Raw genomic sequence first — 72089 nt, forward strand, 5'->3', positions numbered from 1 at the left:
GATAACATTTTTGAGAAAAGTTAAATAAATAGAAATAACATAAATGTAGCTGGATGATTGTATAAATAAATTTTAGCATTAAATTTGAACCGCTTATAATGGACGATCTAAATTTAATCTTGTCATATTTAATGATGGAAATTCTAAGATTGTTCTGCAGGGTAATTTACATGGTCACCATTTTATTATAGTAAATTCTGAAATTTAATGTACCAGGCCAGTCTCCCCTGAAACCATCTGTTTGATCTTTATAAAAAAAAAAAAAAAAAAAAAAAAAAAAGCATTTTGTATTGATTTAAACGGATGATTTTTTTTTAAGAGAAAAAAATAGAAAATATAAAAATTCAAATATTTTTTTAAAGGAGTTTCCCATAAGAGTGTAGTCAGCTACGGCCCCACGTCAAGCCACGGAATTTTCTCAGGTCCGTCAAGCCACCATCGAATTTTTTTTTTCCCAAAAAAACTTAGAGACGACAACCCATAAATATCCACGTCAGCTGAACAGCTGTTGCGACCGTTTAAAAATCCACGTCAGATGGATAGACGCGGCGACTCGTATTGGAATTTGGCATTAGGAGAGATCTTAGCGCTTAGCAGTATATTTTTTACATTATTATTTCCCTATTTTGGTAAATACCATTATTAAATTCTAGTTGCTCTTCTTGAGACGCGGCGACCTACGAAATCCACGTCAGCCAATTGCGGACGCGACCGTTTCAAATAACCTCGTCATCTACACGGCGATTGTTTTAAAGATCCACGTCAGATGGATAGACGCGGCGACTCGTTTTAACATATGCCATATCAGGCACCATTTATTAGATTCTTAATTGTCTTTCTTTTGTTATCAAATGAAAAAAATTGTCTTTCTTTGATATTTCCCCTTTTATGGTGACATTATGAAATTGGAGTGAATGTGGGCCCGGATCCAACGAAAGGTACCAATGATCACACATCCAACAGTCATGATGAAAGAAGTGTATGTCTTTGAGTGTCTATAGCACCTGCATTCTATACCCTTTCGCCCATGAGGACGGAATCCATATAGGTTAATAGTTAATACTCTGTTGTAGTCAGAACGTGTGATGGTCAGCTGGAAACCTGGAAGTTTAGGATTCAAGTTCACCGTTATATATAAGTGTATAACCGCAGTATACTTTGTTTCTCAAAATGCCCCTCTAATTTTTCATCCTTCAAAATTGCAATTTACATTTTTCAGGCCAGTCTCCCATGAAACCATCGGCTTAAAAAAATCTTAATGAAATCACAAAGAATGTCTATAATATAGGAATCACATATCATATTTGTCTGGTGATTTTATAAGACGTATCATCTTGAGATGTGTATTGTATTGTACTGATCAATATTTTAGTATAATTTAATAAAGAGATATATAAGTATGCACCATATCAGTTGTATTTAATATAAATACATATCGATTAGTATCGCATCGGAATATTTGGTATCGAAAAATATTTTAGACCTTGACCACGAGAGATACCAATAAAATCACAAAAAATCCAAGCGTATCCTCTGTAAATAGTTGACGACAATGTCACCAAAAAAGGATAAAAAAGTAAAAAGGTTTAGGATAATAAAGTAATTTAACATCAGTCGACTGTCATTATCGATGATGACATGGAAAGTAATTTCCGTTAGGAGCGTTTCGAACTGAGGGATATTTCTGTAAATCTCCTATCAGAGGGAAGGGTTTTAGCATTGTTAGTTAAAACTTAAAAGCCTTATATGGTAATGGTTCAGTGAAGTTGCAGCTTGAGCGCGTCAGAAACTCGTATCTGATATTTCTTCTTGTTTCTACAGATCCCATAAGGAAAGTTGGCGAGGGCTTTCTTGCCCAATTAAATTTATGGTTGTTTTTCAAAGCTGGAGTTTCTATTTTGCTTCACAGAATTAATCCCTTTTCTCCTCACTTCTCTTTGAATTCTCAAATTCCATTTCCACAGAACGGCCACGCCTCCATTAATTCTGTATTTTAAATTTCTAATACTTATCTCTTTGTTTTGTAACTATAAATACACAACTCACCTTTCTCAACCTCATTCGTCTCATTCGGTTCTTTCTAGCTGTGAGATTCTTCTCTTGGTTGTTTTTATCTTCAGTTTTCTTTTCTGTTTCTGCGTTTTTTTCAGTTTCATTGGTTGTCTTCACCTGCAAACCCATAGCCATGAATGCTCTTGCTGCAACCAATCGTAACTTTCGTCATGCTGCTCGTATCCTTGGGCTGGATTCGAAGCTTGAGAAAAGTCTGTTGATCCCCTTTAGGGAAATCAAAGTAAGAAACTTGTATGTTAGAAGATCGTGGTTTTTTGGTTTCTTCGCTCTGTCGTTAGTTTTCGTTTTTTCTCGGGGAATCTGATGTTTTAATATTGAGTTTGCAGGTGGAATGTACGATTCCCAAAGACGATGGAACTCTGGCTTCGTATGTTGGGTTTAGAGTTCAACACGATAACTCCCGTGGGCCGATGAAAGGAGGGATCCGTTACCATCCTGAGGTTAAAAACTCCCCCTTTCCATCCCTCAGAAAACACACACGCACAGAAAAAGGAAAAAAAAAGGGGGTATTGTTGTTATGTGAATTTTTATGATTCTCAGGTGACAAAGGGCTTAAGAGTTGTTACTGAAAGTGGTCTGGGTTTTCAGTTTTAGTTCATGATTGGTTTTCAATTGGTATGGATTAAAAGGCTTCTGTACATGTTTGTTGAGTAATGCTATCAAATTGTTCTTGACATATATATGTTAACATGATCCTGAGAAATCCAAGGGACTAACCATCTGCATGTAGGGTCAGTGTTAGCATTATGATCCTTGGTGTGTTATTAGCCTTGTTAATGATGTAAGTTTACAATTGAAGCTGGTTGACCCAACAGATTACTGGTTTTTCTGGTAATAAATTTTTATATATTGTTTAAGTACGGGAAAAGCCTTTGTGGATTTGGGGCAAGGCTGCGTGCCATCGACCTTCCTAGACCCTGCAAAATGCGGGAACCTTGTACAGCACTCTTATGGTCTTTTGATATATGATAAGCCCTACATTTTTCATCATTTGATTGTGATATTAATTGTGAGAGGGGGAAAGAGGGTTTTTATGCATCTACTAGTCATTGCATTTTCTGAGGGAAAGGACTTATGATTTGCTCCTTGAGCATTTTTCATACTTGTGCTGCAGTGCTTGTGTCTAAGTAGGGGTGCATGGCCAAGCAGCATTTGATATTCCATATCTTAAATACCAAATTTAATTGCTTCAATGGAATTGTTGTATAACATAATATCTGGATACATGTTACCTTATATGCATTTTCTTTTAGATGGCTATGTAAAATCTTCTCTTTAGTTGGTATGCATATTAACGGCACATTATCTATAAACCTAGATTCTGATATTTCTAATATATTGCATGCGAAAATTCAGGACAAACGTGCGTGATAAAGAGTTGCTAAAGTTATGTTTTGTGGATAGGATATTTGTTATTGTTATGATGATTACAATTCCTGGCTGACTCTCCAATTCATCAATATATGTAACTGTATAATATTGACCATCTCTTTCCTACTGTGATAGTTACATGTATAGAATTCCACCAGAGGAATGGAACTTCATGTCTATATCATTTAAAGCTGCTCCAGTTTCATTCTTTTTAAACAGGAAAGTTCATTGATTTTTATTGACAGGTTGATCCTGATGAGGTGAATGCTCTGGCTCAGTTAATGACATGGAAGACTGCTGTAGCAGACATTCCATATGGTGGAGCAAAAGGTGGGATTGGCTGCTCCCCAGGTGACCTTAGTATGAGTGAGTTGGAACGCCTAACCCGTGTCTTCACTCAGAAGATCCATGATCTTATTGGAATTCACACTGATGTTCCTGCTCCTGACATGGGTACTAATGCTCAGGTATACAATGTTCTGTTGAATATATTTAGTTTTCTTCGATATTTTTAATTTTTTCTCAAACAAATTTACATATTGGTTATATTGAAATTTGGCAGACAATGGCTTGGATTTTGGACGAATACTCAAAATTTCATGGTCACTCACCAGCTGTTGTAACGGGAAAGCCTATAGTAAGTACCGACTATTTGCCTTCAAGGTAGAAGCATTTTTGTGTCTAAAGAACCTTATGTTATGTTATTTTGTGTTGTAGGATCTTGGTGGATCACTTGGCAGAGAGGCTGCAACAGGACGAGGTGTTGTTTATGCTACAGAGTCTCTGCTTGCTGAATATGGGAAGTCCATTTCAGAGATGAGATTTGTAATTCAGGTATGTTACAGAGTAGTTCAACTAGAAGAAGTAAACCGTCAATACCATTTCAGTTTGTTATTGAAGTCTAAGGGAATATGATCCTTTCAGGGTTTTGGTAATGTGGGATCATGGGCAGCAACCCTCATTGATGAGAAAGGTGGCAAGGTTGTTGCAGTGAGTGACATTACTGGTGCAGTGAAAAATCCGAATGGGCTTGATATCCCTGCTTTGCTTAAACATAGAAGGGATGGTGGGAGTTTAAAGGATTTTGAAGGTGGAAATGTCATGGATATGAATGAATTGCTTGTGTATGATTGTGATGTTCTCATCCCATGCGCCTTGGGGGGTGTCCTTAACAGGTCTGTCTCTTGTTTTACGAAATGCTCCTGTTTTCAGTCCATATTTGTTATGAACTTTTCTGCAATTCATCTTCATCTGTGTCTACCAGCAGACATGACTATATTCATCCAGTATATGGTTATGAGATAAAATGTAATGAATATTCCTCTGATGGATTTCAAAGATTTAACAGTCTTTGATAAATCCAAGTGCTTGACATGGATCTTAACTCATGAGTAAGGTTCATAGTCCCAGTGTTCTATCATCTTATTATTAACCATTACTTGTTTCCTCTAAAGGGAAAATGCTGCAGATGTGAAGGCCAAGTTCATAATTGAAGCTGCAAATCACCCAACTGATCCTGAAGCCGATGAGGTAATTTGATTAGAAGAAAAAAAAAATTATTTGTCTTCAGAGTTCAACAAATTTAACTTAAGTCTTGCTATTTTTGTTGCAGATCCTGTCCAAGAAAGGAGTTATCATACTACCTGATATTTATGCTAATGCTGGAGGTGTGACTGTGAGCTATTTTGAGTGGGTTCAGGTACGTAAAAATGGAATTACTTGCAAGGGAGGGGGAGGGGGTGGGGAGGAGGAGATAATAGTCGGCCTGGCCTCTCTTTTGTTTTTCACCATTGTAATCTAAACTTATAGAAAGATGTAACGTCCTCTGTTGCTTTTGCAGAACATTCAAGGTTTCATGTGGGAGGAACAGAAGGTGAATGATGAACTGCGGAGGTACATGACAAGGGCATTCCATGACATCAAGGCAATGTGCAAAACTCATGACTGCAACCTCCGGATGGGTGCCTTCACATTGGGTGTGAATCGGGTTGCACGAGCCACCCTTCTTAGAGGGTGGGAAGCATAGAATTTTTTTTTCAGATCTAGAGTGGTGGTGGGAGGGAGGAGCAAAAGTTTTTCTATTCTATATGTTTCTCCTTATTCGGCATGACCCTCAACATATAGAGTTTTGATATATCAGGGTAAATTGTTCAATATACACAATTCAAGCTGAGAAGGTACCCAATCAAGAAATGAAATAAAACTTTTAAAAAATAATTGCGTTGGCTATTTGTGAATTCAGACGTAAATTTTTGCTGATTGTCATATTATATACGCAGCTGGTCCCCTTAAATTTGATGGAGCTGTTCACATATTTGGAGCAACTCAGATGGGCTATGCCTACCAGAAATGGCTAATTAAGTGATTAACATTTATCTCAAAAGACAATCACATTCTGCGTGGGAAAGCTCAAGCTTCCTCAATGAAGTAAAATATAGACATCTCCCTAACTGGTCCAGGTCACACAAAGGCATTTTGTGTATCTGAAGCTTCCAGCTATCGGCTTGCTGTGGCAGAAGTTTTGTCAGCTTCTTTTTGGCTCTGTTCTTTATAAAGACACAGCACTGACATGGGCTGGCTAGAGGTCCATGACCTTGTTGACAAAACACAAAAAAGAAAGAAGGATAAGCTTCTTTAATTATTTGAAGCATGGGTCATGTGCCTTCATATCATCCAATTTTAGCTTCCTACGGCAAAGGAAGGAAGCAAGAAGATATACAGTGAAGAAGAACAAATCCATGGCCTCAGTTGCCATCTCTGTTTCCTTGCAGGAAGCTTACTATTCTTATCATATCATTAATAAACTTCCTTTTCAAATGAGGCCTAGATGTTCACGAGTTAAGCAGTCGGCTCATGTTGTCAGCAAGGATCTCGGATTGAAGGGAGTGTCTAAGATTACAGAAACAGGAAAAGCCATCTCTGGGGACAATGGCCTGAAAGGAGTCCAGAGTGAATCTTTACATGAAATGGAAGCAGTGTCTTCTTTCACACAGTTCTATGATGAAAGATGGAGAAATGGGACTTGGGATCTGAATATGTTTGTGAAGGATGGGAGGATGGATTGGGACAGTGTAATTACTGCAGGTAAGAGGTAACCCACCCTGTTAATTGTGGTTAAAAAAATAAAAATTAAAAAATAGTCCTAACCAGTTCTTGTGCTGTTCTTTCTTTGATTGGCATAGAAATTATTCAGTGGCAGTGACCTTAGGGTGTTCACTTGCAAAACCCAGATAGCTCCATTGAAGGGCTCCAATCAATTGGGATGATTTTAGTCATTTAGTTATGTCGTATTAAAGATCTTATATGCAAAAGAAGTTTGATCCATTGAGTTACAGTTTTTGAGTGCTTTATTCCTTCAGTTTCATTGAATGTCTTGTAAAGTATGATCCACATACAGAAGCAAGGAGGAGAAAGTTCCTCGAGTTGTACCCGGAAGCAGCAACAAACCAAGCTCCAGTGCTCTTTAGGAGCTCCATCATACCTTGGTGGGCATGGCTCAGGAGATCTCATCTTCCAGAGGTTGAGCTGATCAATGGTAAAATTCAAATATAAACTTCATTTGTCCATGGAGGAAAAGTTTCCTTAATGATCCAGGTGAATGAACTTACTCCACTTTCCTCAAATTTCAGGCCGAGCGGCAATGGTAGGATTTTTCATGGCATACCTGGTTGATGGTTTAACCGGGCTAGACATGATGGGTCAGACAGGCAGTTTCATCTGTAAAGCAGGGGTCTTCTTCACTGTCATTGGAATAATCTTTTTCAGGAAAACTCAAGATTTTGGCACCTTGAAAAAGTTAGTTGATGAGACTACCTTATATGACAAGCAATGGCAAGCTACATGGAAGGATAAAGCAGCCAGCAACTGCAGTTCCAACCCAGATCAAATAACCAATTGAGTTAATCTTGGAGAAAGTAAGCTAATTGTGCAAGGAGTTACAATGATATTTTAATTACCACATCTAATAACTCGTCCAGTAAAATTTTCTCTCAGTTTATGATCTTCTCCTCTTAATATCCTCGGTGATTTCCTTAGTGACGACTTCTGTTGTTTAATTTCTCAACAAAGACATTTAGGCCGCATTTGGTTGGCAAAAGATTGATATAAATGAAAAGAAAGGAAAGTAGTCTTGTTCAAAATAAATACACGATTTTAACGTGGTACGATCTTCAGTGTGAAGTCTATGTTTATGGTGAAATCCCCAATCAACTATATTCTGGGGAGAACTTTCATTATCTTTAAATAGAGATGGTAGTGTATAAGATGCGATATTTTACAATGAGTGGAATTCTACAAAGAATGAGAACTTTACAATGCTTAATAGTGTTAGTCTTCATGTTGTACTGAAAGACTACTATCCAATAACACTCCCCCTTCTCAAGTTTGATCGAAGATGACGTCTGAGGTCAACTTGGACAATAATTTTTGGAATGTTCCATTAGATAAAGCTTTCGTGAAAATATCTGCAAGTTGCTCTTCACTTATTATGAATGGAGTTGCAGTAGTTCCATCTTGGACTTTCTCACGAATAAAATGACAATCAATCTCAATGTGTTTGGTTCTTTCATGAAATACTGGGTTGGAAGCAATGTGAGTAGCTGCTTGATTATCACAGAAGAGCTTCATAGGTTGACTAAAACTGTCAAATCCTAATTCTTGAAGAAGATATTAATCCATACCAATTCACTAGTTGCAGATGCCATTGCTCTATACTCAGCTTCAGCATTGGAACGTGCAACCACTCTTTGTTTTTTACTTTTCCAAGTGACTAGGTTGCTTCCAACAAATACGCAGAAACCAGTAGTTGATTTTCGATCAATAGGGTTACCAACCCATCAACATCCAGAGAATCCTTCAATAATAGTGTTCCTATTTTTCTTCATCCATATACCTCGTCTTGGAGATGACTTCAAGTAACATAGAATACGGTCTACCAACTCTATATGTCCTTTGATTGGAGCATGCATGAATTGGCTCACATAACTCACTGAATATGCAATATCAGGTTTAGTAATAGTAAGATAAATTAGTCAAATATCATTAAGATTACAATCTAGTTTTCAAAAGAAAGGAAATGAAAGGGATAAACATCTAGACTAATGTTTCTTTACAAGATATCCTCATAAACATAAACAAATGAAACTAGACATGGTAGATTTTGCTCCAGGGTGGGACTAGTCCTGGTATGCAACATAATCCATCGAGGGATCTTTAAAGTAATCTTTGTGATCACCAGCACCTTGATGGTGGTATGCTTCATCAACGGTCGTCTCATAGTAGGGGCCATTAAGTTCTTCTGTTCCTGCAGGATAGTCTAACAAGCATTTGCACAAAAGGAGTGAGTTCAAAAGAATTAGCAAGGCAATTATTCTATAGTAACATAAATAACATGATACAAAACATAGCATGATGTAATATGATATGAAATAGACGATGCATGTATGAATCTAACTCTATGTATGCTAGTCTTTATAGGTAGACATGCTTTAAGTCATAGCACCATACTTCTTTGGGTAAGTCTCAGTCACTCGGCTTCGGCTGGTAATGGGTCTTGGATCTATCGGGATAATCCATGGCTGGGGTTTCAGTCACCGCTCTCTCACATTACCGTTTGGTATAAGTATTGGCGCATGTCAATGTAAAGCCTAGTCCAATGCAAGTCATCTACTCAGTCATATCAAGTCAGATCCAAATACTTCCCCTTTGACACCAACCAACTCGGTTTAGTATCCTTCACACTAGAGTCACGTATCTTATGGCTACAATCAACTTGGACTACGGGCTCATCAACCCTATTGGTCATCCACAAATAGTAGACGGGAAGCTCTCACGTCCTCTCACGGATATAACTCACCGGTCTTGAGCGCCCATAAGCCCAAGTCTAGCTATTTGCAACTCTATCAATAAATGGCCTCGTACGAATATCCACAATGTGATTCATGTCCCCTCACGGGTTGGTTACCCATATTGAGCGTCCACAAATCCACATTGCTACCATGGGTCGTTCAGTCTCAATACCCTTCCTAATCGGGTCTGATACAACAAGGACATCCTAGCCAAACACTGCTAGACAAGCCCTATGCATGACATCCAATAATCTAGGAAATGCCCAAGGGCACCATTGGAAATATCCCATTCTATTCCCACTGATGTCTAAGGACAGAAATGTCAAAAGTACATTCCCCAATCCCAAATCATACTTAATCAATCACATTCCTAATTCAATCGTATCATACACAAATGATATTTCATCATATAGTAAGATATATAATAACATGATTAATCGCACATGTAAATAACATAATGAATATTCATGATCACAAAAGAATACATAAGTATAACATTATTGTACTTGAGGTGCTTACAGCAGTCATACCATGTTAAGATTACAATAATGAGATGAATCTAAGAAGTTCCCAAAATAGAAATAAGATTCAAGTAGTCTATGTAATTATGGTAACAATCGTCCTTACCTTAACTCGAATCGAAGATAGTCCGGATATCAAGGAGAATGGTCCCAATGTTAGTACTTGAACCCTAGACAATCATATGTGCAATATCAGAAAAAAAAAATCAAGCAAATCGGAGGTCAAACGGATCAAAACGGCCGAATACACAAAGCTATATTCAGGTGGCTGACTAGCTTGGTTGACTGACTCAATCGACCAAGCAGTCGACCAGGTGAATAGTAACGGGGCAGATTTTGGATTTTTTTATTTGAAACCTAGCTTTTAGGACTCGGATCACTCCGAAATTTGAAAGGAATGTTAGGAACAGTATACTAAGACTATCTAAAGAAGATTTAACATGTAACAATGATTTAATCAAGAATCCCCAATTTGAAACCCTAGCTTCTAAATGCTAAAATCATGTTCTTCAATGAAATCAATTGCAAATGCAAAGGGAAATCAAGGATTCAATCAATAGAATGATGAGCAATAGATTAGAAACAACTACTAACATGTAATCAAACTTAGTATGCTATAGAAATCAGTTTAGGAGATGAAATCATGTTGATATAAAGAAAATCATAGAAATGCAAGGTTAAGAATCATGTATAGGGAACATAGCATTGATAGAATAGAAATGGGGTTCATGCTATTGCAAGGAAACAATAGAAGAGGTGGTTGCAAGGTTGTAGCACCTTCTTCATATTCCCAATAGCAAGAATAAGATGAGTTAGGAGTAGATTAGAGAGAGAATGAGAGATTACATACCTTGGAGATGATCTTGGGAATGAGAAACAAGGAATATTGTAAGAATACTTCACCACTACCAAGGAGAGGCCTAGGAGCCTTCCCACGTTCTCAGGAGGTTCTAGCAATAGAATAGGGTCCTAACTACGAAGTCCACTTAAGTAGGGCATAAAATAACCTAAAAATCAGCTTTTCTCGGATTTAATAATCACTTGGCTGACTGTCTTGGTCGGTTGGGCCAGTCGACCAAGTTAGGACAACAACTTAGAATAGGGAAATGGAAGGCCAGATCAAGCCAAATTCCAAGGGGCTTCTTCCTACATCTCAAATGAATAGTCTAGGTCAGAGAATTACCTTCGAATCAAGTCCGGAAGTGCATTAGGTCCATCAATTAAACTCCCCTTCTTCAAAGTGCAGTTTCTTATCAAATACTAACAATGCTTCCAAGTATGGAGCACCATCATCAATATCCATGGGTTCGAAGTCAAATGCCATGTTTTCTATTGAGAGGGCCCACTGTTGGTGTCACATCCACCCAGCCGGTACCCTATCTGGCATACCCGGGATGTGATCCACAGCCCCGAAGATCCATAGTTCAGGGACCACATAATCCACATCGACGATAATACAATCATGAACAGATAATAATCATAAACTAACAATGAATGATCATGGAATTCAGGAATAAGGTGTCAGACATAATCAGAGTGCGGAAATAAATATCAAATCAGATAAATTAAGAAGGCAGTGGGCGGAATCCACTCCTTCACCAAACGGAAGTGAGGTCAAAATTTAGTTAAGTACAAGTCTCAAGTTATAAAGGTAAGTTAAAGTTATTACAATTCTTCTAAGTATACTGTCACAAAAGAAGGGGTAACTACTCATAAGTCTCCTCCATAATAAATATATCTTCTTCAAAGTTGAGGACCATGGAGACCCAATATGACTGCTCCCATACAACTCCGGGGCTAACCCTGGTACGCCTGATAATCTTCTTCGGTATGGTCACCGAAGTCTTCAACGTAGCCAGCCTCCGGATGGTAGTATGAGGTATCTGGGTCCGCCTCGGGGAGGGTGCCATCGGAGTAATCACACCGTAGAATAGCCTAACAAAATATTGCAACGAGAAAAGGAATGAGTTCAAAAGAACTCAGCAAGGAAGTTATCCCACCACACATAAACCACAAGATAATCATAAAATGATGCAGATGATATGAGGCATATAATGCAATATGACTTTATTCTAAGTATGCTGGTCATCTATGGTAGACATGCTTTAAGTCATAGCACCATACTTATTTAGGTAGTCTCAGTCACTCATCACCGGGGGGGAATTGGGTCCTGCATCCCTCTCGGACAAATCCATGGTTGGGGTTTTGGTCACCGCTCTCTCACATCACCGTTTGGTCTAAGTATTGGCGCATGTCAGGGTATAGCCTAGCCCAATGCAAGTCATCTACTTAATCATATCATGCCAGTTCCAGATACTTCCATTCCTCCCCTCTCGGGATCCTTTCCGGTATCCTTCACACTAGAGTCACGGATATTACTCACCGGACTCATCAACCCTATTGGTCATCCACAAATGGTAAACGGGAAGCTCTCACGTCCCTCTCACAGATCATTTCACCGGTCTTGAGTGCCCGTGAGCCCAAGTCTAGCCATTTGTAACCCTACCAATAAATGGCCCCTTTCGGGTAACCGTAATGCAATTTATGTCCTCTCACGGAGTGGATACCGATCTTGAGCGCCCACAAATCCACACTACTACCACGGGTTGTTCGGTCTCAATGCCCTTCCGAATCGGGTCTGATATGATAGGGACATCCTAGCCATACATCTAGACAAATCCTATGCATGTCATTCAATAACCTGGGAAAGCGTCAATGGACACCTTCGGAGAACATCCCATACTATTCCCTCCGATGTCCAAGGACAGAAGCACCAGTAGGGTACCCCTCAATCCCAAGTTATACTTAAGCAATCACATGCCCAAGTTCATCATATCAGTTCACAAGATACAACGTCATAATAAACATTCAATTCATGACATTGACATAAGTCATCATATATTGAAATTGATAAACATGATAAAACATTGAAGTAATATAATGTAAACACAAAGCTACTGTTAAAAGACATATGTAGCAAGTCTAACACGATAAGAATATGAAATAGAAACTATATTTACTAGGTTAGGAATACCAAGTCAAGATTTCCATATCCTAGGTAATTACATTGATAACTATCCTTATCTTGAATCGGAGAAGAGAATGGTCCAAGATCACAAGTAGTGGCCCAAATAGTCTTAAAGTCCTAAACAAGCATATATGAAAGGTTAGAGAAGAAATCAGAACAATCGGAGATCAAACGAATCGGAACCGGGCAAAAGTTGCTGACAAACAACTCTATTGGTCGATACATTTGGTCGATAGTATCGACCAATAGTATCGACCAAATCAATTCCGTGACAGCAAGTCGGCTTTTCGGATTCTTGCCCGCATTTGGTCTTCCGGGTCTCGGATTGACATGAAACTTGGAGGATAGTCTAAGCACAACATGGGGACACTAATTATCAAGACACTTTCATAATCCAATGGTCCATTTGGAAATCCCCAAATTGACATATTAAGGTTAAGAGTTGTAGATCATGGCATTGGCTATATCTCAATGCAAATTAGGGGAAAACATGGGGGATTAGGTAGGGAATCGTTTAGAAGTAACATGGAGCACATATGCAAGGTATAGATTAGGTTAATCATGAGCTTCATCTCAGTTTTGGTAAATAAAGCAAGTTGGTAAGCAATAAATCATGAAAATGTGTAGTCAATGATCATGAGGTGAATCAATCATAGTCATATTGGTGAAAACATCATTGTATGGGGTTTAGAAGGTTCATGGCAAGGTGTATGCAAGGTTGCAGCACCTTGGCCATGGTCCCAACAGTAAAATAGAGAAAAGATGAGTGAGAAAGTGATTAGGAGAGAGAGTCATACCTTTAAAGTGGAACAAGAAAGTAGGAATGAGTGGTTGGCAATGATTGATGAAGAAGATGCTTCACCACTACCAAGGAGGAGTTCTTGGGAGGCTTTCTCACGTTCCCAGATGTTAAAAACGCGAGAATAGGGCTCCAGTCTCGAGGAATAAATAAATAGAAAAGAATATTCCAAGAATCTTTAAATCGGGCTCAAAGAGACTTGTTGGTCGATACCTTTGGTCGATGGTATCGACCAATAGTATCGACCAAAACAATCTCTGCAGAAATTTTACAGAATAGTTCAGCAACTTTAGGTGCGGACTTGGAGGGCTATACAAGGTCAAATTGCATGGGGTTTTCTCCTACAGTTCACTCAAGAGGTCTAGTTTCAGGGAGTACCTTCAGATTATGCACAGGAGTCCGTTTGCTATTTCAACTGTCTCGCTCTTCATCAGTGCGCAGATTCTAACTTAGCACTGGTAATGTGCTCAAGGAAGGAGCAGCATCATCAATGTCCATAAACTGGAATCCCGACATTAAGTCATCAACCAGTAGGGCCCATAAGTCCCTCCTACCACCACTTCGGGTCTTTGGACCTACAAACATAACAATGACCGGGTCGGGTCAAGGTTAGGTAAAAGCTGGATTTTACAGTTGGCTTCTTCCTCCACTTCGGGTCTTCGGACCTACAAACATCAGGGTTATCGGGTCAAGGTTAGGGTTAGGCTAGGGTTGGATTTCACAGTACATGCCTCCACCACCACCACATCTAGAGTATTAATGCTTTGGGTATTTTTAAATTATAGTTTGATCACCGTTTTTCTTATTTCGGCTTGTATCATTTTATGGACTTGTCTTATGTACTTCATTTGCGTGTTTGTTCATGCTCTTACACTTTATATTTGGTGTTATAATATTTTACGATGCACTTTATCGTCTCATATGTATTATGGTGTCTTATGCTTGCTTGATTACTAACACTGTATGGCTTTGGGTTTATTACTATTATTGTGTACTATTCAAGTTAGCTTCATTATGCTTCACTATTTCATTGTTGGTTTCAAGTCAGAGCATGTACCTATTATTCACTTCTAATTTAGTTCAGTCACTTATGGATCAGTGACTCAAGATGCTCCATTATATAGTGTTAAATTTAGGATTGTAAGTGAACCTAAGCTCTGATACCAACTTCTGTCACACCCCACCTAGCTAGTTTTGGATAGACCCGAATACTGGTGGGGTGATCCACTACAAGAGCTATGTTCATGGCCAATCCATAGTCATATAACATAATATAGCATAATCCAAGAGCAAGAGAATAAAATATAGCAAATCTCGAAGTTATTATAGTCATCCTCATGATGATAATCAAAGTTAATCAAAATCATAATAAGAGTTAAAATAAGGAAAGAGTTATCATCGTGGAAGTCTAAGTATTGTTGTCAAAGTCTAAGAGTTTAAGGAGTGCTTTTGCCTAACAAATAAATAGAGATTGTAACAAATAGACAAATACTTTCTCAAATGATATCTCCAAAGCCTTAGAATGGATGGACTCCAAAAGTGCAATCCGAGTAGAATATGACTCCTAGTGTACCTCGATGTCCTCTCCCGATGGTCCCTCATAGGACTCCGCCGACGGTGAACTCTCCAAGTATATGGGGTCCTCATAACCTTGCAACAAAATCTAAAGATAATATATATATATATATATATATATATATATATATATATATATATAGAGAGAGAGAGAGAGAGAGAGAGAGAGAGAGAGAGAGAGAGAGAGAGAGAGAGAGGAATGAGTTCCACAGAACTCAACAAGGTCAACATAATCATACATTGCGCATCCATAACACACATAAATATGAAATATAATAATGAGACAATAAATAAAAATTCAAGTATGTTCCTAGACTTTAACAAATGTAGTCTCTATAATAGACACACATTTAAGTTACTACACTAGACTCCTCTAGGTAGTCTCATCACTTTCTCTAATGACACTCAAGCCGTCTTTTGGGAATCCACAACAATTGGTTTAGGTCACATCACTCCATGGCTAGGGATTAGGTCACTACTCTCTTGCCAATACCATTTGGTCTGAGAACTAGCATGTGTCAGGGATAAGTCTAGCCCAAATGCAAGGTCAACTACGTCTCATGCTTCATGTGGTCCGAATACCTTCCCTCATGCCTAGTTCCCTCTTGGTCTAGTCTCCTTCTCCACCTAGGAATGTTATTCCTCAAAGCACTCAAGGCATCTTTTGGATTATCATTCCTTAACCCTATGGTCATTCACATATGCTGGGCGGATGCCTCTCATGTCTCCTTATGACATTTAAACGGTCTTTTGGATGCCCCATGAGCCCAACCATGACATATGCAACCTGACCCTTGCATGATAATAATGGGCCTGTGTGATGCTCTCAGGACCTAGCCACTTCCATTACGAGTCACTCGGCTTCAATACTCCTGTCGAAAGGGTAGTAGCACTCATCATGGTTAACTAACCAATACATCTAGACACATATTGACCATGCACCAAATGAGTCAAAGTGGATGCATAGGCACCAAGGGTACTGGGTGAACCCACAACCCTAGGTTGGTATATATATAAATGGATAGTACTTTACCACCAAATCACCAAACACATCACATTCAAAATCAATATTTCAATGCATTGAATAGTAATATAAACATAAGCATCAAATTACCTTTTATCTGTTCAAAGTCTCACACACAATTCATAAGAAGATATATGACATTTGTAATAACAAGAATTGCAGTTTAAATCAAATACACAATACATGATAATGTATTCTTCACTTGTTAATGACAAAATAGTCTCCAAGAGTCCAAGAAATCCACAATCAAGGATGCTAACAAGTTATAAGAACCCTAGAAAACATAAAGACTAAATTAGGTTTAAAGTTAGCAGTCAAACTAAGCATCAAAAGAACCCAACTTGCGCTCCGAATAGGGGGCGGCAAGTCTATTCAACCGCCCCCCCGGCTGCGACCAAAATGCTCGATTTTGAGCTCGTTTTGAAACCAAATGATTTGGGGGGGGGATCTTGGGACTTCAATGGAACAATAGTATTGTCCCCAAAATGCCTTTCAATCATCCCAACTAGTCCCAAATAGAAAAGCCCCAATTTGGTTATCAAAATGTCATCTACTGGCATCTCAGAGAGGGTTGATTAGTCTCAAATGGGTGGAATGAAACCAACACTCAAAGAGGTTGGGAAACACAATAAGGAACAAGAATAAGCATTCAATTCATACAAACTTCCCCCATCCCCATAATTATTGCAAACAACCACCATAAATACCATGAAAGAATGATAGAAAATAGGGGTTTCTAGGTCTTCTTACCTCAACTCATGATTATCTCCATAATCCATGTTTCGTCATTGCCTCACGTGCAAGGATTCCTCTAAATTCCAAGCTCTTAGCCTCCAAGCAACATAAACAATTTGTTTATGAGGTTAGAAACCAATAAAATAGGGTTTAAAGTCTGAAAACCCGAAACTGCCCTATTCTAGGTAGGGCCCGGTCGTCAAGCTGATCACCTGCCCCTATATCTTTTACATACAAAAGCCGTTTTTAACAGGCTTTGGAGGGTAGATTCCTCTAGAAATTTTTGAATCAATGGTATACTTTACCTTGGCATTGGAGTCCTCTAGCATTGGTTTTCGTGCATGTCCAAAATCTTCTTTTTATGCCTTTCGGATTAATTTTCTCTCTCCTTTGAAATCAATTAGGGTGGTTGGGTCTTCTTCTAGTTCATCCAAGTCCATATGTTCGATTCCCGAACTTTTGATCTCAACTTGGATGATCCAAAGTTGTCTCTACTTGCACTTCGGGTTTGTGACCTGAAACAATTGTTTATCGAGTTTGGATTTTAGGAGATTTTATATTGAGTGCCATGAAGGGTTTGTGTGATTGACTTCTCAGAGGAGACTAATTTTGCATCTTAATGTGTGTCCACTAAGGTGTCCCATCTTAATGAATGTCTACTAGCAGAGATTAGCATGGTAAGATCCATAGGAGCATACTTGCATTATGCTTCACATCATTGCACACACTTATCTCACAGTCAATACACGTATGAAGTGTGTGGTATGTGATATCATTGACTTCACTGAGTTCATTGGAACTCATCTTTCGTGGAAAACACTTTTTTAGGTTCTTATATAGGTTATGAGGACTCCACCATTCTGGAGTATTTAGTATCGGTGGAGCCATATGACATACTGGCAAGTGAGTATGTGGAGGCCATGCATGGATTGCTCTTACGGTGTTCAACCCTTTTGATCGCCATGTGATCATGTCGCTAACCAATCAAAAATAAAATCCTATACTAATCTAGCAAGCAGAAAGTACGGGGTCGAACTATGGGGAACTAAAAGGCTAAGTTACTAAGATTGAATTTAACAAAACTAAATTTAAACTAAATCTATTAATTAATGCAAAAACTTAAACTATGAATATGTGAAGATCTTTGGGATTTCGAATCCCCAATGCTTTTCCCTAACCGATATAACTCTACAGTTCAAAGTAAATTAGGGATGGTCTTCCTAGATATGCCCTATCTTCGCAAGACTATCTTCCTTCGCAGAAGCTTGGCACGCTTAGTTCGCTGAGCTATAGAACATCTTTGGCCAAACTCAAACACAATCAACTAGAAGAGATAGAACAATCAAATTAATGAAATAAGCATGGTTCATCTACATCCCAAAGAAAAGGAACTAGCTACTCATTACTACAAAGGTCATAAGAAAAATATAGATGAAACATAGGGGGAGAGAGAGAGATGTGGTCTTCTTCTTCAGCAATGAGAGATAAGAGCCGCATTCGCCGTCTTCTTTTCTGTGGTTGGCTTCTCTTTTATGTCTCCTGCACACAATGAATCCCTTCTCTTTACCCGTCGATTTGACCTTTATTCTTTCAGATTTTGGAAAAACTCAAAACTGGAAAGTTGTAGATATTTTCAATATCGTTCCATAGTATCTTGAATCACTGCAATCCAATATCGTACGAGAGAGATATGCCCAAAATACTGAAGGTATGTCTGTTTACCCGATTTTCAGATTTATTACCAATTTTGTTCCTTAGACCTCCACCTGTTTTCAATTTGGCTAAGATCTCACTTTTCATGATTTCTTGGGCAGCAAGATTGAATGCCATTGGGTGTTGGTGCTTTATTGGTCTTTCTGTTCTAAGGGTATTATGGACGTGATCCATTTTGGGCTTGACCCAACCCTTACCCTGGCTGACCCTGTCTATTGCATGTACGACAATTTGGTCATTGTCCGCTCCTTGGTTCATTTCGAACCTTGTGTTCTCATGCAGTTATGTTTGTACTTCTTTTAGTATATGAATGAAGTGCCATTTCCCAAAAAAAAAAAAATTGAATGCAATGATTTAGAATCCACCAATATCTAATATATCTGCCAATTTTACTCCATATTATCTCTAATATCCAAAATCACCTTATTCCTGAAAAATACACAAAAATACTCAATAAGCTCTCTTTAATTAAATAAGTATGGAGAATTAAATCAAATAAATAATGGTAAATGCATGCTTATCACCATGTGGTTATATTTAGGAATATATTGGAGTTTGATTGGAATTGCATTACCCTAATTTGGGAAATTGAACAATTAGACTAAATACATTTTAAACCTTTCATTTGATACTTTAAACTGTGACTTCCGCTAACACTAATATTTTGGATGACTGTAATAACTATATTTGATACATTAAATCTTTGTTTTTTTAATTTTATTATGCTATTTTGTGTGTTGTTATAGATTGGTTGTAAATCGAGATCCTTAAGGTTAAGGATCACAGCCACAGGCATTTGGATAAGTCTGATACTGGTTGGGTGGGGTGTGACAATGGTAGACAACAAATGATGGTATTGTTTATCGGATTTCGTCACCATAAATTGAAAAATCAATATGCCTTGCTTCCCCGCCCTGACTCTTATGCTTTGCAGTATAATTTCTTGTTTTCTCGTTGTGAGAGTTCTATTTTAAGAACACTTCACCTTTCCATGGGCCATCTATTTAGCCATGTCTAGGTGGAATAGGCAAGATTGAACTAGAGCTTGCTTGGCCACCGCCAAGGGGACAACCAAACTGTGAAATCCCCCGGATTTCTACCCCTTTAACCCATGGTTTTAAGACCGAAAACCTGGGCCTTGATTCAGCGATAATTGTGGACCATTCAAGTCAAGTCCAACGGATTGGAAATGGAACCAATGTTGGTGGATGACCCTTGTAATGACTCAAAAACTCTCCTAGAATTTAAGTGAAGAGAGAAGATTAATCACGATAGTGTAAAAAGGGTGATCTTGAAATGTCCATAGGTCAACGATAGAGAATTCGATTGACGCAAATAAGGTATCAAATCGAAGATCGTCGAAAGAACTTTCCAACGAGCCAAAAATCATCAAAAGCAGAGTTTGTTTGGGGGTCCAACCATGGACCAGAAGTTTGGGCCGTTTGGGTGAACCAACCCCCACTCCATTTTCTATTTAGGGGCAAAATTGTAATTTCAGATTTTTAAACCCTATTTATGTTTTGTCTCATCCATAAACGCATTTTTGGAGGGTAGAAAGAGGCGGAGGCTTTGGAGAAAAGGAGAAACGAAAGAGATGAGCGATTTCCATCCTTCCGAAGGTTTTTATGATCCGAATCGCAAAATCACTAAGAAATGTTAGTTTTCTTTAACCCTTTTCTTTAATCATAGTTGGTGAGAGTTTATCTTCTCTTCTTTCATGGAGATCTTGAAAGGGAAGGTTGTTAGGTATCCTGGATGCTTTCCTTTCTTGTATTAATGTCCCTTCTTAATTTGTGGGAGTAATTTCTCTTCTCTTCTTTTGAGGGATCTATGAAAGGGAATAATGATAGGTATCTTAGATGCTTATCTTTTCTTATATTAATGTTTCCCTTGAGTATGAGAGTAATGGTAAGATCTCATGCTAAGGTTGACGCATTTTGACTCTCTAGGTCACCCACGGGGTGATTTATGAGAGCCAAATTTAGGGCTTTTTGAGATGAGTCAAATTTAATCAAATTGAAGGTACCCGTAGGTCCTTTTGATGCTAATTAGACTTTCCCAAAGTTTTGTTTCATTATAGACTTCAAATTGGTGGCGAATTAAAAACCATTCACTAGTGAGGTTAAGAACTACCCTTTTTAACCTAGTTTTTAGATTTAGGTTTTCATGGGAAGATTTTAGGATATCCTTTGAAACCCAAATTGGCTCTAATTTGTGATAATTATTTCTCTTGCATGAATAGGTTAATATATCTTTACTCACTAATTTGTGGGAAGGAATTACAGATCTTTGGAGAAAAGAATATAGTGGAAGGTGAGGAATATACTTAACCTTATCTTGCATGTTTAATTATGTTAACTAATTTTTATTATTAATATCTTGACTTGCTTTAGTGTTATCTTGTGATTATATCTTCTAGCTTTCAATATCTTTAAATAGTGATATGAGAATGTATAAGATGGATGATATTGAATGGATTGAGTTTTTCTTTTACTTAAATTATTGTTATGAAAATATATGGATGATATTGAATTAAATTTCTCATTTTATTTGATGTTGCAAACTAGGGTGGTGAGTTCACCCATTGCCCTAGTGACATTATGTGATTGCTTAAATTGTAAAAAAAATTGGGCATGAGGAATGTCCTTTTGACATTTCTGCCATAGGATACCAAAGGAGGCGGTATGAGACGCATTCCTATGGTGCCCTTGGCACTTTTCCTGATTACTGGTTGACATACCTAGGGCATGTCTAGAAATGTTGGGTTAGGTGACCTCGTGAGTACTACTACCCTTTCGGCAGTGGTATTGAAGTCGGTTAACCGGTGATGTTAGTGGTTGGGTTCTATGTGTCAAGCATGCCCACTATCATCATAGAGAGGTAGGGTTGCATATAATAGATAAGGGCTCATGGAAGCTCAAGACCGGTGAAATGACCCGTGAGAGGACATGGAGATCATCCTGTCCATTATATGTGGATGACCACTGGGTTAATGAATGGGGTTCAACAGATGCCACCCGTTGAGGATTTTATTCATAGGTGGGAAGGTATTGAACTAACAGAGCACTAGGCATGAGGGGAGATATCCGGACCATATGTAGTATGAGACCGTATGACCTCGCATTGGGTTTAGGATTATCCTTGACACGCGCCAGATCTTATACCAATGGTGATGTGAGAGAGTGATGACCTAATCCCCAACCATGGCTTAACAAGACTTTACAAAACAACCGCGGAAAACCCAACAGACGTGCATCAGAGCCGTGAGGGAAGAGCGACTGAGACCGCCCAAAGAAGACTGGTGTATGACTTAATGCGTGTCTACCATAGAGACTTCATGATAGAGTTAGGAGCATAATTATTCACATATCATATCATTGTCATTAATTACATTATTAATATTTATGTTATATGTGTGGTGTGAAATCTTGTGAATGAATGCATGATATGATGTTGAGTTGACCTTACTAAGTTCTTTTGAACTCATTCATTTTATGTCTTTTTCTATTAGATTATATTGCAGGTTATGAGGACTTCTTCCAAATGGAGGATTCGCTACTAGTATATCTTCTTGAAGGAGTGATCGAAGAAGAAGTGGACGTACACGGAGCTTCATGCCAGTATCAAGACTATTCTTTTGGATTGGATTTCATTAGAGAACTAGTTTAGTTTATTTTTCCGCTATGAATAAAACTACTCTCTTTTCTTTTCAAAACTCTGATGTTATACTTTTATTTTGAAGTAATAGATGATTGTAACAATTATTTCAGTTTTGATAACTCTATATAAGAAACTTGATTTATTCTTGTCTATTTAATTATACTATATCATGTTTTGTATGGATTTGCCACTGAACCTAGATCTTGCGGTGTATCACCCCCACGGGCATTCGGGTATGACCGGATCCGGCTGGGTGGGGTGTGCCATAGTCTTTCTTTCCGAAGTATCCTCCTAAGGCCCAACACTATGGAATTTTTAGGGAGTCCTAGGCAAAAGAAAGTAGGGTGGGCCATCTTTTTATGGAAAAAAGAGCGTATCGTTGACCACCTTGAACTACGTGAAGGGAAGGAAGTCGTGGGTGGAGCTGGAGGTCACTTTTCCAAATCAATCTCAAAGGTTTCACTCCCTCTCTTGCCCATCATCATACCCAGCCTATCTATTCATCTCTTTTTCAAATGGATATTTAGGGATGTTAGGGGCTTATGCACTCCACTTGCTGTTTACTAAATAAGCGTCAGAGCAAGCAAGCAAAGCCTTCAATTTAGTGTCCCCCCTTATCCCTAACCCTACACGTTTATTTCTACTTAAGCTTCCCTAGTTTGGGTACAAAACTAGGAGAATAATCACCTGTAGAGAGTCTAACCAACTCTCTAGATCCTTTAGAGGATGAAGAATCAAAACCCTCACCCACCTTTGTTGCTGTCTAGAAAGAGGAACATAAAAACCTTGGAAATCACCCAACACCAGAAAACCCAATCGAAGCCAAGAATCATCACAAACCCGCCACTGAAGCTTCAAAACACCAAATCAAAGAAAGATAATGAAAAACCCTAACCAATCAAACAAAACCCCATTGAAATTGGGCTATGATATCAGTATTAGGAACCTTGATTGGTTCATGGTGGTTGGTAGAACAAAGCAAATCAAAGTGAAAGAGAGAAGAAAGATAAGGAATTTGTTGACGGAGTTCGGTCAAGTGACCTACATCTCCGGGGCTCAATTCTAAACTCAATGCAATTAGAACGTAATCAAAACTTACAACCCTTGTTGTATAATAAAACTTAAACATTAACCTCACAACCAAGACTCATAAACTGTACAAAACCTGGCCATGAAAGTCATTGATACAACAAGCAACAAATGCAGGGAAGAAGAGGAGGGAAAAAATCTAGAAACTAACACCTCAGAATATATCATGCTTGTCACCACCTAACGGAATCGAATTTGCCCCGTCTACCCGTGTATATGATCCAGAGTCACAAGATCAGGTTACAACCACCATAATAAGTATCGCACACAAAACCATAATCATGAGCAAAGATCAAGTCTAAAATGTATTAGTTAACGAATAAATAACAACTGTCAACAAAATTGGAAATAATGGAAAAAATACGCGAAAACGTTCAAAACTGATGGGGTTGCATCTGTTCCAAAATTAATATCTCAAATATTTAATTATAGTGCTAGTCTATTTCATAGTCTCAACAACAAACTAATAGAGTCCTATCCTTGTTAATTGGCACCAAAAGAACATTCCAAACAACCATATGAACTATTGTGTGCTGCATAATCAACATTGACAGGTGCCTCAAGTACACCTTCTATGGCATACTCCTTTGGGGTCAGTGTCCCATCAAAACCTGAAAAGCAATCTAAGGAAAAACAAAGAATCCACAAATGTGAGTTCCAAAGAACTCCATAAGGTAAACAATTCATATATTCCAGGATGATATAAGATGCAAGATGTTGTGATGCCTTAGGTATGCAGCTAGTATACTAACCATGCGGGTCTCTATCTAGGTAGACACACATTAAGATGAACACCAGCCTCTTTTGGGTAGTCTCATACTGATCCCTCACGGTATCCAACCTACTTTTGTGTGTCACGACTGAGGTATAGGAATACAAGTCCAATCCGACCATGGTATTGGTTATAGGGACACACTCTCTCACCACAATCATTGGTATAAGAATTGGTGCGTATCAAGATATGCTAGCCCAATGCAAAGTTATAAAGGTTACATACTACATGTAGTCCAGATACCTTCTCTCATGCCTAGTGCCTTTTTGGTCCAGTATCCTTCTCCACCTAGGAATATTAATTCTCATGGAATCCTTACCAACTGTTGGATTAACACCCTGTAACCCTATGGTCGTCTACATATGATAGGACAGATGCCTTTTATGTCTCCTCATGAGATGGCTACCGACTGTTGGACGCCCATGAGACCAACCCTCAACATATGCAACCCTACCATAAATGATATACAAGTAGGCATGTGTCTCCTCATGGGATGGCTACTGACTATTGAATACCCATGAGCACCCTACTACTATCCTGGGTCATTTATCTTCAATTCCCATGCTGAATGGGGAGTAATATGTACAAGGGAAACCTAACTATGCATCTAGACCTCCGACTATGCATAGCCAGCAGCTATATGCAATACTAAAAGTACGAAGGGCAATGGTCTAAGCCACAACCCTGATGTGTATTGATACACATACAAGTTCAAGTTCATGTAGTCCCAAACCCAAAGTTGTGCATTCCTACACATCATACCAAGCATATAAGTAATGATCGACATCAGATAATTAATCATATTTTTTTCTACATGATAAACATGCTTAAACAAAATATTAGAACATAATAAATCATCAAGAACATGTATTACTCATTAAAAAGAAAGCATATCAAACCAACCAAGTATAAGTGCATTGTTCCCTTACTTGATCAATGTCCAAAACATTCTATAAGACTTGGTTTCCCCCAAAGCACTACTCTAACAAGTTGCAACAGTTCGTATCAACATGTTCATGCAGTTATACTTAGGGTTTGGAATCAATACAGACGAATCACACTTCGAAACCCAGTCAAAGAAAGGGTTGGTTGGTTGGCCAACTAACCGCATGGACCAAGGGCTAGGTCTCTTTGGCAGAATTTCAGCTCCAAAATTGTACCTTTGATCCCCCCCCCCCCCCCCCATCTTTGGTGGTTTTGGGGTGATCTTAGGCATAAATCACGTTTCTGAAACATAACCAAGCATCCCAATCAAGGACGACACTAAACCCCAAGTTTAGATCATATTTAAAAGTAAAGAACCCTTCTCTGATAGAATATGCTCTCAAAATAGATATAGATCCTATTCCTCTCGCATGATCTAATTGGAATAATGAAAAACAAGGGTTTCCCAACCAAATCATACTTCCAGCAAAGGTTCCCCCCAAATAATTCTCTAGAACAAAGATTTAATGGAATAGAGAAGAAGAAAATTAATTTTCTACCTTCAAGATTTGAAATCTAACGAAGACACGTGGTTTCCTCCATGAAAGGTACCTTCCTTTGCTCCCACACGTGCTCTCTGACTTCCTCTAGGTTTCACTGCCATCTTAGAATAAAATAATGATGAAATCAAGGTTTTAGAGCCTTAAATAGAGTTGTTGGGAGTAAAAATCCCAAAACTGCCCCTACAAGTTTCACCAACTGGCTAGGGTAGCAGTTGGTTGGTCAATCAACTGCCCTGATTGACCGCCATCTAGTACTTTGTAGCACAAAGCTGGTTTGTCCCTCTGGTTGGACCCAAACATTGGTACAAGCCTAGGGGACATTGTAAAGGCTCTTGCCTAGGTCAAGGCATCTCCCAACTCTATCATTCGTGAACTGAAAACCCATTTGCCCATACCATCCGAGTTCTTGTTGGATCTACTTCCAATTTCCAACAAAGTGGCTGTACTATCAATTTCATCATATAAATCCATAGGTTCTGGTGCCAAACCAATGGTTTCAAATTGGAAGGCCCACAACTTCTTTGCACTAGATGCTCGGGTTCTCTAACCTGTAATTACGGTTTCAAGTTAGGATCCTAGCCATTATCATAGTGCGAATGAAGAAATGACCTAACATTTGGGTTTTATACCCCGATCCAATCTAAGAGACTAGCATCGGTTCAATGTGAGATGAACCAAAGCAACCCAAATGAAATGAGACAAATATCCCATGCATAAGAGGTGCTTTGATAGATTAGGCGCTCACAATATTCCTGCTTTGCATGAGATGAGTGTAGTGGCGGACCCAGGATGTAATAGTGGGGGGGGGGGGGCCAAAGAATGAAAGCCAGATAACCTTCCCATTTGGGGTTTTACCTCTAAAATATTTTATTAAATTAAAGAATAGACCCACATATGTTTTGTGGGGCCCACACATATTTTAAAAAAATGATAAATTATTGATAATGATATTTTTTTCGACAAAATATAGGTAAAATTAAAGCAACAATATAAAAAAAATATACACATGACTTCAACCCTAAAAGTTAAATGCAAATCAAATTTTCTTTGGTAGATGTAAACTAAAATTTTTTTTTAGGTAAGAGATGCAAATCAATGGTAATTAGTTATCTACTAACTATAAACAAAATCAAATTAAAAAGAATAAAAAAAAAAAAAAGAAACAATAAATAAATTGAGAAAGAGAAAGAGATCTTGTGGAGTAGATTTTTTTTCCAAATTTTCTTAAGCCACACTTATAGAAAGGGAAGAGAATAAATAGGAAAAAAATATTTATAGAGGAGAGAAGAGATAAGAGAATAAATAGGGATTGAAGAGTTAGTTTTTAATTAGAAATAACATTTTGATTTTTGAATACTTAATAAGATTTTTAAAAAAAAATTGCCTTTAACCCACGTTTATAGAAACAGAAGAGAATAAATAGGAAGAAAAGAGGGGAGAGAAGAGAACGGAGAATAAATAGGGATTGATGAATTAGATTTTTATGAGGAATATTGGGGGGGGCCAAATAGTGACATTTCACATGTTAGAAGAGAAAAAAACCGAAAAAATTAAAGGAATTAAGCGAATATACATAAATTTTTAAAAATTCCGGGGGGGGGCCATGGCCCCCTCCGGCCCCTTAATGGGTCCGCCCCTGGATGAGTGATAAAGATCTGGTTCTTCCAACATGACGCCAGCCGAGTTACAAGGATCAGACCTTTCCAGCTTAGCATTAAATGAGTAGTAATGATCTGATATTCCAGTTTCACATGAAATACATAGTATTGTTGAAGGTATGCAACATTTTACTGGAGTTGTCTTCTAGCCCATCTTCTTCTCAAGAAATGAGTGATATACTTGAAGCTTTTTCCGGTAAGAATATCTACAGCACCCAAACTGAGTCATCTTCGCCATCTTGGGACCAAGACTTAGCTGATTTGTTCGCAGATCTTCCTGACTTATGTTCGATTTCAACTTTTCTGTAATTGATTCTTGCACCCAAAATACAAATCTTTGTAACTTACAAGTTACAATTTTTTGGGTGTCCAGTATTTTTTTTATTTTTTGGGCATTATAGACAATAAGAGGTTAACATGTTTGAGGCAGAAAATGTAGATTCTTTTATTGTTCATGTCTTTGAGTTCTTTTTGATTACATGTTGATACTGATAGAAGTTGAGTTCATATTGTTTCCTAGTATTCAGATTTACTTCCATCCTCAAACTCTGTTCACTGTGCGCATAACGTGAGACCATTGCATGACTGTATTTTGAAACAGATTGTATTGAAAGTGCCAGATCAGACCACCTCTCATCATTGTCTGGATGATGAAATGTAGGCCCCTTTTCTATGTAATGGCACATTGGATGGGGAGATGGCAAAGTAAACACACTAAAATATTCAGGATTTTATTAGTTGTTAGCATTAAAATAGAAGCTCTTTTGAGGTTAACATTGGAAAAGGGAATCAGAGTAAACATAAAACCAGATTCCTCCAGCCTCCTTAGGTTCACCACAAAGCTAGTTCCATCACCTTCAATGAAATCTATCAAACAAGGCATTAGGAAGTAGCTACTCCCTGATTTGGGGGTGTCCAACTTTGCCCAACATTAGGAATTTTTCATGAAGGGCTTATACAAATAGGCGAGCAACTGGCGCAGGTACTCAACTCAGGCAAGGTAACTTGCCAGTGGATCCTGGATGCCAACATTGTGGAGAGGAAGACCAGACCCCAGCTCATATCCTCTTAAAATTTTCCTTTGCAAAGGCCATTTGGTTTCAGATAAAACAAGATGATGGTATGCTCCATAGTTTGGAAGCATCCAAAAATGAAAAAAGACTTTCTAGACATATTTAGGAGTCCTATGCAGCACCGTGCAACCAGTGGCTGAGACTTTGATCTCGACCTCTTGTTTAAGATAAGTGGTTCAAAGGAACTTTTTTTGTTTGAGTACAGTGCAAAAGCAATTAATACGAAATGAGTGGTTGGGATCGAAATCTTGGCCATTCATTTCGGTCCTGACCATTGGCTGCACGGTGCTGCGCATTTTACACCCAAGTAAAATCACATACTTAGAGCAATAGCTTTATCAAATTTGATTTCTCATGAGAAGATGAAGCAATAGCATCTAAGCACTAGAAGAATGGCCGAGTGGAAAAAACCCAAGCAAAATCACATTTAGAGAGCAATAGCTTTATCAAATTTGATTTCTCATGAGAAGATGAAGCAATGGTATTTAAGCACAAGAAAACTGAGTGGAAAAAGAAAATACTTATCTTAGAACCAATTTCCTTTTCTCATCTAGGCAAAATCTAAAGAACTCCAATGAGGAACTATCCTGAAACTAAATAATCAGGGCGAATCTCAAGGATTGAAAGCCAACTATTCCTTTTTAGAGGCAGTGATAGTGTCATCCTGCCAGGTTGCTTGCCACTGCTTGTCATAGAAAGTTGTTTCTTCCAAAAGCTTCTTTATGCTTTCTACGTCTTCATTCTTTCTGATCACCAGCACCCCAACAACAGCCACAAACAATAGAGTCTTGCAGAAGAAGTTGTTCATCTGATCAACAAGTCCTACCCCAGTTAAGCTATCAACCAGATAAGTCATGAAGAAACCAATCATTGCAGCACGACCTGAGCAAAACAAAAATATCTACGTGTTGGTTTTGACAGCAATGGCAGTAATGGATTTAAATACACTTACACTAGGAGATAAAAGGCTAAACCATTAAGCAGTTCGGCTTCAGGAAGATGAAATCTCTTGATCCATGACCACCAGGGTATAATGGAAGTGTCAAAGATTACAGGGTCATCATTTGTTGATGATTCTGGGTTATCTTGAAGCCACTTCCTCCTCTTGACCTCTGAAGAAAACAGAAAAACAGTATAAGAAGCCCCCAAAAGAATGATGTTAATAAGAGCTGATGAAATTTAAATTTCAGTGTATTACAAATAAAGGGAAATGAGATAAAAATAGAAAGTAGAACAAATCTATGTATTTGGAAGTGGATATACCAACATTTTCCTCAAAACATCCACTGTGACATTAAAGAAGCTGTGAACAGTGCTAAAGACTCCAGTTTTTAATAGTGTCTGGTAAAACAATCCAATTGAAAACGCTGTAAGTTACACTTACAAATTATCCGATGTGCTATATCCATGTTAGAAGACAATGAAGCAAAAGGAAAAATCGTTAAAAGGAAAGGCGTAGAAGGGTTGGTGTGAGAACACTAATATTTGATGATCCCCCTCAATTTCTATTAAAAATGGATATTTCAATTGTTTTCAGCCTTCCAACTGATGATGCCATTCAATAAGTATCAATGTCTTAACTATACAGCCAATCCTGCCTGGTAGCTCAACCATTTAGTAAATTGATCTGTCAAAGCCAGTAGGGCTAGATCCCCAACCAGTGGCTGGCTTCATTTGGTTCCTTTTTAAACACAATATGAAGGGTGACCTTCTTCATGATCCCACAATATGATAAAATTTCTCAATGTTTCCTCTTTGAGACCTGCTTCAGCTACAAATTTCATTTCAAGATATACTTCTTTAGCCAGTGGATCATAAGCACAAAAATGAAGATATCCTTTTCTTAATTTCAGAATTACAGAGAAGACGCTCCCACAGACCATGATAGATCCATAACGGAACCATAAATCTCCTCGAAACCATACATAATGAAATATGCCATTGCCCTCTAAGCCCTGAAGAAGCACTGATACAAGCATATTAAAAATGCCATTAAAGTATTTCAGTTTACAAATCCCACTTGCAGTACATAATATTCTGTTTTAGTAAGCTTTTATTTCTTTCAATAGGATCCTGTACTACAGTAGCTTATTTATTTAAACAAAAACCATTTAAAAAGATAGAAAGTTCACTTATTTTTCTTCTTTTTTAATTTATTTTTATGGTACCTGTGACAACCAACACAAATTAAGACAACATTATTTCACCTTGCCTGTGTTCTTGGTAGATTTTCATATAGTAACTACCCTTTCTAATTAACTTTTTAATTAAACAAATAATAAATAATTACTACCATTCCCCCAACCCGGTAACAAGAATCAGAAATCTAAGAATCCAGATGAAGGAAAACTCTTACCAGCTGCAATATCTAGTAATGAGAAGAAGGTAGTGAGATATCTCAAAGGATTTTCTCAGAAGCCCTAGAATATAATAAAGAAATCATAATAATTTTGGGTAAAACAAGACAAAAGAGGAGCTTACCCGCATCAATAACAGAATCCCAATTGGTCTTCCCATCTTTCTCAAATTGCTTCAAATCCCAAGTTCCACCTACCCATCTTCGATCTTCAAACTTAGGTAAAGCCTTCACCGCCGACGAGGCTGCGCCATTAGACCCAAGAGAGCTTTCCTCTTTCTTCAAATCCTGCACAGAAGCAGCAGCGGAAGAAGCTTCTTTCTTACTGGCATCTTTCTCCTCTTCTACAACAGAAGCAGAACCCACCACACCTGATGATGCATTTTCAGTTGCCTTTCTGGATAACGAAAGCAGATTTCTTCTGGAAGGTAGAGAAAGATAAGGCTTTTGGTTGAAAGTGGGTTTTGCTGATACCGTAGAAGGGAAGGATGGGAGACGACTGGAAGGAGAAAACAACGCCATAGATATCCTTAGAAGCACAACATGCTCTTCAGTCTTCTACGACTGATCAAGCTGAGCCTCAGGAATAGGTAATCCATATATCTTCATCATCAGTGATGAGTCTGCCAGTAGATTGGAGTTGGATGATTGGTAGATGAGAACCTACAGCAGAAAAAGGACGTCCTTACTACTGCGGGCAGCTCTGGTAGATGAGAAGCTACAATAAAAAGTTACCCCAAAGGCCCATGGTCCCATGATCTATGGTGATTTGAATATGATATGAGAACTCAGTGAGATGAACGGTGGATGAGCTGCTAGTCTAAGTGTGTCGGTGGTGTGGTTCAATTTTACAAGCAATTCGGTTCACAGATCAGATTTGGATTACATTCATTATTTAGAATCAAATCAAAATCGAATCGAACAATCGAAACTGGATTCAGATCCTCTCCACCCATCCTCCTGCCCTCACAGTCCCGTCGTACATTCGTGGGGGTGGGGGAATGGAAGGATGGACAGTTGGGTAGAGAGGATTTGCACTCACTGAAACCAAATCAATTGATACCCTTAGTTTGTAACTTTTGTTTGTTGTCCCACGGGTTTTTCCTATACGACTCTTATATTGCAACACGTGGCTTTTTCTAGATCCAACTGTTATCATTACAAAGGCAAGAAGATACAGTTGATGTAGACATTGGAGGCAGGGAGATCATAGTTGTTGGATCCAAAAAATACCATATATCGTGATCTAAGAACTACTAGGTAGATATCCACATAACAACAAACAAAAATTCCTTATGAAAGACTAAAAGGAGGAATTCCTCAGTAAGGGTACGTTCTTCGCGCAGGGAAAGGAACCAAAATGAAGGCCAAAACTTCCATTAGCCATTAGAAATAAACTTAAGGTTGCCAGAAGAAGGAGGATAATGTTCGGGAATGAGAAAGACGGGAGAGTTACCAAGGGGAAATGGTTTGGAAGTGTAGGATCGATTTAGAAGCCGAATGGGGACTCTAACTAGGATCGAGAGAGGAGTACAAACGCACTCAACAACATCTCAGCAATCAGATAGAGATAGTGTTCAGACCCCGAGCACAAGAACAGTTCAGATCAATATGAAGTTGGCAGATATAAACCAGAAATTGGAAAAGCTCACGAAAGGCAAGAAATCAGATGATATATACTCGATTATCAGAAAAAACCCCTTTGTTGACGCCATAGCCAAGTATGACTTCCCTTATAATTTCAGACTCCTGACCTAGTTTGATGGATGTGGGGATCCAGTGGCCCATATTAGTAACTACCAACAAAGAATGGCGGTTGCTGGCAACTCAGACGAGATCTTGTGCAAAGTGTTGGGGTCATCACTAGCGGGAGCAACTCAGAAGTGGTTTTCGAACTACCATCAGGAAAGATAACTGATTTTGATGAGCTTGTTCGGAAGTTTGTTGGTTGGTTCCAGAGTGGGATACATACTAAGAAAACTAAAGAGATTATTCATTGTCAAACAAGAAAGAATAAGTTTATTTGGGATTATCTGCAAAGATTCAATAAAGCAACCATGGAGATAGGGAACCTTGATTGAAAAGTAGCCAAAACAACCCTCTTTACAGCTCTTTCCAACAGACAACTCTTAGAGTTGTTGTTGCAGGACATGCTGACAACATATGTCGAGCTTGTTCAAAGATGCCAAAAGCAAGCAAGAGTAACATAAATCTTTGACTCTCGGCAAGGGGAGGTGAAGGCAGCAAACAAGGAGCAAAAAGTTTCAGAAAAAGGCCAAGGCTTGAAAGCACAAAATAATGATCGTGGAAACAAGGGAGGATTGGGTTGGAGACAACGCTCACCCAAACATGCTGAGTGCACCCCAATGAATTCTCAACACTCAGAGATTCTGATGCAAATTAAAGATCAAGATATCTTGAGATGGCCACCCAAGATGACATCTAAGCTTGAAGAAAGAACATGAACATGTATTATCGTTTCCATAGGGACTATGGACATTACACCAATGAGTGCCAGAACTTGAAGGAGGATATTCAAAAGGTTAATATCCCAATGGCATTTGGCAAATTATATAAAGCTTAGTGAAGATGATCGAGAAAGAAGAACAATTGGTGAAAAAAGAAGAGAATGGTTAGGAAGCAGAGACCATCGGCCTGAGGCTTCCAACTCCAAGAAAAGAAAGGAGACAGCAAGGTCTAGTCGGTGCCCAATCCTCATAATATTTGGAAGACCAAAACCCGAATCCCTCAAAAGACTGAAGGTAAAATTGAAGTTTGTGGGATGGAAAAGAAATAGGCCAAGTCTTAATAAGACCATCATGTTCAGTGAGATGAAAAAGGTGAGTGTGCTCCACATGACGATGCGATCATGATAAAAGTAGAAATTGACCGTCAGGAGGTACACCGAGTGCTAGTAGACATAGGGTCATCAACAGATCTCGTCTTATGAGGTGTATCAAAAATTGAGGATGGAAGAGGATTTGATGAAACCTACTTCAACTCATCTGTATGGCTTTGCTGAATCATCAACTATGGCTGAGGGATCGGTTCTGCTGGATCTAACAATTGGAACTTTTTCGAAGGAAATGACTGTTCGGGTAAATTTTTTAGTTGTTCGAGAACTCCCTACACACAACGTCGTCCTCGGGAGGCCATCCCTCACTAATCTAGGAGTAGGGGTGTCAACCAAACACATGAAGATCAAATTCCCAACAAGCAATGCTGTTGGAGATGTAACTTTTGATCTAAAACCTCTAGGCAATATTATATATCTTATTTGAATGATAGAGTTGGACCGAGAAGGCTACGACTTTGCCAATCAAGATTCGTGATGATCGGGACGAGGAGGTCATGCATAGGCCTAAACCTGTGGAAAAACTGGAGAAAATCCAATTGGATCCTTCTAAGGAGGAAAAAACAGCATTCATCAGGTTAGAACAATTTGCAAACCATAAGGAAGAATTGAATGAGTTCCTTCAAAAAAATATAGATGTATTTGCATGGTCAACTATGGACATGCTAGGAATAGACCAAAGTGTTGCAGAGCACAAACTATGGATCGAACCGAAGGCCAAACCAGTTATTCAAAGGGGAAGGAACTTCTCAATCGAAAAGCATGAGGCAATAAGAACTAAAGTAGAAAAGCTGAAGGGTTTGGGAGTCCTTGAACCAATTGTTTGTCCAACTTGGTTAGCCAACGTTGTGATGGTTAAAAAGGTGAGCGGGAAGTGGCGAATGTGTAACGACTACACAGATTTAACCAAAATATGCCCGAAGGATTATTATCCATTGCCAAATATTGATCTCCTCATTGATGCCATGGCTGGTTATGAGACCCTGAGTTTCACGGACACATACCTGGGATACAACCAGATTTTGATGAACCAAGAGGATAAGAAGTTCACTGCACTCATAATCAATCGAGAAAGCTTTTACTACAAAGTCACGCCATTCGGACTAAAGAATGTTGGAGCAACGTATTAGAGGGCTGTAAACAGAATCTTCAGAGAATTGATCCAGAGAAATATGGAAGCTTACGTTGATGATATGCTTGTGAAAAGTCTTCGACATTTGAATCATATTGCAGACTTAACAGAGATTTTTTCTGTACTCAAGAAATATCATATGAAGCTCAACCTAGAAAAATGGGCCTTCGGAGTATCCTCTAGAAAATTCTTGGGGTTTATGGTTTCCAAAGACGTATTGAGGCAAATCCAATCAAAGGCATTGATTGATATGGAGCCACCAAAGATTTTTCAGGACGTACAATGCTTAACAAGACTAGTGGCTGTGAAATCCAGCCCAAAACCTAAATTAGACACCCTATTTGTTTTGGATGAAGAAGAACTTGTTTGATGTTTGACCTTGAAGTTGGACCTTGAGTATGGTGTTGATATGTTTAGAAGATCCTAGAAAGTCAGGTCGGACCTCTCCCTTAGTGTAGATTCGAAAACCTGAAGTGAAGGAAGAAGGCTTGTGGGCCATCTCAGTTGAAGAGATGGTCTTTGAACCCAAACCCATAGAAAATTGATGATGGAATTCCCTATTTGAAAACCTTGTCTGATTTGGAGATGAAATGCACCTTGATGAAGAGAAGATTGGTTGATGACCTTAGAGTATGGTTAGATATGATTTAAAGCCATTTTCCTATGCTAGGTAAGTTATAGTTGTTGTGTTTAAAATTTCGTTTGATTCCGATAAGAGAAAGGCCCTCAAATCCCTGTTTTAGGCTATGCTGTTAGCCTGGGTCGACTGGGCCAATCAACCCAACCCAGTCGACCCAAGTAAACTGAATTTGAGCAGAATCTTCTGTATAGGTCATTATTGCTATATATACCTCATAACTTCGTGTTTTAAGTATCCCTAGCCTCCAAAACACCTAGAGAACGAAGGGAACTCATCTCCAAGCCTCCATTGGTGTGGAAGAAGATCTACATTCAACTCTCAAGCTTTCTCTCTCTTGTTCTTCAATCAAAGGTTAGTATTCAATCTATTATGCTATTGATTCATTCTTACTAGGATCATTCTCTTCTCTGATCTGAGATTATGAGAAAGATATTGCATCTCTGCAATCATATCTTCTACAATCTCTTCTCATTCTATATGCTATGATTTCATATTCATTCTCAACATGATTTTCATGATTTCTTCTTAAACTATGATCAGGTTCTTATTTTGATTTCTTCTAGCATATTAGATGCATCTCTATGATCATTCTTACTCTTGATTTACTGTGTTCATGTACTCGAATGAGATCTCATCATCTCTAGTTCATCTCTTTCATTCATAGCATGTTTTCAATGAAAACCATGATTTCTACCAAATTAAAAAGTATGATTCCAAATTAGTAAGTAATGGTTTTGATCGTTGTTTGATGTCTAAAATATGCTTTTTAGTCTTAGACTATTGTCTTAGACATTCTCTCCAAGTTTCGTGGCATTCCGGATTGTATAGAATAGGTTTCGGATCAAAATTTTGTTTTTGGACTCAAATTACTCTCTGGGCAGATTGTCTGGGTTGACTGAATCAACCAACCCAGCCAATCAACCCGCAGTGACAGCAACTCTATTTTTGATCCATTTCGACTCCAATATTTTGAAATCACTTCTTATGACCTATACATGTTTTGTCAAGCTTGTTTAGGTGATTTTGGATCTGTTCTCTGATCTCTTATTTGAAGACTATAAGTTTGGATTACGAGGTGAGTATTCCAACTCACAATATGCCTATTTACATGTCTTTATGTATTATGATATGAATGCATGATTTAACTACTGTTGTTTAGTTTCTTTTACATCATGATACTTCTGCAATTACAATAGCTTGTCCACTTTGTTAATTTCATATTAGAATTGATTATTGATTATGAGAATATGTTATGGACTATGATGTGGATATGGATGTGAATATGACTTGTATGGAATCATGATGTGATGTGGATGCTTAGGTCATAGTTGTGGAATGGGGAATGCCCTATTGGCATTTTTGTCTTTGGATGTGGAAGTGGTATGGGACGCTTTCCTATGGTGCCCCTTGACTCTTTCCTTAACTACTGGTTGACATACCTAGGATTGGTCTAGCAATGTTTGGCTAGGAATACCTCTGTTATATCAGACCCGATTCGGAAGGGTATTGAGACCAAACGACCCGTGGTAGCAATGGGGATTCATGGGCGCTCAAGATTGGTAACCAACCCGTGAGGGGACATGAATCACATTTTGGGGGCCATTTATGGGTAGGGTTGCATATGGATAGACTTGGGCTCATGGGCGCTCGAAGTCCGGTGAGTTATATCCGTGAGAGGACATGAGAGCTTCCCGTTTACTATATGTGGATGACCTATAGGGTTGATGAGTCCGTATTTGAGAGAGTCGGATACGCTGACTCTAGTGTGAAGGATATCGGAAAGGATCCCGAGAGGGGAGGATTGAACGTATCTGGATCTGAGTTGATATAACTAAGTAGATGACTTGCATTGGGCTAGGCTTAACCTTGACATGCGCCAGTACTTAAACCAATGGTGACGTGAGAGAGCGGTGACTTAACCCCCAGCCATGGATTGTCCGAGAGGGATGAAGGACCCACTACCAACCGGCGTTGTGAGATGACAACTACGCAAAGAAGTACGGTGCTATGACTTAAAGCATGTCTGCCAATAGAGACCAGCATATATATATATATATATATATATATAGAGTTAGAAGCATATTTGTATATATTGTTTCATATCATTGCATATATGTTTGCTTATGAATACATGTGAATATGCTTATTGTGTTTGGATTACTTGCTAAGTTCTTTTGAGCTTATCCTTCGGGGGACTTGTTTCTAGATGACATTGTAGGTACGAAAGAGAACCCATGCCCTAGTACGGAGGACCTTTCCATACATGGTACAGCTCCGGATGTCCTTGGACAAGGTAATGAACAGCAAGGCAGCCAACACACAGATTTGGGCTGCACTGATGACTCCTATTGATGGCAGCTGGCATCGTCTTATTCGTCAATGGGATCGTGCGCTAGATGCTGATTTGAAGCTTCAAGAGCATGACCCTAAAGTGAAGAAGATGAAGACTGAAGAGAAGAAGAGCCAATTGAAGACGTGGATTAGATTCTCTTGTTTTTTCTAGACTTTTATTTTACTTGTATTAGCTTAGAGCTTGCTTTAGATTTCGATCTACCTTCCGCATACATTGTGGGGTATATTTCCGCTATACTCTACAGTTGTCTTTTGATTTAGTATCTTGTTATTCCGCACTCTGATATTCTTTAGTGATCCTTTCTTGACTTTTATTATTAACTTATTAGAATACAATGATTTGTTTTGCTTTTGATTATGTTATTGTGCTAAATGGATATGATCGTTCCTAAACTTGATCTTTTGGGCTGTGGATCACTTCTCGGGTAATCCAGATAGGGTATAGGATGGGTGGTTATCTGGCTGGATGTGACAGTGGCAGCTTTTAACAGATACATTGCACAATCGGGAGAACGATGCTTACCATTCTTCAAGGCCTTAAAGGATCTGAAGGGCAGCAAAGAGGCATGACAGACAGAGGAATGTCAAAAGGCATTCGAGAACTTGAAAGAAATGTTGGGAAAACCGCCATAGTATCTCGACCAGAGAAAGTTGAAACGTAACAAATATATTTGGCCTTCGGCTTCGGCAATAAGTACAATCCTTGTTTGAGAAAAAGATAAAAGTAGTGGCCAATCTACTACATCAACCATGTACTTCTTGATGTGGAGACCATGTATACAGAGATCGAGAAACAAGCCTTGACCTTAATGATGGCAGCAAGGAAGTTGAGGCCATACTTCTAGGCTCACCCAGTCGAGGTTTTAACTACTTTCCCTCTAAAGAAAGTACTTCATAAGCTATACCTATTAGGGTGAATGTTAGCATGGTCAATAGAACTTGGTGAATGCCAAGTAGATTTTAAACCCTGACCAGCCATAAAATATCAAGCCTTAGCTGATTTTGTGGTAGAAACCATAGCTCCTGTAGGGGAAAGGGTGGAACAAATTACCTCGATAATGTGGGACATCTACGTGGATGGTTCGAGTAACAAGAAAGAAGCAAGAGTTGGAGTTTTACTGAAGAGCCCAGAAGGATTCCTCATTCAGTACGCATTAAAATTTGGGTTTGAAGCAAGCAACAATGAGGCTGAGTATAAAGCCTTCTTGGCTGGTCTTCATTTCGCAAAAGCACTAGGCATCCTAGGGATAAATCTTTTAGTGATTCTTAGTTCATAGTTAATCAAGTCCAAGGAGAGTTTGGAATTAGGGAGCCTTGGTTGCAAAAGTATCAGGATATGCTACAAGTGCTAAAAAAGGAATTTAAAGAGGTATGAGTCTTTCAAATCCCGAGGAAGGAGAATGAAATGGCAGATGAATTGTCAAGATTGGCGAATGCGAAGGTAAAAACCCTCGAACCTTCAATTTACATTGAAGAACTAGATTTCCCAAGTACGAGGAGCAAAGACGTGTACATGGAAGAGAAACGCTGCTGGATGAACTCGATCGTGGAGTACCTGTGAGATGATTGGTTGCCTGAAGATTCAAAAGAAGCATGACTTACCAGAATTCGAGCGGCAAGGTTAACCATAGAAAATGGAAGACTATACGAAGATCTTATGCTGGACTATTGTTAAGGTGTTTGGGACCAAAAAGATTGAAGAGTGCGTTAGCATACGCGCAGGAGGGTATCTGTATAACCCATATGGGTGGACAAGCTTTGGCACACAAGATACTTAGGCTCGAGATGTATTGGCGAAAAATACAGGAGGATGCACTTGAGTATGTTTGCCATTGTAGAAATTGTCAAGTACATTCAACTGTCAAAAAGACCATCAACACCCTTGACATCTATCTTGGACCCAATCCCGTTTGCTATGTGGAGAATTGACATCATGGGAAAGTTCACTAAGGCTTCGGGTGGTCGGGAGTACTTGATCATGGCCAATGATTACTTCACCATGTGGGTTGAGCAGTTTCACTTGCTACAATCATCGAGAAGAGGGTTGAAAAGTTTGTGCTAGAATCCATAATACACCGATTTGGCATTTTGAAGGTGGTTGTTACCAATCATGGAACATAGTTTGATAACCCACAATTCACCCAATTTTTTGGAACTTACATGATCGAGAACCAAATGTCTTCCATAGCATACCCCCAAAGCAATGGACAAGTAGAGGTAATCAGCCGTACCTTGCTGGATGGAATCAAGGAGAGTTGGAATCAAATAAAGCTCTGTGGGTTGAAGAGATCCTGAACATGCTTTGGGCATATAGAACAATGATTTGAACACCAACAGGAGAAACACCATTTAAATTGGCTTATGGATAAGAGGCTTTGGCTCCAGTTGAAATAATGGTCGAGGCTTTGAGAGAGAGAGAGAGAGAGAGAGAATTTGAAGAAAAGCAAATGAACAAGGTCTGTTGGATAATTTGAAACTCTTGGATGAAGTTCTAATGAAAGCCATAGCCCGAATTTAGTAGTATCACAGAAGTATTTCATCATATTATAACACCCGAGTAAGGCACCGTCAGTACCATTTGAGGGATCTTATTCTAAGAATACAACAACTTTAAACCCTCGGCACCAAAAGAAGTTGGATCCTTCCTGGGAAGGACCATATATGATTGTAAGGCAAGTAGGGTCCGGCGCTTATAGGCTAAAGAATCCAGCATCTAATCAAGAGTTGGACCAATCATGGAACGTAAGACATTTGAAAATTTTTTATCCTTAGTTATTTTTATGTATTCATGATTGAGATTTATGATATGACAAGATTTCAATGAAGTTTAAGTATCAGAAACCAAACTTCTTTTGAATGGGGGCATGTATATAGTTGAAATTCAAAAGGCATCGGTTACGCCCGACTAAGAGGTTTTCGGTTATGCCTGACTATGACCTTCTAACACTTAGAAAAAATTCAGGCTTTGGTTATGCCCTACTAAGACCTTCTAACACTTAGAAAAAAATTCAGAATTATTCTAAGTAAAGACCTAATGTTTGCCCGACTAAAGTTTTATTGTGAAGATAGAAGATTGAATTCGTAAGTAAGTCACATCAATTTGCAAAATGTCAAGTGTGGAAGAAATTATTGACAAAAGCAAGTTTGTACTCATAAAAAAGGCCAGGGGGCAACCTTTACAAAAAATGAATAAAAGAGAAACGTAAAGAAAACAAACTGAGGATACTGAATGGAGTTAGCAAAAGTTACAAGTAAGAAAAAGATAACTATGGTTCTGCTATGTTGGGGGCTTGTTCTTGCTCGAGGAGTTGTCCTTGGTCGGGGAGATCTGGGGCTTGGAGTTCAATATGATCATTCTCTTGTACTACTTCAGGATCGGGAGAAGCCGGAGGAGAGTCGTTGAGATATCCTTCAATATTTGGGTCTGAGGGAGGATGATCAACCTTGTGAAGGACCCATTCAAGAGCTCCAAGGTGTAGATCTTCAAAGACTTCCACATTGCAAACTTCTTGGTGAGGCTCGGTATTGAAAGAAGGATCACGCTGCAAACTCGAATTCCACACCTCATTCTGGCCGTTGTGGTAAGCCATGGCATTGTAATGGATCATCGAAAGGCTTGCTATTCAGATTTTTCTAAATGCAAGCTTTTCGAGCATTAATGAATATATGCTCAGGTTTTGAAGGAGCTACCAGATCCTGAAGGTTTTCTATCTCTTTGATAAGGCCCTCTATCTTTCCTTCACAATCTCTTAGAGCCCTGTGAAGCCTCTCAACCTCCCTATTGAGCTCTCCAACCCTTCTAGTGGCTACCACCAGTGGAGTCACAATCTCTTCGGTAGCTCTTTTCAACTTTGAATTCCTCCCGAGGACGATTAACCTCAGCTTCCTTACCCTTTATCTCCCCGTCCTTCCACTTCGTCCAAATGCTTAGGCACCCGATCCAAAGAACAACTTCCATTTGCCTATGAAGATGTTTGCAAGCACCCTGAAAAAAGATAAAGGATTAGTGATTTGTATCATGAGTCATTAAAAACTTGTTAAAAAGAAGAAGAAGAAGAAGAAGAAGAAAGAAAGAAAGAAAGAAAGAAAGAAAGAAAGAAAGAAAGAAAGAAAGAAAGAAAGAAAGAAAAAGAAAAAAGAAAAAGAGAAGAGAAAACTTACTGGACCAAGGAGTTTACAAACTCCTCATCAGTGGCAGAATCAAGGGTTTTGCTCTCGACAGGCATTAGCGCAAGGGTCCCCCACTCTAGAGGTTTGTCAAAATCCCTGGAAACACGATCAGTGACCTTTAGTTTCTAGGGAGGTGTGTAGATTTCCTCCTTCTCAGCCACATTCTTCCTCTTCTTCGAGGTTGCATCATTGAGCAGGCCGTGAATCCTCTTCGTCAAAATGACATTGTCATGAGTAGTGTCACATCCCCCCATCCGGTACCCTAATTGCAATACCTGGAGGTTTGATCTACAAACCTAAAGATCAAGTCTCAACAATCAACCTCCCACATTAGCACAATAGTATAATCATGAGCAAGAAATAATCATTGTATTAACGTAATTAAAAGAACAATCAAAGAATAGATCTCAGAAGGATCTCAAAACAATATTAGAGTATAGAAAATGATACCAAAGTAATCAGAGTAAAAGAGTATGCGGAAGTAAACTCTAGTAGTCAAAGTGCAGAAGAATAGTCAACTAAAGTATTACAACTTAATGAAATAAAGAATCCTATCAAACAAATTTGTCTTCTAATGGTTCTTCTTCTTCTATTTTCTCCTTCATCTCCCATCGGCGAGCAAAGCGACGTCTATCATTGTGATCGGAACCATGATATTACTCCATACCAGTACTCGAGTCGCACCACGAGCAACTATCAACTCCCATTGTTTCCTCAATTGCATAATATAAGTAAGGGTCCTCCGAACAGGGGCTCGAGACCTCTTCTTCACCTGCAAAGTCATCTAAACAAACATTGTCCCCGAAGGGTGAACTCAAAAGAACCCAGTGAGTAGTTCACATACAAATAACAATTACAATCAAATTCAAAAACAAAGCATGATGCAATATGATATGAGACTATATGGAAGTATAAAACTAACTTTAACAGATGCTAGTCTCTAATGGTAGACACACATTAAGATAGAACACCATACTCTTTGGGCAGTCTTAGTAACTCTCCCTCACGGCTCTTAAGCATGTCTTTTGGTTTCTCCGCGGTAGTTGGGTCGAGGCATCCTTCTTGGACTATCACCATGGCTAGGGATTATGTCACCACTCTCTCACTCCACCATTGGTATGAGTCCTGGCAAATCTCAGGGTCATACCTAGCCCAATGCAAGTCATCTACTGAGTCACAACAACTTAGGGTCAGATCTTCCCTTCCTTGCCTCTCACAATCTGTTATGGTATCTTTCCCCCTATAGTCATCATTTCCTATGGCTCCAACTAACTCAGACTACGGACTCTTAACCCTATTGATCATCCACATATAATAAACAGGAAGCTCTCATGTCCTCTCATAGGTTGTCTACTGGTCTTGAGTGCGCATGATTCCAAGCTTATTATAATGCGACCCTACCAATGAATGCCCCCCAGTCCCCACAATGTGATTGTGTCCTCTCACGGGTTGGATACTGATCTTGGGCTCCCACAATCCCCATTGCTGCCATGGGTCACTTGGCCTCAATACCTGCGCCGATAGGGTGTGATGACGGGGTTTCTAACCAAACACTTTTAGACATCCTAGGTATGATATCCAATAATTATGGAAAGCGCCAAGCGGCATAGGAATGCATCCCATACCACCTGTCCTGAGACAAAAACACCCAATTGGCATTCCCCATTCCAAAATCACAACCTAAGCATTCACATTATAATATGATTCTAATCACATCATCATATCCTAATTCATTCACATTCTAACATTTACATATGTCAACAACTATGCATAACATCATTACTAATAACATTCTGAAATTACGAAGGCATAGCAATCATGCTTAAGTCCTAAAACAATAATATAGATCATGCATTCAAGTTCGATTACAAATAAGAGTGTAACTTAAGTTATATGTAGGTGAACGTCCTCACCTTGATGTCAACTTGAAACCTTTGAAGAGTAGACCAAAAGATGGATTCAAACTTGCCCAAAAAGTCCTAATAATATGATGATTCAATGTTAGGAACAAACCCTAAAGGTTCAAAGATGAAAAGAGGGAAAATCGAGGCATTCTACTGTCAGTAGTACCTTTGGTCACCTGGCTTGGTCACTTGAGGTTGCCAAGCCAATCAACCAAGGTTGCTACGTATGGACAGTAAAACCTAGAATCAATCAGAAACTCATTGTTTGGGTTCCAAAACACTCCAAAATTAAGTAGAAAAATCTGAAATAATAGTGGGACATAATCTAGTCTGATTTAGGCATCAATCATGGCCAAAGGAATGAAAACCTAACAAGTCCTATATTAGGTTTCATCCAAAATCAAACCGCAGGTTCATGGATAGACTAGAGTGAACGGGGATTCACTCTAAGGTAAAGAGAACAATAGAATAAGGTCAGAAAACACCATTGGATATGATCTAACATGGATTGAAAATCAGATAACTCAAAGAGAATGAAAATCACATAGATTCATGCTAGGTCTTTACCGAAATCACACCGTGAAGTTCACGGAAGAGCTAGAGTGAATGGAGATTCACTTTAGAACTAAGAGAAAGGAAGAATAGGTCATTACAATAGATTTAGACTTTCTTTAAAGTCTTTACAGTAGGTAGAAACAATAGAAAAGTATAATTATAAGGAAGAGAGTGAATGCTAACCTTGTAGAAGAAGAATCGACGGTTGGAATACTTGAAGGATGCTCTCAAACCTTCCTTCACCTTGGGGAGGGTTCTCTAGAGTGTCTTTGATGTTCTCTGGTGGCTTTAGAACATAATGACATGTTTTAGAACGAAAAACAATTAAATAAGGCTTCAAAAACCTAATTTTTCCCAAAATACCCTTTTTGCCCAGAAACTAGTTGGTTGCCAGGCAGGCTGCCAACCCCTGTTGTTTGGTCAAAAAGTGTTATTTGGTGTTCCAAAATCCCTAGCTTCTTCTTGGGTTTTTTTCCAAGTTATAGAAGGGTCTTACTTGGTTTTCTGGACCTTCCACTTGTGTCATTATTGTATTCGTGATCCATCTACCAAGTCCATCATCGTTTGAGTTAGTCCTTCTTCCAAAATCCAACAAAGTTCCCCACTTAGCATCATATGCATCTACTTCCATTGGTTAAAAATAAAATCCAATGGTTTCAATTCGGATGGCCGACAGTTGCCTTCTACCCACACTTCGGGTTTTCTAACCTACTTACTATATGGATTTTTGGATTAGGGTTTTGCGGGATTTCACAAGTAGACTCCGCCACATCGATCGGCGCTTTACCTCTCTCGGAAAGCTCAAGATGAACCTTTACTAGACCTTTGGGGGTATGCTACTGAGCCTTTGGGATAAAACCCCCACCTCGGGCTCTTTCCTCTTCGGTCAGGTGGTCCTATCCTCAACAGCTTCAAGGGCTTTACTCGTAAGAGCCTTGACTGCCTTGGGATTGTATTTAGGAGTCACTGCAATAACAGAACAAACAAAAAAGTTAGTACAACAGAAAGTGAGAATAAAAACAACTTAAGATAGAATGTTTAGGGGCTCACCGGGGGTAAGACCCCACCATCGGAGGACATCCTCATACTCCATGGTGTGAAACCCAGCCCTAACCCTGACTCGGAAACCCTGTTGTTTGTAGGTCCAGCAACCCGAAGTAAGGCAAGAAGTCAACTTTGGGCCATTTCAGTTGAAGACTTGATGGCTGGAGTGGAATCCTTGAGTATGGATGTCAGTGTCCCTTCTATGGAACTGCACACTGATGAAGATTGGATTAGTTGATGGACTTGGAGTGCTCTCTGTATTGGTTCGAAGGCATTTCTACCTACTAGGTATGTCACTTTAGGTGTGTGCAAAACCCCTTGATGTTTGGACTTGATCTGAGCCTTCAATTCCCTGTTTTGAAGTTGCTGTTCTGATTGATCGACTCATTGGTCGATTGGACCAGTAGACCAATCAATCGACCAATTGATTCTGTTTTTGAAATTTGAATCGTGGCTACTCTATTTAAGCCTAATCTCGGGAATACTCCGCCTCATCTGCCTCCTAAGCCTCTGGAACTAGTTAGAACCCTATTCTAATCGCTTCCCTTGCATCCTTGGTTGATATCTCGCAAGAACTCAAGAAATCTTCATCCTCCTGCATCAAAGGTATGTGTATGATCTCTTTCCTCTCTATCTCTGATTTTCTTTTCTTAGATCTGTTCTTGATTGAGATCAGGAAGATGATGCTGCGCTCTTGCAACCATCTATTCCACGATCTCATCATGTTCCTTGAGATCCATGATCATCATCATGATCTCAACCCTTGCCAATTGAATCCTGGAAACCCTAACCCTTGAAACCCTAACCTTGTGTGGTCATCAGGAGAACCTTTTTGTAAACCCCCCCATGTGAGGGAAACCTCATGGGTAATGTGGAGGTTGATCTAAATTCAATGTTCTTTAATTCTTCTTGTTGTAATTGACCTAACAATTTACCTCCCTTCATCCGGAACTCTCAACCTTTTCATGGGAACCAAAAAAGGGTGAAACCCTAATTTCTTGGGTAAGATCAAGAACCCCTATTTTGATCATGTTAGAAGACTCTCACTTTATTTTCTTTACTAGAATTGTAACCTATTAATTTTATTTCCTTACCCTTGATCATATTATATTTTTCCTTCATAATCTATGTTTAACCTAATTGGGTTAACTTTCTGGTTCTTGAGTTGTGACCTGAAAACTTGATTTGATTAAGGTTTGTTGTCCTCTATAGACTTAGATGTTTTCATTAAAGTTTCCTCCTTATTTTGTACCCTTTTGAACCACCAAATTCGGATTCATATTCTAAGAATTCTGATTTTTGAAGGCTACTGTCTCTGTTGGTCGACTCATTGGTCGACTGGGGCAGTAGACCAATCAGTCGACCAATGGGTACAGCAACCCCATTCTTGGTCTGTTTTGATTGAATTGTAATCTTTCCTTCCATGTATCTTTCCTAACTCATAGTATACACTTGTTTAAGACTCTTTTCTCAGGTTTAGTCAAGGTCTTACTTGATTCTCTAAGTTCCTTTGCGAAAGAAGGTAAGGACAGTTATTTCCTTAACTACATAGATTACTTGTTCTCTGGTTTCTACTTTGTGAAACTATGAGATTACCTACTGTTGTTGTACTTTAATTATGATCTCTTACTGTGAGAACAGTAGCACTTGTGTATATCATCTTTTTCATTATTCATGTTATATGAATTACTTATTGCTGCTTAATCTGATTTTGCTTTTACATTCTCTTTTATATGATGAACTACTGGTTGTGTATGTCATGACTGATCTGAGAATGTGTTTGATTAAGTTTGGTTTGGGATTGGGAGGTGTCCTTTTGACACTTCTGTCCTTAGACATTATTGGAAATAGTATGGGATGTTTCCGGGGTTGCCCATCGACACTTTCCCGAATCATTGGTTGTCATACCTAGGGCTGTCTAGCAGTGTTTGGTTAGGTTGTACGCCTGTTATATCAGACCCGATTCGGAAGGGTATTGAGACCGAACGACCCGTGGTAGCAATGGGGATTCACGGGCACTCAAGACCGGTGAGTTATATCCGTGAGAGGACGGGAATCACATTGTGGGGGCCATTTATTGGAGGGTTGCATATGGCTAGACTTGGGCTCATGGGCGCTCGAGACCGGTGAGTTATATCCATGACAGGACATGAGAGCTTCCTGTTTACCATATGTGGATAACCAATAGGGTTGATGAGTCCGTATTTGAGACAGTCGGATACGCTGACTCTAGTGGAAAGGATGCCGGAAAGGATCCCGAGAGGGGAGGAATGGAAGTATTTGGACCTGACTTGATGTAACTGACTAGATGACTTGCATTGGGCTAGGCTTTTCCCTGACATGCGCCGGTACTTATGCCAAATGGTTGTGAGAGAGTGTGTTGACTTAACCCCCTGCCATGGTTTGTCGGAGAGGGATGCCGGACCCACTACCAACAGGAGCCGTATGCGTGACCTACCCAAAGAAGTACGGTGCTATGACTTAAAGCATGTCTGCCATAGAGACCAGCATACATAGAGTTTAGATGCATACATACATTACTTGTTTCATATTGCATTGCATCTTGTTACGGTTTGCTTCCATGTTATTTATGTTATTATGGATTAACTACCTTACTGAGTTTCTTCGAAACTCATTCCTTTTGTACATTGTTAGACTATTCTACAGGTATTCATTTCTATGGCGAACAGTTTGATGAAGCGCAAGCCGATGAAGCGTACTACACGCAAGGTGTTGGCAACCATCAAGATTACTCTAATGATCCCTCAGTTGATCAAGATGCGTACTACGATTAAAGACAATGCATACGTGGAACGTCTCAAATGGATTGATGAAGTCCACTATTTTGAAGACGTTATTTATAGAATAGAAAACCCTGATGTTAGATATTTCTCTTAGTTCCATTGTTTTAGATATTATTTCTTTTAGACTTACATTCTGCGTTCCGCTGTATTTTGTGGAGTGAGTTTCTGCCTCACTCTACTTCTTTTGATGTGATAACATCTGGTATCATTTTGCACTCTGATTATATTGATTATTCATTTCTTGGCTTTAATCTTTTGTTTATAATATTTTAAACCCTGATTATTTCCTGTTTATGATTATGTAACTGTATATGTGGGAGGATGATTTCCTCATTACTTGATCTTCGGGGCTGTGGATCACACTCTCGGGTATACCAGTTAGGGTACCGGCTGGGAGGATGTGACAGGTGTGCTGTGGATCTCTTGACGTGCACGTATGGACTTAATTGTTCGAACAATGATATCTTCGTTGAGAGAGAGAGAGAGAGAGAGAGAGGAAGAGGACGACTGGCTTGCGTATAGGAATTTTGGCCATTCCAAGCAATCGGGAAATTCAAGTCTTCGGAAGGCGCCCGACAGAATAAGAACCGATGGCACCATCCCTTGTGATTCGAAGGGTAGGTACCATCGGCAATGATACCTCGCAACCAGCCCAACTCACTACAAGGGCTTTTCGAGAAGAAAACCCATCTAGGTGGGTTAGACTTACTTAAGTAATAAAAAGATGGGAGAAAAGAGGTAGAGAAGGGGAGATTTCTAACTCAAAGAAAAATCCCATAAAGCCAACAATATGTATCTAGCTATTTGAGAGAAGCATGCTTGGGCATAAATCCCAGTGATTCAGAATAGAAGAAAAAAGGGGAGAAAAGAAAGGGAATCTGACACCACTTTTCAGGTGTGTCAGTATACATGGAGAACTCCTCAGGAGGGTTAGAATTAACCCTCTCATTTCAGGTAGGGACTCGCAGAAGGTAGGCAAAAAGAATTGAAAAATGGTTGGAGATGCCGTCAAGTTTGGCTTGGCAAACATGGGAGACGAAGAAGCTAGGTCCTTGGGAGGGCCTCTTAGATGGTTGGGAACTTCCAGCAACAACTTGCTTGACGCTTTTTGCTTTTGGGAAGCTAGAGGAGACACAATTCTTCTGCTCTTCATAAGATTCCCTGGTTGTTCCCTAAGGGCTGAACAAACGGAGGCCAACCAACGGTTGGTGATCCTTGCATTCTTATCACTCGAAAACTCAATCAAAACTGGGGACTAACTTGATTGGCAGAGTCATCCCCATCGATCATACGATCGACGGAGTCATCATCAGAAGTCCTAGCACTAACCATTGAAGGAGAAAAAGCTGGTTCTAAAGGTGTTTTGAGAAGGAAATGGAAGGTTGGGATTCTAAGCAAGCTACGACAGAAATCACAAACCCAAACAAAAAAGAAATGAGGTATAGAAGAAGGAACAAGGCACAGAACTAGGAAACTTTTGTTTTTTTATCGTAAACAAGTTGAAGAACGAAGCAAAGAAACTAGAAATCGCAAGCACTTGCTGAAATATTCAAGCACAAACGAATTCACGAAATGGAAAAGTAAAATTAAACTTGAGAAACGAAGGAGTTTAAATAGACCAAAAGCAAAATTGTGTACGAACGAGATGTATCTAGATCAACAGTCAAGTTCGAACGATGGTTTGAGACATGATCCAACCAATAAGATTAATTCATTATCAATGGTGGGATGAAGAAGATGGTTCGGATGTGAGGCTGTCATCATGGTGCCTATTTCCTAGGGCCACATGGAGAAAGAAGCACGAGATACGAAAAGTGAGTGGGCTCGATGAAACGTACCATTGTGTAGACAAGAGCAATAAATGCAACATTTGGAGAATGGGAGGACGTTTGGAGTTCGCCCTACCATTCTAGAGATTTGTGATCCAAAAGGCAAACCAAGCAATCGGTAGTGTAATATGGATCACTTGGCCTGAGGGGCTCATAATAAGGATCAAATAACAACGAACCAAGTTTAATCACGGTCGGACCAGTAAGCCCGATCAGTATTGGTTCAGAGAGTTGAACCAAGGAATAACGTAAGTGTGAAGAAGCCCGACGGTTATAGAAAGAGACATGATCTTGTTAAATTCGAGATGGGTGATCGTGCTTTGTATGGATTGGTGGGGGGGGGGGAAGCCCTATGATCAGACGGCCACGAAGGAGAACTATGAATGAATCTAAAGATCGAGAATAAGAGGTAAACCCTATATAAACTGAAGTATCGCACAAAGCAAAGGTATCTGAATCATTTCCCTCCATTATCATTATTCAATTAAGCTTTGCAATTAGCCAGACCTCTATGGTAATCCATTATTGATTTAACCTTCAGAGGTGGCTTCTCGACCACTGAGTCGCCCACATCTAACCTTGTTTTACAGGCATGCATTAAGGAATGATCAATTTTTGGACACATCACTTTGGATTAAAGCTTTCACAAGCTGACCATAACAAATTGGAAGGCCATGAACTAGAATAATATAAGACAGAACAACAAACTCAAAGGAGAAAAACATCTTGTGAACTCCTAGTAATTTTACAGAAGATTTCCTGTGACTCCATGAGCAAGCGATTGTACTAAACCACAGAAGTAGAGGAAGAGATTATACAAGATCCCAATGGAATGGAAGAGTTTATGACAAAATGCACCATTGGAAAATACAGGCCATAGCTTGAAATTTCCATTGTCATAACGGTCAAGAATCAAAGACCCGACATAATTGCAAAGAATCTTTGTCATTTTTCACCTGCTTTCGAGGCAGATTTATTGGAGAAAATCTATATTGCTCCCTGAGACTCAAAAAGAACGAAATAGACGATTGAAGGAAATGAAGGTTTTTTCTAGGACTTCTCGGGTTCGTCACCCAGAGGTGAGGTTCCTACTTTTATTGGAAACAAGGTTGAAGGTTGAAGACATGGGTATAATGGGAATGTAGGGTAGAATACCATAAAGAATTAGGATTTCATTCAACTATAGATAACATCGTAACATTGAAAAAAAAGAAAAAAAAAAAAGTGCTTAAGTGTAATACTTTAAAGTCAAAACAACATTAAGTTTAACTTAAGAAGTGTGAATTAACTAACCATGACTTAAGGGCCTGTTTGGTTACATGAGTCTGGAGATTTCAAATATCTAAAGATTTCAAATCTATAGAATTATAATTTATAAAATTAGGTGTTTGGTTGTGGAATGAAATCTGTGGATTCATCCTAAAAAATTATTTGATCGACGTGATTTTTGTAAATATGTAAATGTAAAGCTTTTTTGAAATCTCTGGATTTCACCCATTACCCAAAAATCTATAGATTCACGTTTTTAGTGTAAAAATGTGAATCTCTAGATTTCATGAATCTAGAGATTTTTACAACCAAACGGGTATAATTCTCAGATTCATGAATCCAGAGATTTGAAATCTCTGGATTCATGTAACCAAACAGGCCACAGAATCTGCTAAGGGAGTGTACTATTATGCCAATTTAAGAGAAATTTTGGAGTGCCTTTGCCAATTTGATATATTTCTGGGATGTCCATGATTTTCATTATTTATTTTGAGGTATCCTTGAAAATTTTCCTTGATGAATAGATATTCATGAAAATTCCACAAAATCTCCATGTAATTATGATTAAACAAATATTGAGTACATTTAATGATTAAATAAATTACTAGATCAATTTTTAGAACTTGGCATCAGTTTTAGAATTGAACAAATTGCACCGCACCCCAAAATGGAGGCCTTAATATATTGATAACCCACTTTATTTTTGAAAAAAGCACGGGTCCAATTTTGTTCGAATGGTTAGTTGTACAATTGTAAAGACAATTACATTTATGTAGTGAAAAGACTTCATCCCTTTCTCTCTAATTGTCCACCGTTCTACCTCCTCTATGTTGAACTCCTCCATTTCCATGCTTCCAGCCATACCTATGTCCACCTTCCCGTATATTATATACCTATTCTCTTCTTTGATAGTAACTGAAGTGGAAACTACCGTCTTCATGTTGTTATCTTCACCTACACTTCGATGCCCTCATTGTTTACGACCTTCGTTCTTGGCGACGCATCTTTTTGGCTGTGCTCATTGACCCCAACTCTTTCTGATAGTCAATTGGCTCACGAAGTCGCTGTCGATTACCACAGAAACGCTTGTGTCACCAACTCTGCTAGCAACTTTGTTTGGAGAATCGTCCATCTTATCCAAATCTTCACTCTTCAATTCCCAACAACTATACCCCGATGAACCTTGCACCCTCAAATCTTACCGCTTTCTTTTTCTCTTTTTTTGGTCAACAAACTGAAAACTTAATTATAAAAAATAGTTAAAGCCAGGAGACCTGGACAATACAGACGGATTAAGCATAAACACTGGTGGAATAGTCCACCAAGACCTACATAAAGAGAGACGACGAGCTCCCTTAGTAAGAAAATCCGCAAAAACATTTGAAGGTATGTTCCATTGCATAGCATTGAATATCAAAGTTATGTTAGTTTTCTAGTCAAATTTTTTGGTGACTGGCTGGATATAGGTGAAATGGTCAATGATTTCTTTCTCTCAATGCTTCTAGGTTATCATAGAGATGTTTTGTGTCATCCTATTGCTTTTGGGTCATCCATCTGTCCTCGGGATCGGCTTTGAATAACTTTTCGGTGTTTGATTGTACCACCAGATATACCCCTTATTGATGGAAAGTTATTCAAAGTCAATCCCGACGATGGCACAGTGCGGCTGGTGAACACAAAGAAAGATTTGAGGGTAGCAGATGGAATCGCCGTGCGAAAGGACGCATTGTCGGTGGTTTTGCAGTTCAGAGCTTGGATTTGAAGAGCAAGTTAGGTTGGTTTTCAATAAGGTTTCTACTGGTGAAGGGTATTCGATGAAGACAATTATGTCGTTGGTTGTTTTTATTTTTATTTTGTACTAGTTAGATACTGACACGTTTGCACTTAACCATGTAAGAGAGAGAGAAAAAAGGGAGAAATAAAATCTAAAAATAAAAAATTTCATAGTCAGAAAGAAAAAAGTAATTTTAAAAATTCAATTTTTAGGGTGTGGAGAAAGAGTTGAAACTTTTGAGAAGGGAAGGGATAAAAATAAATAGAAATTAAATACAATAAAAAATAAAAGAGGATTATTATTAAGGAAAACATCATTGAATTTTGCACATACATAGGAATCAAATTTTTTTAGTTTATTAATATAAAACCTTTTGCATTAATATTATATCAAATCATTAGTATTTTAATGAGACTAATTGGTTGTTTTATTTGGATTTCTATTATATGGATAGATTAGAGCGTTTGGATATCAAGTCCAAAAAAAGAGTGGATTAAAACCACAATGCCACATTTTTAAATTAAATCAATGAACCTGACCGAAATTAAGATGGAGAATTTGATTATGTCCAAAGCTGGAGATTTGATTTTGTCCAAATCAGAAGGATTTTCATAAAATGTCTTAATTCAACAAACAAAGATTTCATTCTATAAGAGAACAATGGAAATGAAAAAATTGAAAAGGATGCAGAATTGACAGGAAACCTCTATAAGAAAGAAGACATTTTCGGAGATTTATCATCATACACTACAACAAGAGGAAGCCACAGTCTTGAGGAAGAAAGGGCACCATGTTTTTTTTAATTCTCATTATTTACTCCTTTTTTCCATATATAGCTAATTCTATCTTTCGATCAAGATTAATAGAAGTTTGATTTTTGACAATTGTGAGACTTTGGGGTAATTAGTTTTATTTAATTCTCAGGTATTTATACATTTTCCACGTTTATTATGTTATTGGATTAATCCTTAGACAAGAGACCTATTGTTTGGTGATTAATTCAATACTTTTGTCAACTAGAATAGTTATTTATTATTCTAACATAGGTGACAAATAGCATCCTCGAATGGATAATTAATGCCTTAGAGAGTTTGCTATGAGAATGTATGTTTTAGTTTAAATAAACAAGGCTTTTCCGGGTTTATTGACTAGGGATTGGGTTTTTAATATTTGATGTGATTAATAAACATGACTCAAAGGACATATCTGAATGTTATGTTTATTAATTAGGGAGTAACTCAAAGGACAAATCTGAAGTTTATCGAGAAAGTAGGGAAATATTGGTTATTAGAAGACTGATCCTCAATTATCATATACCAGAAATTAAAGTTTTTATTATTTTAATTTTCTTGTTATCTACTGCATCCTTTTATTTGTTTTATTCATTATTCAGTTTCTCGATTCAAACCCCCCCTCCAATTTTTATCAAGGAATAAATCTTCACCAATCTCTGCAGATTCGACCCTACTTACTGCTATTACAAATTCAGTTGAGAGAAAGATTATCTTTAGTGGATTCAACACCCATCACTTTTTTTTGTCTAAATATTGAACCCTTCATTACTGAAAATAAGAACACCTAAATAGTCTAGAGTAGCAAATTGATGGATCAACTATCAAATGTGGGAGCGAACTCCACCAAAACCTGGAAAACTTCAACCTTGAACAACCTAAAGCTAGAAATTCAAATTAAAAATTCTATATCCCACTAGAAAAGTGAAACATAATAGATCTAGACTTAACAATTAAAGAAGAAACATGGTCAAGAATTGAGGAGATTGTCAATCCATGTCGGTGGCTAGTTGCAAATAACCATTAGTAATTATTTTTTCAAAACATAAAAAGGGTTCGCGAGGCATTCCTAGTTTGTTCGCATAAAAACTATGAGGGAGAGAATCAAGGATGGAGATAATTATTTATGTTTGATATTTTGAAAAGAAACGGTATTAGATAAGGTTGTCAATCCGGTACCAAAACCGTTTAACCATACCGTACCGTACAGTTTAAAACCACACCATACCATACCTATTCAAATCCGTATGGTATGTATCGAAACCGTTTTCTAGAATTTGGTACAGTACGGTTTTGGTTTCAAACGGTATACCGTTGTTACATATCGTATACCGTACCGAATTACCGAGTACCGAACCATACCGAATACCATTTTAAGGTTAGTTTTGTAATTTTAGTTTAACCTTTAAACCATAATAGGTGAATAACCAAGGTGCTAAAGGACTATAGTTGTTGATATGGAGAAAATATGATCGAACCGGGTTCATACTTGGTTTGATCCTCGACTCCGGTCGAGACAGAAGGAATCGACTCGCTCCCGAGCGAACCGAATCCGTAAGATGGCTTGCTGAGGAAGAAAACTTATTCAGCTACAAGCACGCCCTAATCCAACTTATGGATTAGGTTAATTACCCTAATGATGGAAGACTCAAATTAACGGCTGCGGCTAATCATTATCGAAGGGATAATCATAGCATAACCTAAAGGTTATCTAAGGAGTCCTCTACTTGTCCAAACTAGTAGAAGTCTATCACTCAACGGATCTAACTGTTAAGATCCAACGACTACCCGAGGAAGGCTCAAGTGCATCCAACGAAGGAGATTCGAAGGTACACTCTATATAAACCTCACTGCCATACGAGGTGAGGGACTCATATTCAAATACACACTGGTAGACGTAAACGATCAGAGGCTTACGATCTAGATCACCTTTCCCAGTTCTTCATTCCTTAGCTCTATGCTTCTAGCAGAGCCGTTTGTGATTAAGTTCATCAACTGACTTAGCCTTCGGAGGTGGACTCCCGACCCCCGCGGTCGGGCCACATCTGACGCTTTCCTTTTGCAGGTCATCATGAGGAGATCTAAGGGCTGAGCAGATTTTGGACGCATCATTTGGCGCCGTCTGTGGGAAGGATGATCAAGGGGCAGCATCCTTGTCAAAGGAACTTGCCCTTCTAACCACAAAAGATGGCGCGAACGATACTTTTTCTGTCGAGCGCCTCCATCAGATCTTAACTTCCCGACCGTCTGGAGGCGGTGTACTTCTTCTTCTTAGAATAACCGAGGCCTTCCCTTATCCAAAGAAGACGAGGCGGCCATCAGGAAGATCAAATCCATTCCATGGTATCAAGAGATACATGGACTTGAGGTGGAGTATAACTCCATTCTTCAGTACTGGGGCTTGGCTCATTGTGAGCTTCTAACCATCATCCTTTAATTTAGCCAACTGTCAGAAGAACCGTTCGTGATGATCGAGCAGTTCGCGATGAGCGGAATTTTCGTGAGGGACGGGCCGTTCGTGATGATCGAATAGCTTGTGAAGATCGTGTTAATCGAGGTCGTGATCATATTGCTGAAGATCACCCGACCCAGATTGGTCAGGAATTGGCCAACATCAATCAGAAGTTAGGGCAGTTGGCTAAGGGAAGGATAACTGAGGATATTTACTCAGTCATTCGGAAGACCCCCTTTGCTGAGCCAATTGCGGGATATCAGTTTCCCCATAACTTCCGTTTGCCTACATTTTCTACATTCGATGGCTCCAGAGATCCAACGGCCCACATTGGCTATTATCAGCAGACCATGGCAGTTTCAGGTAAATCTGATGAAATTTTATGCAGGGTTTTTGGTTCATCTTTAACCGGAGCGGCACAAAAGTGGTTTTCGAACCTCCCTTCTGGAAGGATCGTAAACTTTGATAAATTGGAGCGCAAATTCATAGGGCGATTCCAGAGTGGAATACAGGTCAAGAAAACGGAAGAAACCTTGTTCACTGTTAGACAAGGAAAAAGCGAATCGATCAGAGAGTTTTTGAAAAGATTCAACAAAGTAACGATGGAGATAGAAAATTTGGATGAGCAAGTAGCCAAAACTGCTCTATTCACTGGACTCACTAACCGGAAACTCCTGGAGTTATTACTACAGGATATGCCTGCAACTTATGCTGAGTTGGTACAGAGATGCCAGAAGCAAGCCGAAGTCATGGAGATCCTAGATGCGCGCTAAGGAGATAACAAAGTCTCCAATAAGGAACAGAAGGCTCCTGAGCAGAAGCCAAAGAAAAAAGTCCGCGATCGGGTTGGAAAATCTCAGGCTTGGCGCCAGAGGTCTCCCGGTAAAAGTGAATATACTCCATTGAATGTTCCTCGGGCTGATATTCTAAATATCATCAAAAGAAAAAATATTTTGAAGTGACCACCTAAAATTCTTTTGAAACCTGGAGAGCAGCAGGATCGAGAAAAGTATTGCCAATCCCACAAGGACTATGGTCATTATACAAATGATTGTCGTCATCTGAAAGCAGATATTGAGAGATTAATATCTCAGGGACACTTGTCCAATTTTGTTAGCAGGAAAAGGGAGGAGCCACGTGAGCCATGCGCGGCTGCCCCTAAAAGGGATCGTTCTGTTAGTTCAGAACGATCAAGGGAGGCTCCGAAGTCTAAAAAGGGCAAGGAGGTGATTGAAACTACTCGGTCACCGATCCTTACCATTTTTGGACGACCAGAGCCCGAATCACTCCGAAGTTTGAAAACAAAATCCAAATTTGTCGGAACCGGAGAGACGCAGAAGCGAAAGAAGCCAAATGGTGAAGATTCTATCACCTTTGGCGAGAATGATGAAAGAGGCGTTTTTTTACCTCATGATGATGCCATAGTCATCAAGGTAGAGATTGCACGCCGGGAAGTGCATAGAGTTTTGGTTGATATGGGGTCTGCAGCTGACCTAATTTCTTATGAAGTGTATCAAAAGCTGAAGGTGGATGAGGACTTGATGGAGCCTTCATCCAAGCATCTATATGGTTTTGCAGGATCATCTGCGGTGGCGGAAGGATCTGTCCAGTTGGACTTATCTATTGGAAGTTTTCCTAAGGAAACAACCGTCTGAATCAATTTTTTGGTGGTTCAGGAACTGCTAGCTTATAATGTTATCCTCGGGCGACCATCTTTATCCAAGATAGGTGCTATTGTTTCGACAAAACACCTGAAGATAAAATTCCCAACTGATATGGGAATCGGTCAAGTTTCCTTTGACCAGAGGATCTCTCAGCAATGTTATGTTGCCTATTTAAAAGACAAGGAGGGCCCGAGGAAGGTGACTGCCCTACCTATAGAAGTTCGAGACGATCTGGAAGAAGCAGAAATGCAAAGGCCCGAACCAGTGGAGAAGCTGGAGCAAATCCAACTGTGTACCGAAGATAAGAAGAAGATTACTTATATCGGGTCTGAACAACTGGAGGAATTCAAAGATGAGTTGAAGTTATTTCTTCAACAGAATAATGACATATTTGCATGGTATGCTAAAGACATGCCAGGAATTGATTGGGCTGTCGCAGAGCATAAACTCTGGATAAATCCGAAGGTGAAACCAGTGATACAGAAAAGGAGAAATTTCTCCATTGAAAAGTATGAAGTCGTTCGGGGTGAAGTTGAAAAATTGAAGAATTCTGGTTTCATAGAACCAATTGAATGCCCAACTTGGTTAGCTAACGTGGTAATGGTAAAAAAGGCGAATGGGAAGTGGAGGATGTGTACAGAATACACAGATTTCAACAAGGTTTGCCCTAAAGATTGCTATCCGTTGCCTCGGATTGACCTTTTGATAGATGCGACTGCAGGATATGAAACTGTAAGTTTCATGGATGCCTACTCAGGGTATAATAAGATCCTTATGAATAAGGAAGATGAGAAGTTCACAGCTTTCATGACTGATAGTGAAAGCTACTATTATAAAGTCATGCCATTTGGCCTGAAGAATGCAGGAGCTACATATCAGAGAGCCGTCAACAAGATTTTTAAAGATTTGATAGGGAAGAATGTCAAAGCTTATGTGGACGACATGCTTGTGAAGAGCTTTAAAAAGCAAATCATATTGCAGATTTGACTGAGGTATTCTCAGTACTGCGAAAATATCAAATGAAGCTGAATCCAGAAAAGTGCGCCTTTGGAGTTTCTTCAGGCAAATTTTTGGGCTTCATGGTGTCACAGAGAGGTATTGAGGCTAATCCTGCCAAAATACAGGCTCTGGTTGACATGGAGGCTCCCAAAACTCTTCGTGATGTGCAGTGTTTAACAGGGAGAGTTGCCGCTTTGAATCGTTTCATCTCCAAATCTGGAGAAAAGTGTTTGCCGTTCTTCAAGGCACTCAAAGATTTGAGGGGCAGCAAGGAAGCAAAATGGACCGAAGAATGCCAGAAAGCTTTCGAGGAATTAAAAGAAGCACTCGGACAACCGCCGATCTTGTCTCGACCAGAGAAGGGGGAAATATTACAGCTATATCTAGCGACGTCCCTTTCAGCGGTCAGTGCAGTACTTGTTCGTGAGAAAGATAAAAAACAATGGCCGATTTATTATGTGAGCCACGTATTGCTAGATGCGGAGACACGATATTCGTAGATTGAGAAGCAAGCTCTGGCTCTCATGATGGCCGCTAGGAAGCTAAGGCCATATTTCCAGGCTCATCAAATTGAGGTATTTACAACTTTTCCTCTCAGTAAAGTTCTTAATAAACCTGATTTATCTGGAAGGATGGTGTCCTGGTCGGTTGAACTCAGTGAGTTCCAAGTGAGCTTTAAGCCCAGAACCGCAATCAAAGCTCAGGCGCTAGCTGATTTTGTAGTAGAAACTACTGCACCAGTGGAGTCCGCCATTGAAGATCCCATTATACCAACCAATTAGGAAGTATATGTGGATGGTTCAAGTAATAAAGATGGAGCAGGAGCTAGAATTCTATTGAAAAGTCCAGCAGGATTTATTATTCGCTATGCTTTGAGATTTGCATTCGAAGCAAGTAATAACGAAGCAGAATATGAGGCTCTGATAGCTGGACTTCGGTTGTCAAAAGCATTATCTATTGCAGATGTTACTATTTATAGTGACTCTCAACTTATAGTCAACCAAGTCCAAGGGGAGTATGGCATTAAAGAACCGCGCTTGCAGAAATATCAAGAGATAGTGCAGGCATTTCAAAAGCAATTTCTGAATTTGAAGATATCTCAGATTCCGAGGACTGAAAATACAGTGGCAGATGAACTATCCCGACTAGCCAATGCCAAAGAAAAAAATCTAGACCCTTCGGTCTGCATTGAAGAGATAACATTTCCAAGTTATCATGAGAAAGAAATTTCTTATATTGAAGCAGAGCGTTGCTGGATGGATCCGATAATCGAGTATCTGAGAGATGACAAATTACCTGAGGATCCAAAAGAGGCAAGATTGATCAAAATACGATCGGCGAGATTTGTCATTCAGAATGGGAGACTATACAAAAGATCTTATTCTGGACCCCTTATGAGATGTATAGGACCCGAAGGAGCAAAATCAGCCTTAGCTGAGGTTCATGACAGAATTTGTGGGGCTCACATGGGTGGACGAGTCCTGGCCCACAAAATTCTAAGACTTGGGTTATATTGGCCTAAGATCCAAGAGTCTGGTATGGAGTATGTTCGTCGATGTGGCAACTGTCAAATTCATGCTACAGTATCGAAGCGCCCAGCGGAAACCATGACTTCAATTCTAGATCCCATTCCCTTTGCGATGTGGGGAATTGATATCATGGGCAAATTCACCAAAGCGTCAGGCGGACGGGAATATCTGATAGTAGCAATTGATTACTTCACGAAATGGGTTGAAGCCAGTGCACTGGCAACAATTACTGAGAAAAAAGTGGAGAAATTCGTACTTGAGTCAATCATATATCATTTTGGGATTCCAAAGATTATTGTCACTGACCATGGTACTCAGTTCGACTGTCTGCAATTTGAGCAATTTTGCGGAACGTATATGATCGAGCATCGTATGTCCTCAGTGGCATACCCCCAAAGCAATGGACAAGTAGAGGTTACTAACCGAACGCTACTGGAGGGGATAAAGAGAAGACTCGAAGCTGACAAGGCTTCTTGGGTCGAAGAACTTCATAATGTACTATGGGCCTATAGAACTACGGTTCGAACACCCACAGGAGAAACTCCATTCAGGTTAGCATATGGGTCCGAAGCATTGGCACCGGTGAAGATAATGGCGGGGACATTACGGGATTGAGAGTTTGAGGAAAAAGCAAACGAGCAAGGACTGCTTGATAGTCTTGATCTGTTGGACGAAGTTCGGGCAAAGGCAATAGCACGCACTCAACATTATCAAAGAAGGATAGCGTCTCATTATAATACTCGAGTGAAGAATCATCGGTACTTAGCCGGAGATTTGGTGTTGAGAAACACCTTAGCTTCCGACCCACGTCACCAAAGAAAATTGGACCCTTCCTGGGAAGGACCTTATATGGTTGTAAAACCAGTCGGTTCAGGAGCTTACAGGCTGAAGAACATCAATACCCAGAAAGAGTTGGATCGTTCGTGGAATGCCAGGCATCTCAAATTTTTTTATCCTTGATGATGATTTCAATTTTGTTCGTGATGTAAACATTTTCAACTCACTCAATGCAATTATTGGCTTTCAACAAATTATCTTTTGATTGGGGGGCATCATACACCACATTCAAGAACAAGATCCAACTATAAGGCATCGGATGAAAATCCGTGTGGGTCCTTCAACACTTATGGAATTTTTTCGGAATTTCTTAAGTCAATGCATCGGATGAAAATCCGAGTGAGTTCCTTCCGCAAGGCGTCGGTTTGAAACCCGAGTAAGTTCCTTCAAGACTTATTGAATTTTTGAATTATCCTTAAGTTAAGGCATCGGTTTAAAATCCGAGTGAGTTCCTTCTACAAGGCATCGGTTTAAAACCTGAGTGAGTTCCTTCTCAGACTTATTGTATTTCTCCGGAAATCCTTAAGTAAAGGCATCGGTTTAAAACCCGAGTGAGTTCCTTCTCAGACTTATTGTATTTCTCCGGAAATCCTGAAGTAAAGGCATCGGTTTAAAACCCGAGTGAGTTCCTTCTCAGACTTATTGTATTTCTCCGGAAATCTTTAAGTAAAGGCATTGTTCCAAACAACTAAGACCTAATGCAACAGCGATTCAAATGACTAGCAAAGTTCAAGATGAAGTTAACTTCTTATTTCTTCAAAAGACCAAAAGAGGCTAGTCTCAATATCAAAACATAAGATTACAAGAGCTGGATACAATCTTCGGTCAAAAAAGAAAGTCATCATCGGTGATCATTAAGAAGTCATACAAGATCGGCACAACTTTGCTAGAACAAACACATGAGTCAATCATTGGTATGGATTCAAGGAAAAGAAGAGGAGAAATGAGGATTACAAAAAACATCTCAGTATGCATAAAATCCTCTGCAATTTCATACTCTTTGTCCAGCTTGTCCAGGAGAAGTATGGTCCTTGACCAAACTTGCATTCAAGGCGAGCTCGTCATAATTGAATCCTTCCAAGGGAGAATAAACAAGAGAATCTTCCAGATAATGCATAATATCTGGATTGGAAGGCGGAGGATCAGTCTTATTTTTGGTCCAGTCAGGAGGAGGAAGGCCCAGGTTGGTAAATACTTCAGGATGGCAAACAGCACTGAAGGGAGTCGTATCAAAATAAGGATCCTTCCTTAGTATTGATTCCCATACTTCGTTCTCACCATCCCGGTACGCCTGCAAGTTATAAGCATTCAGCATACCAACAAAGGGCTTAGTATGTAAATACTTGAAGACGCAGGCTCTGCGAACATCAGTTGGAAGGGATTCGGGCAAAGGAACGACAGCTTGCCTTTGAGGTAATGTTTCAGATCCTTTGGCTCCTGACTTTCTAACTCCTCGCTCCAGGTGCCGAATCTTCTCCCTGGCATCATCCAAGTCTGACCGAAGACGATCGATCACCGAATTCTTTTCTCCTGCAACCTCCCAAGCTAGTTTCCTAAGGCGAGCAATCTCAACATCTTTAGCTTCAGAGATTTCCCGAAGCCTGGAAACTTCATTGCTCAACCTATTGAGCCTAGAGGCTGCTTCCACTTGGTTGTGGAAGTTACTAGTAAGACTCCTGCAAACAACTTCCGAGTTAAAAAGGAGTAGAAGAGTAATATTCAGAATCAAAAGATAATGAAGAAAGACTTACATCACCATTGACTTCATAAAGACTTCATCTGGAAGTTTGGAAAGAACTGCGCTCTCAGAAGTCATTCGAGCAGCAGTGCACCATTCCAACGCTCTGTCAAACTCGTTTGACACTAATTCGGGCGAAGGATGAGCTACATCAAGAGAAGGATGAGTTGCATCACTTGTCACCCGACGGCGCTTCCTGGTGGCAAAATCCTCCAACTCCAAAGGAGAGAAGGAGGATGCCAAACAAGCACTAGAATTGGAAATAGGAGCAGCACCTGCTGGGACCACACCTTCATCAGATGCCAACATAGTTGCCTCAGATGCCCGAAGAGTCTCCTTCGGGGGTGCACGAACGGTCTCTGCAGCAGGGGCGTCAGCAGCGCCATCAACAACGGAGTGATCAAGATCTTCCTGGGAAGAACGAGCGATCACTTCAGGCAGAAGAGGCGTAGGGGCGGCATCAATAGAAACTGTGGGAATCTGACTTGAAGATTCACCAACAGCAATAGCCTTACGCTTGGAGGATTCACTAGCTGAAACCACCTCACTGGCCCCAACCACCGCCGACGGAACGATTTTCTTACAAGATTTCGCTCTGATAAAGTTCTGGTCGATCCTGGGAGCCACTGTATAAACAGAAAAGCCGTATCAGTACAGCTATCCAACAACAAAAGAAAAGAGGGAAAACCCTAGTTCTCTATCAGCTATGAAAAACCGATTAACTAAACCCCAAGTAGTACCACTGTGCTATTTACTCAGGGGGAAAGGGGAAAGAGATGAGTAATCAAAAAACTCACTTGTTCAGAAGTTGATAGAGTTATTGTTGGAGTACGAGGAATACGGAAGCAAGCAGGAGGACGAAATGTCGCTTTAGCAAATCTAACTTGCAGATAGCAGGATAGATGGAGAGTACCCACGAAGGCTTTAAATAGCCTCAGGTATTAAGATGACGGTTGAGAGCTAAAGACAACCAATGGCCCAGATCGAAATGACGCTTCGAAATCTGCAACAAGCAAGATCAACGGTCAGAGGGAGGCCACATGGAAACATGTGGAGGCGAGCACCCGATGCAGGGATACCCCCAATCGTCGCACCGCCATTGTGATAATGGATGTATTACCAATTTATTGGAAATAGTAAATGGTACACCAAAGCAAGGAAACGTTTGGACTTCGCGGATACCAGAAGGGAAACGTGTGGACTTTGCAGTAAATGAAGGAGTGGGGAAGACTAATGCATCTTTCCAAAACGTATCTTCATAATATCTTTACAAGATTATCATTCGTCGAAGAATGTGAAGTTAAGTGATAAGTTTTATCATTTATATTTTGATATTCAAGACAAGATTTCGGTAGGAGACGAGGAAATAGTAAGGCGAACATGAAAAAGAAGTGTCTATTCATTAGCAAGGAGGTCAATCTTTACAAAAAAAAAAAAAGATAACTCCCTAAGCCTCTTCTTCATTGTTGCCCGAGGAGCCCTGGGCAGGGGGACTTTTCTCAGGATCCTGAGAAGAGCCTTCCTCAAGATTATAGTTGTTGGAGTCCTCTTTAGCAGCAGCTTGTGACTTGGCTTGTGACTTTTCCTCTGGAAGTGCCGGCTCGTCAGCCAGATATGCCTCATATTGTGGGTCAGCTGGAAAAGGATCATCTTCTTCCCGAGCCCAGTCTGGGAGATCCATGCCTAATTTCCCGAAGACCTCTTTATGGCACACCTCACGAAAGGGAACAGTATTGAAGGAAGGGATTGATGCGAGAATTCGCTCCCAAACGTCATTCTACCCCAGGCAATAAGCTTGGATGTTGTAGGCACCCAATAGTTGGGAGAAAGGTACGCTGTTCAGGTACTTCCGAACACAATCCTTCCGAAGCTCTGGCTTGATGTGCTCGGGCTTGCTGGGAATCGCCAACTTCAAGTATTCTTCGTTTTCTATACATTTAAATTCAAGTCTGTCACCGAACAACGTGGCAGCTTCTTTTTGCTTCTTGGCCTCGCGCTCGGCAATAACAGCACGAGCCTTTGAAGAATTAAGGGCCTCCTTGAGGGAGTTCACTTCTTCCTCATGCTTTCTTTGCAGCTCCTCGGCAGCTGCAGTAAGCCGATCTATCTTAGAATTGACTTTGGCCAAATTCTCTTCACAGGTTTGCAGCAAGGAGCTGTTGCGCGGCCAACCCGGCTCAATGCTTCCATGTGTTGATAGAAGCTCAACACATCATTCCTGGGAAGGCAGAAATTATCAGAAGAAGTCATAAGAAATTATGAAAAAATAAGTAAACAAGAAGACCGGTACCTTGTGGATTGACTAACAAGGGCAACGTCATCCAGGGTTTCAAATTCCTGGCGATCAGAAGGAATAAGACTGAGGGGGCTCCACTCTGCAGCTTTCTCAGGATCCTGTGTCACCCTGTCGGTCAACTTCAGGGTCCACTCGGGGGTGAAGACCTCCTCACAATCCGCAGAATTCTTGGATTTTTTATGGGAGGAAGCATCTACTGTATCATACCTCCTTTTGGTTCTAGCGGAGGAGGAGACATTAGACCTCTCCACCATCGGCTTCTTCCATTTACCCGAAGCATCAACCACGGGCCTGATATTCCTGATACCCCTGTAAGAGGGGTTGGGAGAGGGAACAGAAGCCTCTTGCTCAACGGTCAAGGCCCTAGGTGATCGTTGCTCAGCTGTCACAACGGCCCAAGCGGCCTTCACTCGCAGGTTCTCGGGGTACATTCTTAGAGGCACTGCAAAGAAGAGCAAGAGTTAGAATTAAAGACGTATCACTTCAGTAAAATTAAAGGATGTTGGTTAGAAGCTCACAATGAGCCAAGCCCCAGTAATGAAGAATGGAGTTATACTCCACCTCAAGTCCATGTATCTCTTGATACCATGGAATGGATTTGATCTTCCTGATGGCCGCCTCGTCTTTTTTGGATAAGGGAAGGCCTCGGTTGTCACGACCCCAGTTTTCACAGGCTTGGTGGGGCCTACATCATGTACATTCCACTAGGGCACGTGACAGCTCCTCTTCATTAACACCTCTTTATAATAAATAAAAACAAAATGCTAGACAAAACATTTTTCCCGACAAAAGAATATATATCGCCCCAGTCCAGTTATACAAACATCAAATGTAACGAAAGGAATATGAGATTACATCTTCATCTTTAAAGGCATTGACAGGTGGCAACATCTTGCCTTTATCATGAATCTGAGTACCTGTCAACATTTACAATAATGAGCTTTGCGGCCCAGTAAACAATAAAGACAACCATGTAAGTAAGTCAGGCAATTCATTATGCATCGATTACCACATCAAAATCATATAACATCATACATTCCAAACTTTCATTTCTTTTTCCTTTTCCATTATCCTTTTCCTGTTCCTTTTCTTTTCCTTTTCCTTTTCCTTTTTCCCTTTTCATTAAACTAGACCTAAGCACTACCTGTAGAGAGAGCACCATCAGTCAAAACCACACAAGTGGCATCAGTCTCAACCACACAAGTGGCATCAGTCTCTTGGCTCAAGGCCAGGTGTTCTCTACAGGAGGTCATCATCAGTCTAGTACATCTTTCCACTTTTCAGTCTCGCTTCATGCCCTCCCATTTGGGTACATAAGTACCAGGACTGACAGAAGCCATTACATTTTTATTCCTTTCTTTATTTCTTTTATTTCCTTTCTTTTCTTTTCACTTTTCAATCTTGCTTCATGCCTTCCCATTTGGGTACATAAGTACCAGGACTTTTAGAAGCTGCTTCATGCCCTCCCATTCGGGTACATAAGTATCAGGTCTTACAGAAGCCTTTAACATTTTATTCGTTTCAGTCTTTTTATATTCAATTTCAGTAGCATTATCATGCTCTGTCTATTCCCATGAACACTTTTATTTAAAGCATCATTCAATGTCATATGAGTAAAGCTGGACCTAGCTCCATACAAGTCAATCATTTAAACATGAGAGCATAATATCATTCAATTTCATCTGAACACAGTTCACGACATTTCATCATTTACATATGAGAGCATGATACTTTACATTTAACATGCATAAACATTCTTGCAAATTCTTGATTAACAGTTCAAGAACACTATTAACATTTCATTCAAGCAGTTCAATCAAGTCATTGAGCTGTCATCCAATTCCATGCATTTTGTTCAATACACAAAGGCATATATCATGCACTTTGCATAAATTGCATCAATGAATAAATAGAATAGACTTTATGTTATCATATGCATGTTATATGTCTACTAAAAGAAATTACCCACTTAACATTTACAGGTTAGTCAATATTACTTACCTGTCCTGGTTCCATGTGTGTGTGTGTGTTTTGACCTGAGTTCAGTCAAGAATCCGCTCTCCCTCCTGTACCTCGAACAATTACTGACTATTTCGAAGGCGTAGGAACCAATGGCAGATTTTCCCTTCTTTTTTTTTTAAATTTATTTATTTTCTCTCTCCTCTTTTCTTTCTCTCTCCTCACCACGGTTTTTCTTCTCTTTCCTCTCTTGTCTTCCTCTTCTCTCTCCACTCCCTCTCTCTCCTCTTCTCCCCACTCCTTCTCTCTCCTCTTCTCCTCTTCTCCACGGCCTTTAATGGCTTCCCTCCATATTCTCTTCTCTCCCTCCACTTCTTCTCTACTCTTTCTCTCTCTCCTCTTCTCCCCACTCCTCTGTTCCTCAACTCACCTCACGCACAACTCACCTCTCCCAACTCTACCCTCTCTCTCCTTTAATGACCTCACCCCACTTTCTCTTACCTCTTAACTCCTCCTCCTCTACTACACGCATGCTTAGCTTCCTCTCTCTCTTTTCATAAGACTCACTCTTAACTCCTCATCTCTACTTCTTCTTTTCTTGCTTCTCCACTACGCAACAGCAAGCTTATCCATTTCTTAAGTCGGTCTCTTAAGTCGGTTAATCATATAAATATATAATATATATATATATATAATATATATAAGACATATATATATTGTACATATAGAATATATTTAATTAAATAACTAATGGACTTTGATCTGGGCTTGTGGGCCCGCTGTAATATCTTATGTAGGGCCCACTTTCAGGTGCTAATATTCATACCTATAGGTCCAGAAATTTACGCTGATCATTTCCTCACTTTCGGTTCAGTCTAATTCCACTGTTGTGGGACCCACAAACGATGTCTAACCTCGATCACAATGACACGTTCACCCACAATAATAAAATAATACTAGAAAAAGATGCGGGGCATTACATCCCTCCTTACAATAAATTTCGTCCTCAAAATTTGCATACCTGATCCATCGAATAACTGGGGACATTGAGTATTTATATTGGATTCAAACTCCCATGAGGCTTCTTGACCCAAGTGACTGTTCCACCGCACTTTCAACTGGTTTCTCTTCATAAGAAAGATCTTCTTTCAATTCCAACGGTTTGTATCATAGCACATGAACAGGATCTGCTACATACTTTTTCAACTTAGATACATGAAATACATCATACATTTTGCACAAATATGGAGGTAGGGCAAGTCTATATGCTACAGTTCCAATTCTTTCCAGAATCTCAAATGATCCTTTATATCTTGGACTTAGCTTCCTTTTTGTCGAATCTCACCACACATTTCATTGGTGTTGTCTTTAGGAAAACTTTATCGCCCACCTCGAATTCAAGGGGCTTTCTACTAACATCTGTCTACTTTGAGCAGTCTCCAACCTCTTTTGTATTACATTTATTTTCTCACGAGTCCATTGTATTAGGTTTGGACCCAATACTGGCTTCCCACCAATTTCATTTCCTTTCATATCGTGCTTTATAGGGCACCATCTCTATGGTGGATTAGTAGTTGTTGTTATAGGCAAATTCCACTAAACATAAGTGGTCACTCCAGCTACCCTTGAAGTCAATTACACAAGCCTTAAGCATGTCTTCCAATATTTGAATAGTCCTTTCAAATTATTCATCTGTCTAAGGATGAAAAGCTGTGTAGAAGTTTAATCATGATCTGGAATCACGATCCAACACAATAGACTTGGGTACTCCATGTAACCTCACAATCTCCTTCACATATAGTTTAGTCAGCTTGTCTAAGGAAAAATCAATCTGGATGGGTAGAAAATGGGATGACTTTGTTAGTCTATCCACAATTACCCAAATTGCATTATAACATTGCGGAGTCCTTGGTAATATGTTCCCACTTCCACTCAGGTATGTCTAGGGGCTGTAACAAACCTGAGGGGCGCTGGTGTTCTGCCTTTACCAATTGACAAGTCATGCACTTCTGTACATACTCCGCTATCTCCCTCTTCATATTATTCCACCAGAAATTCTCTTTCAAGTCTTGATACATCTTTGTCCCACCAGGGTGCACTGAATATGGGCTGTTATGTACTTCCCTCATCAGTTCATGCTTCAACTCTTCATCTTGAGGCACGCCCAACCTTGATTTATATCTAATGATTCTAGCTGAATCAACATTCAAATCTGTCAACTTTTCCTCGTTCATTCTTCCCTTAACCTTCTGTAGAAAAGTATCATCTTTTTGTTTTTCTTTAATTTGATCAAGAATGGAAGGTTTCACAATCAAGTTTGCAACCAACGTTGTAACTTTACCTCCAAGTATAACCTCAATTTCCATCTTCCTTGCATCTTCTATAAGATGAGGCTGACTCGTAATTAGAGCTGCAGAGTATCCTTGTGACTTCCTACTTAAAACATCAGCGTCCACATTTGCCTTACCAGGATGGTAGTTAATATTGCAATCATAATCTTTCAATAATTCTAACCATCTTCTCTGTCTCAAGTTCAATTCCTTTTGGGTGAAGATGTATTTGAGACTCTTGTGGTCAGTGTATATCTCACATTTTTCTCCATACAAGTAGTGTCTCCATATTTTCAATGCAAAGACGACTACAGCCAACTCTAAATCCTGAGTTGGGTAGTTCTGTTCATGGGGTTTCAATTGTCTTGATGCATATGTGATGACCTTTCCATGTTGCACAAGCACACAAATCAATTCATTTCTTGATGCACCGCTATATATAACAAATCCTCCAGTTCCATATGGCAACTTAAGACAGGTATAATTACTCATCTTCGCCTCAGCTCTTTGCAACTTGCTCACGTTCATCTACCCAACAAAGCTGACTCCTTTTCTAGTGAGTCGAATCAATGGCATTGCAATTTTACAGAATCCTTCAATGAATCTCCTATAATAACCAGTTAGTCTCAGAAAACTCCTTATTTCAGTCATTTCAGTCACATTAGTTGGTCTGGCCCAATCCATGATAGTTTGGACTTTACTAGGATCCATCATAATACCTTCAGCAGAGATCATATGTCCTAAGACACAACCCTGTCAAGCTAAAATTCACACTTCTTCAATTTTAGCATAAAACTTTTCATTTCTTAGAGTTTGTTGAACTTCTCTCAAATGCTCCTCATGTTCTTCATTACACTTTGAGGATAGCAACATATCATCAATAAAGACAATGACATACTAATCCAGGACATTATGGAACACCCTATGCATTAAATCCATAAAGGTTGCTGGTGCATTAGTCAACCCAAAAGGCATGACAAGAAATTCATAATGTCCATATTTAGTCCTGAAAGCAGTCTTTGGCACATCTTCCTCCCTCACCTTCAATTGGTGATAGCCTAACCTCAAGTCAATCTTAGAGAATACCTTTGTTCCTTGTATTTGATCAAACATATCATCAATTCTAGGCAATGAGTACTTGTTCTTGATAGTAATTATAATCCATGCACATTCTCAATGTCCCATCATTTTCCTTCACAATTATGTTTGGGGCTCCCCAAGGAGATACACTAGGACGTATGAATCCCTTATCCAACAATTCTTGCAGTTGTTCTTTCAATTCTTTCAGTTCTTTTGGAGCCATTCTATATGATCTTTAGATTTTGGGGCTGTACAAGGGATAAGTTCAATAGCAAATTCCACTTCTCTTTCTGGTGGTAACCCTGATAAGTCTTCTGGAAAGACATCAGGAAATTCTTTCACCACTGGTACTTCATGTAAAGCCGTCCCAATTATTTCTAAATTTTCCACAGAAGCTAAATACCATTGGCATCCCTGTCTAAGCAATCTCTTGGCTTGAATAGCTGAGATCATTCTTTTTGGAGAAGACTTTACTTTCAATCCTGAGAATTGAATTTCAGGTTCCCCTACAGGTCTTAGTATCACTATTTTCTCATAACATAAAACATTGGCATGATTTGCAACTAGCCAGTCCATTCCAAGAATTATATCAAAATCTTTCAAATTTAAAAGACTTCTAATCACCACCTTTCTTTTCCTCTTTCTTTGTCCCTCTGCCTTCTCAATGCTTTCATATATTTGAGATCGATGCACCACATCGATATAGGTTCTTAATTGATGAACACCCCTAGCTCTCTGTATATTAACCTAAGCCCTTGCTCAATCTGTCGAGCCCTTATCTCTTCAATGCTTATCATATGAAGGGCATATTTAGAGAGTTCCTCAAATTTGTCTTTCATAATCGATAACTGACATGAATTCAGATATCTTTCATAATACATTATTCATTCATCTTGAGAATGTACACTATTAAAGATACTTCTTTTCAAATCCTGTCAATTTCGTTTCAGTTTTCGTCATAAGCCTAAGCGAATCATAGAGAATGTATACCTGTCCATACCACCGAAGTGGTTTCAGTCATACCACAGAAGTGGTTTCAGTCTCAAGGCACAAAGCCATGTACATCTCATAGGTTGCTGTTATTGGCTTAGACTCAGTCTTTCCACTTTACAGTCTAACCACAAGGGTTGTGCTTGTCAGCACGATGCCTTTTCATCCATTTCAGTCCAACATTTACATAGTTCTTCATATGAGCAATCATTTGTCATTATGTTTGAAACAAACATATATTTCAAACCAAAATGCAATCATGCATAGACAAAGTAATGTAAACGATTACTCAGCATACAATCATAAGCTTAAATACA

General features: G+C 39.3%; 3 protein-coding genes across 3 annotated transcripts; 2 read left to right on the forward strand and 1 right to left on the reverse strand.

Moving 5' to 3' along the window:
* Positions 1 to 1761: 1761 nt before the first annotated feature.
* On the forward strand, positions 1762 to 5704 carry LOC149029204 (glutamate dehydrogenase 2-like). Its single transcript, XM_089141138.1, has 9 exons — positions 1762 to 2293; positions 2400 to 2513; positions 3690 to 3911; positions 4007 to 4081; positions 4162 to 4278; positions 4369 to 4619; positions 4899 to 4974; positions 5057 to 5143; positions 5285 to 5704. Exons 1-9 carry the CDS (start codon positions 2186 to 2188, stop codon positions 5468 to 5470), a joined length of 1236 nt encoding a protein of 411 aa, XP_088997264.1. The 5' UTR covers positions 1762 to 2185; the 3' UTR covers positions 5471 to 5704.
* Positions 5705 to 6145: 441 nt separating this feature from the next.
* Positions 6146 to 7417, forward strand: LOC149029205 (light-harvesting complex-like protein 3 isotype 1, chloroplastic). The gene is made up of 3 exons (XM_089150147.1): positions 6146 to 6528; positions 6842 to 6979; positions 7074 to 7417. Exons 1-3 carry the CDS (start codon positions 6183 to 6185, stop codon positions 7340 to 7342), a joined length of 753 nt encoding a protein of 250 aa, XP_089006273.1. The 5' UTR covers positions 6146 to 6182; the 3' UTR covers positions 7343 to 7417.
* Positions 7418 to 28850: 21433 nt separating this feature from the next.
* On the reverse strand, positions 28851 to 31464 carry LOC149029206 (light-harvesting complex-like protein 3 isotype 1, chloroplastic). Its single transcript, XM_089141143.1, has 3 exons — positions 30906 to 31464; positions 29399 to 29536; positions 28851 to 29306 (listed from the first exon to the last, which is right to left on the reverse strand). Exons 1-3 carry the CDS (start codon positions 31300 to 31302, stop codon positions 29056 to 29058), a joined length of 786 nt encoding a protein of 261 aa, XP_088997269.1. The 5' UTR covers positions 31303 to 31464; the 3' UTR covers positions 28851 to 29055.
* Positions 31465 to 72089: the final 40625 nt, after the last annotated feature.

This window comes from Hakea prostrata, chromosome 1 (genome assembly GCF_041222555.1).
Source record: "Hakea prostrata isolate BN-2017 chromosome 1, UWA_Hpros_2, whole genome shotgun sequence".
NCBI classification, from domain to species: domain Eukaryota; kingdom Viridiplantae; phylum Streptophyta; class Magnoliopsida; order Proteales; family Proteaceae; genus Hakea; species Hakea prostrata.

What these genes read in the sequence shown, in the direction of transcription:
- LOC149029205 (XM_089150147.1), top strand. Translation starts at nt 6,183, where the DNA reads ATGGCCTCAGTTGCCATCTCTGTTTCCTTGCAGGAAGCTTACTATTCT. An exon ending in GGACAGTGTAATTACTGCAG is followed by an intron (nt 6,529 to 6,841) that starts GTAAGAGGTAAC and finishes ATCCACATACAG; the next exon opens with AAGCAAGGAGGAGAAAGTTC. An exon ending in AGAGGTTGAGCTGATCAATG is followed by an intron (nt 6,980 to 7,073) that starts GTAAAATTCAAA and finishes CTCAAATTTCAG; the next exon opens with GCCGAGCGGCAATGGTAGGA.
- LOC149029204 (XM_089141138.1), top strand. Translation starts at nt 2,186, where the DNA reads ATGAATGCTCTTGCTGCAACCAATCGTAACTTTCGTCATGCTGCTCGT. An exon ending in TCCCCTTTAGGGAAATCAAA is followed by an intron (nt 2,294 to 2,399) that starts GTAAGAAACTTG and finishes TTGAGTTTGCAG; the next exon opens with GTGGAATGTACGATTCCCAA. An exon ending in TTGGGGGGTGTCCTTAACAG is followed by an intron (nt 4,620 to 4,898) that starts GTCTGTCTCTTG and finishes TTTCCTCTAAAG; the next exon opens with GGAAAATGCTGCAGATGTGA.
- LOC149029206 (XM_089141143.1), bottom strand. Translation starts at nt 31,302, where the DNA reads ATGGCGTTGTTTTCTCCTTCCAGTCGTCTCCCATCCTTCCCTTCTACG. An exon ending in GGATTCTGTTATTGATGCGG is followed by an intron (nt 29,537 to 30,905) that starts GTAAGCTCCTCT and finishes TGTTTTCTTCAG; the next exon opens with AGGTCAAGAGGAGGAAGTGG. An exon ending in TGAAGCCGAACTGCTTAATG is followed by an intron (nt 29,307 to 29,398) that starts GTTTAGCCTTTT and finishes TGTTTTGCTCAG; the next exon opens with GTCGTGCTGCAATGATTGGT.